Source organism: Balaenoptera ricei, chromosome 13, assembly GCF_028023285.1.
Source record: "Balaenoptera ricei isolate mBalRic1 chromosome 13, mBalRic1.hap2, whole genome shotgun sequence".
In the NCBI taxonomy this organism is placed as follows: Eukaryota; Metazoa; Chordata; class Mammalia; order Artiodactyla; family Balaenopteridae; genus Balaenoptera; species Balaenoptera ricei.
The window spans coordinates 26488581-26541605 of record NC_082651.1 but is presented as its reverse complement, the minus strand read 5'-3'; the positions used below and the strand labels follow the sequence as shown (position 1 = coordinate 26541605).

The 53025-nt window shown below is 40.0% G+C and overlaps 1 protein-coding gene and 1 non-coding gene across 2 annotated transcripts; both read left to right on the top strand.

The window, feature by feature from the left end:
* The first annotated feature begins 33313 nt into the window (after nucleotides 1-33313).
* Nucleotides 33314-33524, top strand: LOC132347182 (small nucleolar RNA U3). The gene has a single exon (XR_009497135.1). It is a non-coding gene; the product is annotated as a small nucleolar RNA U3 (small nucleolar RNA).
* An 8460-nt stretch (nucleotides 33525-41984) lies between these two features.
* Nucleotides 41985-49530, top strand: MRPL19 (mitochondrial ribosomal protein L19). The gene is made up of 6 exons (XM_059942650.1): nucleotides 41985-42102; nucleotides 42295-42412; nucleotides 45044-45162; nucleotides 45376-45510; nucleotides 48618-48799; nucleotides 48927-49530. The coding sequence occupies exons 1-6, from the start codon at nucleotides 42000-42002 to the stop codon at nucleotides 49146-49148; spliced, it is 879 nt and encodes a 292-aa protein (XP_059798633.1). The 5' UTR covers nucleotides 41985-41999; the 3' UTR covers nucleotides 49149-49530.
* The last annotated feature ends 3495 nt before the right edge of the window (nucleotides 49531-53025 follow it).

Here is a 53025-nt window from a genome sequence, read left to right as displayed (position 1 = left end):
AGGGAGATCAGCTCTGTGCTTTGTGACCACCTAGAGGGGTGGGATGGGGAGGGTGGGAGGGAGGGAGATGCAAGAGGGAAGATATATGGGAACATATGTATATGTATAACTGATTCACTTTGTTATAAAGCAGAAACTAATACACCATTGTAAAGCAATTATACTCCGATAAAGATGTTAAAAAAAGAAAGTAATTTACAGAAATAAAAATATGAAAACAGTTTATTCTCACTATTAATTGGAGAAATGCAAATTAAAATGAAATATCACTTTTGTCTTCAAGAAGTTTCTTAATGTAGAATGTTGACAAAAAAGGGGGAAATGGCTGCTCTTATGTAATGATCCAGCCACTTGGAGGGAGATTGTGGAGAATCCATTAAAATGAAAGTTCCAAAACAAAATGAGGTACACACATACAATAAGATATTATTCAGCCTTAAAAAGGAAGGAAATTCTGACAAACACTACAACATAGATGAACACTGAAGACATTATGACAAGTGTGATAAGCCAATAACAAAAGGACAAATACTGTATGATTCCACCCAAACGAGGTACTTAGAGTAGTCAAATTCAGAGTCAGAAAGTAGAATGGTCGTGGTCTGGGGATTAGGGTAGGGGGAAATGGGTTTAATGTGTAATAGATACAGAGTTTCAATTTTGCAAGATGAAAAAATTTCCGTGGATAAATTGTGTTGATGGTTGCACAGTATGTGAATGAATTTAATGCTATTGAAAATGGTTAAAATTGTAATGTTGTGTATATTTTACCACATTTTAAAAATAATATTTTTTAATAAAATAAAATGAAAGCTTTGACAAAACTATTACATTTTCCTGTGTCAACTCTTAAGTCAACATTCACATATGTGCACAAAGTCAGGTATATGAAGATGTTTGTGGTTACACTATTTGTAATACAAAATCTAAGAAATAACCTTAATATCTTTAAATAGGGAAATTATTAAATGTACTATGTCACATCCACATTATAGAAAACAAACAGAAAACAATGAGATTTCTCTATTTATACTGACTTGAATAACTTTCTAAGATATGTTAAGTGAAGAAAGCAATTTGCAGACAGTATGTACAACAAATTCCATGTATGTAAAGAAAATTAAAACACACAAAAATGCTATATAATTTTGAAGGTACATTTATTACGTATAAATATGTGTATAAAAATTTAAAGACATACACATAAAATTAGTAACAGCAGTCCACCCTGGGAAGGAGAATGGGAAATGGGATGTGGCAAAGAGGGATTTCAACATTATTTGCAATATTTGAATTATTAACAGAATATATACACATTACTTGAATAAATTGTTAAAACTTCTAAATTCAGAAGCTAAATTCAAGTATAGATCAAGTAGGGAGAGACTTATTTTCTTGTTAAATAATAAAGAAAACCTACTACCCAGGATACCAGAAAGCACTGGTGACTATTTTTGCAAACAAGGTGAAAGAAAGCAGCCCCTCATTTTATGTTCTCTTTCTAAGGAAAAAAATAATAATCAATAACAAGTCACAGTTGCATAGATGCAGCCCCACATGCTGGCTCAGGAGACAAAGTAACACTTCCTCCCTTTGAATATCAGGGCTCTCAACTTGTCTACCACAATGTGAGAGAAAAATGATGTCCTAAAATAGTCTTAATATAGAGCACACTATTGCTGGGTGTAAAAAAACCTACACTCATTCACTGACAGAGACATTATCTCACACCAGCAGCTTTTCAGAAAAATCAGGAACCATGCCTTGTAAGACAGCCTTTTAAAAAGACAATATTCCACACAGTATTTGAAACATTTAAGTAGAATCTTCTGAGTTAGTTTATGCCCCAGCATTCATAATTATCAGAGTCCCATGGAATAGGCAAACAAAAGCCATAACCTTTCAACAGATAACACCATGTTCTCAGTACCTACTGTCTGTTCTGAGAATAGACAGGCCCCTGACAAGTTTGCTGGGAGGAAAAGTGTTTGTTCATGCAAGAACGGGAATAGAACTTTGTAATTAATAAGTCTTTAAAGTGGAAAAACATAAAAATTCAAATTGGTTATAGAGTATGCTTCTAACCAGTAAACATAAGAGAGAGGAGGCGTCAGAGTGATAAGCCTACCATTTCTGGCTATATCAATCAGACTAGGCTGGGTTATGCTACAATCACAAACATCAACAAACCTTGTAGGGTAAACAAGGAGGCTCTGTACATCATTGTCACTCAGGAGCCCATGTTAATAGAACAACCACCATCCGGAATATTGCCACTCATAATGTAGATGAAAAGAGAATTCTGGAGGGTCTTGGACTTGTAATAAAATGTGCTGGCCCAAAAGTGACGCACATCTTCTGTTCATTTGCCAGAGTTATTTATTTGGTTCTATTCAATTACAGGGACCAGGAAATGCAATCCTATTATATGCCAAGAAAAGGAGAGAGCCTCTTCAAATAAATATTTGGCAAACAACACTAATGACTAATTAGTCCCTTCCTTTTATTTATACACATTAGCCTGGTCCAGGGTCATCAGAAACATCTGCACTGAGGATCCTAGGCCAACACCAAGTTAAATGAAGGGTAACTATGCTAAGAACTTGGACTCAGATTGGCTTAACCAGGAAGTAGGAATAACTCATTCTGCCCAGGAATCTTAATACAAACGGAAAAATTCCAGAAATGCCTAGTTTAGGATAATCTGTGCATGTCAGTGATGCTGGGACATTTCTCCAAATTGCTCATGCATAACTCATGATTGATGGTTTCCAAAGCTGGCTGATCATCAGAATCACCTGGGAAGCTTTAAAAAATAGAAATGTCGCACACTTAAGGATTCTAATGCAATATACAACTGGGATGGGCCTCAAGAATCTATATACTTAAGCCCCAGATCCCAGGGATTCTCATGATCATTAGGTTTGGTGACTTTTGCTGAAGACCTGCAATCATCGAGCAGTCCTCATGCAGGGTAATGCACCAGTTTTTCCAGCTTCACAGACCACTGAGACTGGTGAGGGGCCTGCATGACCCAAAGGGAGACAGTGAGCACTAGTGTGAAAGAAACATTGGCGGAGGGTCAGAGCACCTTCTTCTGATTATCTATTGCTACATAACAAACCATCCCAAGCTTAGTGGCTTAAAATAGCAACAAGCATTTAATTTGCTCATAAATCTGCATTTGGGGCAAGGCTATGCAGAGATGGCTGTTCTTGTTCCATGAGTTTTCAGCAGGAGACACTTGACTGGAGCTAGAGGATCCACTTCCAAGTTGGCACAGAATGCTGACTGTCACCAGGGACTGTTGACCAGGGACCTCAATTCCTCTCCTATGTGTCTCAATGGGGTTATTTGGGCTTCCTCACAGCATGGCATTTGTGTTCAAAGCGTCCATGTTCACAGAGCAGGAAGTGGAAGCTGCTAGCCTCTTTTTTTTTTTTTCTGAAAACACTTTTATTGGGCTAAACTCGGGTATCGGCAGGGCCACACTCCCTCCAGAGGCTCTAGGGGAGAATTTGTTTCCTTGCCTTTTCCAGCTCCTAGAGATGTATTCCTTGTATTCCTTGCCTGTGGTCCATTCTACCATCTTCAAAGCCAATAGTATAGCATCTTGCTTCGGTGGTCACAGTGCCTTCCTGTGTCAAATCTCTCCCTCAACCATCCTCTTATAAGGACACTTACAATTACACTAAGGGCCCATCCATAAAATCTAAGATATTCTCCCCATCTCAAAATTCTCCACTGAATCATATTTGCAAAATCTCTTTTGCCATATAAGGTAAACTTTACAGGTTTATGGATTAGAACCTAGATATATTTTGGGGCCATTATCCAGTCTACCTAAGTCCACACTCTGGCCCCTAGAGATTCATGTCCATCCCACACGCAGGATACATTCACCCCACCCTTCAACCCCAAAAGTCTCAACTATTTCAGAACTAACTCAAAGTCTAAAATCTCATCATCTAGATAGGGTATGAGTGAGATTCTCAGGCAAAATTCTTCTCCATTTGTGGACTTGTGAAACTAGAAAACAAGAGGTCTACTCTCAAAATACAACGGTGGGACAGGCATAGGATTATAGTTATGCATATTCTGATTGCAAAGAGAGAAAAAGGAAAGAATCCCTAGCCCCAAGCGATTTCAAAATCCAGCCAGAAAGTTCCATGAGCTTTCAAGCCCTAAAAATATTCCTCTATGGCTTGAAGTTCTGCCCTTGGCCTGTGGTTCAACGCTCTGGGACACAGTCTCCATCCTAGGGCCCGTGGCTCTGACCTCTGGGCACATTTCAATATTGCTGAACAACATTCTTGTGTCTGTTCTTTGTATTCAGTGTTTTTTTTTTTTTTTTTTTGTTCTTTTTTTTTTAAACATCTTTATTGGAGTATAATTGCTTTACAATGGTGTGTTAGTTTCTGCTTTATAACAAAGTGAATCAGTTATACATATACATATGTTCCCATATCTCTTCCCTCTTGCCTCTCCCTCCTTCCCACCCTCCCTATCCCACCCCTCTAGGTGGTCACAAAGCACAGAGCTGATCTCCCTGTGCTATGCGGTTGCTTCCCACTAGCTATCTATTTTACGTTTGGTAGTGTATATATGTCCCTGCCACTCTCTCACTTTGTCACATCTTACCCTTCCCCCTCCCCATATCCTCAAGTCCATTCTCTAGTAGGTCTGTGTCTTTATTCCCGTCTTGCCACTAGGTTCTTCATGACCTTTTTTTTTTCCCCTTAGATTCCATATATATGTGTTAGCATACTGTATTTGTTTTTCTCTTTCTGACTTACTTCACTCTGTATGGCAGACTCTAACTCCATCCACCTCATTACAAATAACTCCATTTCGTTTCTTTTTATGGCTGAGTAATACTCCATGCTGCTAGCCTCTTAAGGCCTGAGTCCAGAAACTGGCACAGTGTCACTTAGGCAGCTTTCTATTAGCTAAGCAGTCATAGAGCCTGTCCAGATTCATGGGGAGGGATATAGTTCTCACTCACAATGGGAGAAGTGTCAAAGAATTTGTAGTCATCTTTAATCTGCCACAGTCCTTGCTCTGTCTTTTGGACCTCTGGCTTCTCACCTGTGAAATCAAAGAGTCAAACTGGATTATCTTTGGGGGCCCTGTCAATCCCCATAGGTTATGAGTCACTGGTTCTGATGCATAATTCGCTAATTGAAAAAAGGGGCTCAGTCTGTGAGTCCATGCCCTTTGTAGGCCTGCACGTGGTGACAGCTGAACTCAGCCCAGAAGACATGTAGAGCTCACAGGGTAGTGATGACTCTGGGTACCCAGGCTCTGCTGCATTTCTTGTTAAATTCACTGCTATTTTTCTCCCCAAAACCAAAGTTGTATCCTAATTCCTGGAACCTGACAGCAGGCCCCCTGAGGGCTTCCTAACTGTCCACATCATTCTTGCCCCCTCTCTTGGTCTAAACTTGCTGAGTAGACAAGAAATTTCAACAAGAAATTGGCAAAGCTCACGAGTACAATGAAGGGCTTCAATGAGTGGACTCTAGTTCCAGACAGCCTGGGTTCAAACACCCCTAACATGAGTCAAGATGGTCAGCACAAGAGTCCCTTGCAGACACTCACACTCTGACCCTTCCTTCTCAGTCATCTCTTGCATGGGATCCTCTGGCCCTTGCAAGCTCCATAACCTTGACTTTCCCAAGGTTTCTCTTCTCAGACCACTTACATATTTGCTGTGATCACTCCATGCTGTCTCTTTGCTGGTATATTCTAATTAAAGATATGTAGGCCAGGACTCTCCCCTGAGCCCTCTATTGAGGCGCCTCCTGGACACCTCCACCAAAGGTCCCACCACCCTTTAAACTCAGTGTAATGGGTTGAATTGAGTCTCCCAAAAATATGTGTTGAAGTCCTAACGCCCAGTACCTGTGTATGTGATCTTATTTAGAAATAGGGTCTTTGCACATGTAATCAGGTTAAGATGACGTTGGTAGGGTGGGTACTAATCAAATATGGCTAGTCCTTATAAGAAGAGGAAAATGCCATATGGAGATGGAGACACACAGGGAGAAGTTCATTTGATGGCAGAGGCAGAGATTGGAGCTACAAGCCCAGGAACACTGAAGATTGAGAGCAACCACCCAGAAGCTAAGAAGAGGCAAGAAAAGAAGGATCCTCCTCTACAGCCTTTGGAGGGAACGTGACCCTGCTGACCTTGATTTTGGTCTTCTAGCCTCCAGAACTGTGAGAGAGTAAATTTCTGTTGATTTGAGCCATGCAGTTTTTGAACTTAAGCCCTAGGAGATGAATATTCTCAACATGATACAAACTGAGTTTGTTTTCTACCTTCCTCAGACTTGCTTCTCCTCTGATATTTCTTGTTGTGATATTTCTGAAGTTGCCAAATCAGAAATTTGAGGGGTCACTTTGACTTTTGACCACTCCAGCCCATCAAACACTGAGTCATGTCAACTTGACTTCCTTAGTACTTCACCAATCCCTCCTCTTTGAAGCCTAGTCTCTGTTGTGGTTCAGCCCAGATTACTTCTCCAGTAGAAGGTTGTAGTAACCTCTTTCTGTTGCACTCCTGGCCAATCTCCCCTTATTTGATAATCATCTCCTGCCCCAAACTTCATATCTTGTCAGTATGATCTAAAACCTCTCATATCACACCCCTGCTTAAAATCTTCCTCAGTAGTTCCCCATGTAAACTTTAAACTCATGTGCATGGCCAAGCAGAGACCTTCATCAATATAGCTGCTTCCATTTATGATTTTTCTTTGGATAAAAGGATATACTCCTTTTCCCCACCTGAACTTTACACTCAAGCAACACCAAATCTATTGAAGTTTTTCAGAATATGTTTTGCTCTTTCATGCCTCTGTGCTCTTGAAGGGGTTGGTTCTTGGGCCAGAAACATCACTCTATCCTCTTATTTTCCTGGTAAATGTCTATTTATCCTTCAAATCTCTGGTTAAATGTTTCCTCACTTATGTAATCTTCCAGACTTTCTCCAGGTAACTTTAGGTAGCTTATGTTCCCTCTGTCCTATAACAATAATCATCTCTTTCTTTTATAACTGGCCTGTTTACATGCCTGTCTCTCCATCATGCAATTTTGAGAGCACAGACTATGTTTTCTTCTTTGTATCTCTAATGCTTGACATTCATTCATTTTGTTTTTCTTTCCTTTATTTATTCAACAAATATTTATCGTGTTTAGTACCTACAATGAGCTAGACAAGGCACTGGGGACACCATGACAAAAGCTATTCCTCCATTCTTGGTACTTACCATCTAGTGGGGATAAAAATAAGTAAACAGGCAATACAGCAATACCATCAGGGACATAGGTGCAAGGAGCTATAGGAACGGTAAGGTGGGTACTTTGCCCAGTCTCAGGGATTCCCATGGGAAGTGAGATCCAGGTGTGTAGGAGGGAATAATGCTGCCAAGAATGCTCCTGGTCCTGCACAGCTGGAGAACAGAGGAGAAAGAGCAGAATAAAGGGGAAAAAGGCTGGTGCTGTAGGCAGACATCAGATACCAGGGTCCTTGTGAGTCCATTAAAGAGAGTGGCCTGGGCCTGAGGGCCCAGTGAGTCATAGAAATATTTTAAGCACTTTGTCCTTTTTTTCACTTTAAAATTGCCTTTAACCAATTCCTTTTAATTATAAAAGCAAAAACATGATTTTTGTAAAAAGCAGACCAACCAAAAGTATAGAAACAATAAGATAAAAATCACTCCCTCTCATTCATATTACCTGAGGGAATTTATGCTGTTAAGCCATACTTGTCCAAGCTGTTATAAATACATGCAAACCCAGAACAGGCATGAGTCTTGAGCTTTATCTGCTTATTCAAATTTTTTACAAAAATGCAATTATAGTATACACATTTGGAAAAAACTTGATTTTCAACTTATTATATTAACATTTCTCCATGTGAATATGTTGAGAGATCTAACTTATTTATTCTTTGTGATAGTTACATAACATCCCACAGCATGGAGGCACCATGTTTATTTGGCCATTTTATCATTAACAGATAATGGTTCATTGCCCAATATTTTGCCACAGCAAACAGTACTTCCGTAAACACCCCTGTCATATATTCTTAGGTACTGCTACTTTTATATCTACTGAAATGACAGCTTAAAATGGGGTTGCTGAAACAATGCAACCAACAAGGGATTAATCTCCAAAATATACAAACAGCTCATACAGCTCAATATCAAAACCAAACAAACAACCCAATCAAAAAACGCACAGATCTAAATAGACTTTCTTCAAACAAGACATACAGGTGGCCAAAGGACACATGAAAAGAAGCTCAATATTACTAATTATTAGAGAAATGCAAATCAAACTACAATAAGGTATCACCACACATAGGTCAGAATGGCTATCATCAAAAAGTCTACAAATAATAAATGCTGGAGAGGGTGTAGAGAAAAAGGAACCCTCCTACACTGTTGTTGGGAATGTAAATTGGTTAAGTCACTATGGAGGTTCCTTAAAAAATTAAAAATAAACTACCATATGATCCTGCAAACCCACCCCTGGGCATATAACCACAGAAAACCGTAATTTGAAAAGGTACTTGCACACTAATGTTCATTTATAATAGTCAAGACATGGAAGCAACCTAAATGTCCATCAACATATGAATGGATAAAGAAGATGTGGTATATATATGTACAATGGAATATTACTCAGCCATAAAAAAGAACAAAATAATGCCATTTGTGGCAACATGGATGGTCCTAAAGATTATCATATTAAGTGAAGTAAGCCAGACAGAGAAAGACAAATATCATATGATATTGCCTGTATGTGGAATCTAAAAACTAAATGATACAAATGAACTTATATACAAAACAGAAATAGACCCACAGACTTAGAAAACAAACTTATAGTTATCAAAGGGGAAGGGAGGGAGGGATAAATTAGGAGTTTGGGATTAATACATACACACTACTATACATAAAATAAATAACCAACAAGCACCTACTGTATAGCACAGAGAACTATGCTCAATATTCTGTAATAAACTATAAGGGAAAATAATCTGAAAAAGACAGCAGAAGCAAGAAGAATTACAATCCTGCAGCCTGTGGAACAAAAACCACATTCACAGAAAGATAGACGAGATGAATAGGCAGAGGGCTATGTACCAGATGAAGGAACAAGATAAAACCCCAGAAAAAAAACTAAAAGAAGCGGAGATAGGCAAACTTCCAGAAAAAGAATTCAGCATAATGATAGTGAAGATGATCCAGGACCTCAGAAAAAGAATGGAGGCAAAGATCCAGAAGATGCAAGAAATGATTAACAAAGACCTAGAAGAATTAAAGAACAAACAAAAAGAGATGAACAATACAATAACTGAAATGAAAACTACACTAGAAGGAATCAATAGCAGAATAACTGAGGCAGAAGAATGGATAAATGACCTGGAAGACAGAATAGTGGAATTCACTGCTGTGGAACAGACTAAAGAAAACAGAATGAAAAGAAATGAAGACAGCCTAAGTGACCTCTGGGACAACATTAAATGCAAAAACATTCGCATTATAGGGGTCCAGAAGGAGAAGAGAGAGAGAAAGGACCCAAGAAAATATTTGAAGAGATTATAGTCGAAAACTTCCCTAACATGGGAAAGGAAATAGCCACCCAAGTCCAGGAAGTGCAGAGAGTCCAATACAGGATAAACCCAAGGAGAAACACGCTGAGACACATAGTAATCAAAGTGGCAAAAATTAAAGACAAAGAAAAATTAATAAAAGCAGCAAGGGAAAAATGACAAATAACATACAAGGAAACTCCCATAAGGTTAACAGCTGATTTCTCAGCAGAAACTCTACAAGCCAGAAGGGAGTGGCATGAGATACTTAAAGTGATGAAAAGGAAGAGCCTACAACCAAGATTACTCTACCTGGCAAGGATCTCACTCAGATTTGAGGAAGAAATCAAAAGCTTTACAGAGAAGCAAAAGCTAAGAGAATTCAGCACCACCAAACCAGCTCTACAACAAATGCTAATGGAACTTCTCTAAGTGGGAAACACAAGAGAAGAAAAGGACCTACAAAAACAAACCCAAAACAATTAAGAAAATGGTAATAGGAACATACATATCAATAATTACCCTAAACGTGAATGGATTAAATGCTCCAACCAAAAGACACAGGCTTGCTGAATGGATACAAAAACAAGACCCATATATGTTGGCTACAAGAGACCCACTTCAGACCTAGGGACACATTCAGACTGAAAGTGAGGGGATGGAAAAAGATATTCTATGCAAATGGAAATCAAAAGAAAGCTGGAGTAGCAATACTCATATCAGATAAAATAGACTATAAAATAAAGAATGTTACAAGAGACAAGGAAGGACACTACATAATGAACAGGGGATCAATCCAAGAAGAAGATATAACATTATAAATATATATGCACCCAACATAAGAGTACCTCAATACATAAGGCAACTGCTAACAGCTATAAAAGAGGAAATTGACAGTAACACAATAATAGTAGGGGACTTTAACACCTCACTTACACCGATGGACAGATCATCCAAAATGAAAATAAATAAGGAAACAGAAGCTTTAAATGACACAATAGGCCACATAGATTTAAATGAAATTTATAGGACATTCCATCCAAAAACAGCAGATTACACTTTCTTCTCAAGTGTGCATGGAACATTCTCCAGGATAGATCACATCTTGGGTCACAAATCAAGCCTCAGTAAATTTAAGAAAATTGAAATCATATCAAGCATCTTTTCTGACCACAACGCTAGGAGATTAGAAATGAATTACAGGGAAAAAGCCTTAAAAAACACAAACACGTGGAGGCTAAACAATACAGTACTAAAAAACCAAGAGATCACTGAAGAAATCAAAGAGGAAGTCAAAAAATACCTAGAGACATATGACAATGAAAACACGACCATCCAAAACCTATGGGATACAGCAAAAGCAGTTCTAAGAGAGAAGTTTATAGCTATACAAGCTTACCTCAAGAAACAAGAAAAATCTCAAATAAACAATCTAACCTTACACCTAAAGGAACTAGAGAAAGAAGAACAAACAAAACCCAAAGTTAGCAGAAGGAAAGAAATCATAAAGATCAGAGCAGAAATAAATGAAATAGAAACAAAGAAAACAATAGCAAAGATATATAAAACTAAAAGCTGGTTCTTTGAGAAGATAAACAAAACTGATAAACCATTAGCCAGAATCATCAAGAAAAAGAAGGAGAGGACTCAAATCAATAAAATGAGAAATGAAAAACGAGAAGTTACAACAGACACTGCCGAAATACAAAGTGTCCTAAGAGACTACTACAAGCAACTCTATGCCAATAAAATGGACAACATGGAAGAAATGGACACATTCTTAGAAAGGTATAACCTTCCAAGACTGAACCAGGAAGAAACAGAAAATATCAACAGACCAATCACAAGTAATGAAATTGAAACTGTGATTTAAAATCTTCCAACAAACAAAAGTCCAAAACCAGATGGCTTCACAGGTGAATTCTATCAAACATTTAGAGAAGAGCTAAGACCAATCCTTCTCAAACTCTTCCAAAAAATTGCAGGGGAAGGAACACTCCCAAACTCATTCTATGAGGCTACAATTACCCTGATACCAAAACCAGACAAAGATACTACAAAAAAAGAAAATTACAGACCAATATCACTGATGAATATGGATGCAAAAGTCCTCAACAAAATACTAGCAAACAGAATGTAACAACAGATTAAAAGGATCATACACCATGACCAAGTGGGATTTATCCCAGGGATGCAAGGATTCTTCAATATAGGCAAATCAATCAGTGTGATACACCATATTAACAAATTGAAGAATAAAACGATATGATCATTTCAATAGATGCAGAAAAAGCTTTTGACAAAATTCAACACCGATTTATGATAAAAACTCTCCAGAAAGTGGGTATAGAGGGAACCTACCTCAACATAATAAATGCCATATACGACAAGCCCACAGCAAACATCATTCTTAATGGTGAAAACCTGAAAGCATTTCCTTTAAGATCAGGAACAAGGCAAGGCTGTGCACTCTCACCACTATTATTCAACATAGTTTTGGAAGTCCTAGCCACAGCAATCAGAGAAGAAAAAGAAATAAAAGGAATACAAACTGGAAAAGAAGAAGTAAAAGTGTCACTGTTTGCAGATGACATGATACTATACATAGAGAATCCTAAAACTGCCACCGGAAAACTACTAGAGCTAATCAATGAATTGGGTAAAGTTGCAGGATACAAGATTAATGGACAGAAATCTCTTGCATTCCTATACACTAATGATGAAAAATCTGAAAGAGAAATTAAGGAAACACTCCCATTTACCATTGCAACGAAAAGAATAAAATACCTAGGAATGAACCTACCTAGGGAGACAAAAGACCTGTACACAGAAAAGTATAAGACACTGATGAAAGAAATTAAAGATGATACCAATAGATGGAGAGATATACCATGTTCTTGGATTGGAAGAATCAATACTGGGACTATGACTATACTACCCAAAGCAATCTGCAGATTCAATGCAATCCCTATCAAATTACCACTGAAATATTTTACAGAACTAGAACAAAAAATCTTAAAATTTGGATGGAGACACAAAAGACCCCAAATATCCAAAGCAGTCCTGAGGACAAAAAACGGAGCTGGAGGAATCAGACTCGCTGACTTCAGACTATACTATAAAGCTACAGTAATCAAGACAATATGGTACTGGCACAAAAACAGAAACATAGATCAATGGAACCAGATAGAAAGCCCAGAGATAAACCCATGCACCTATGGTCAACTAATTTATGACAAAGGAGGCAAGGATATACAATAGAGAAAAGACAGTCTCTTCAATAAGTGTTGCTGCGAAAACTGGACAGCTACATGTAAAAGAATGAAATTAGAACACTCCCTGACAGCATACACAAAACTAAACTCAAAATGGATTAGAGACCTAAATGTAAGACTGAAGACTGTAAAACTCTTAGAGGAAAACATAGGAAGAACACTCTTTGACATAAATCACAGCAAGATCTTTTTTGATCCACCTTCTAGAGTACTGGAAATAAAAACAAAAATAAACCAATGGGACCTAATGAAACTTCAAATCTTTTGCACAGCAAAGGAAACCATAAACAAGACGAAAAGACAACCCTCAGAATGGGAGAAAATGTTTGCAAATGAATCAATGGACAAAGGATTAATCTCCAAAATATATAAACAGCTCATGCCGCACAATACTAAAATAAATACAACCCAATCCAAAAATGGGCAGAAGACCTAAATAGACATTCCTCCAAAGAAGACATACAGATGGCCAAGAAGCACATGAAAAGCTGCTCAACATCACTAATTATTAGAGAAATGCAAATCAAAACTACTATGAGGTATCACCTCACACCAGTTAGAATGGGCATCATCGGACAGTGTACAGACAACAAATGCTGTTGTTGAGAGGGTGTGGCGAAAAGGGAACCCTCTTGCACTGCTGGTGGGAATGTAAATTGATACAACCATTATGGAGAACAGTATGGAGGTTCATTAAAAAACTAAAAATAGAATTACCTTATGATCCAGCAATCCCACTACTGGATATATACCCAGAGAAAACCATAATTCAAAAAGACACATGCACCCCAATGTTCATTGCAGCACTATTTACAATAGCCAGGTCATGGAAGCAACCTAAATGCCCATCGATAGATGTATGGATAAAGAAGATGTGGTACATATATAGAGTGGAATATTACTCAGCCATAAAAAGGAAAGAAATTGTTCATTTGTTGAGACGTGGATGGATCTAGAGACTGTCATGCAGAGTGAAGTAAGTCAGAAAGAGGAAAACAAATATTGTAAATTAACGCATATATGTGGAACCTAGAAAAATGGTACAGATGAACTGGTTTGCAGGGCAGAAATTGAGACACAGACGTAGAGAACAAACGCATGGACACCAAGGGGGGAAAGTGGGGCGGGGGTGGGGCGGGTGGTATAATGAATTGGGTGATTGGGATTGACATGTATACACTAATGTGTATAAAATTGATGACTAATAAGAACCTACTGTATAAAAAAATAAATAAATAAAATTCAAAAATTCAAAAAAAATACTAGTGCTTACAAAAATAAAATTTAAAAAAAATTTTTTAAGTATGTAAACATACTGTGTCCATTCCTGACATCTAGCTTATTCCTTTGAGAAATTCATTCAGGTGCCAAAACATATTTTTTTGATGACAATAATTTATCTTAAATTTTAATATTTGGTAAGGCAAATATCCCCTATTTTCTTTTTTAAAATTATCTGTCAGACTCTGCAAATACTCTATTACCATGCCCCACTATAATTATGCTTTTTAATTAAATGCATCTATGTTTCAAAGAGGATGTGATTAAGAGAATCTCAGCAAATCCCGGATGGCTGCACACATGAACACCAGGTCATTCACACAGCCTCAGTCACCCCAGGTGCCCTTGTGAGCAGTTTCATACTCCAATTCCTGCCCACAATACTACCCAAAAGTCTCAGAACTCTGGGTCCTGATCCCTATTCTCCCCTTTCCCTCATACCCAAGGAATTGCTTCACCCATATCCTAGGGGCAACCTGCCCCCGGGTCTCCTCTGGTAACTGTATCCCAGGCTAAAGGGCTGCATGCTTGGGGTTTTCTTCCCCTTCAGGTTCCTGCTATCTCTGAACACAAAAGCATAGACGACAAAAATCCCTGGCACCCGCTAACTGCTGCTCCTCATTTCTGCAGCTGTCCATGAGACTTCCACGGGCCATGCTGTTCTCCAGCACAAATCGCTCTGACCTCTTTTTCTTAGACACGGCTGATGGCAGGAAGAAGAGGATAAAGTCAGAAACATGATGTTATGGGTAGAACTTTGTCCCCCTAATATTCATACACTAAATTCTAACCCCCAGTACCTTAGAATGTGACCTTATTTGGAAATAGGCTCATTGTAGATATAATTAGTTAAGTCATTAGAGTGGGCCTTTATCCCATATGATTGATATCCTTATTAAAAAGAAAAATTTAGACCCAGAGACACACACATAAGAATCCCATGCGAAAATGAAGGCAGAGATTGGGGTGGTGACTCTAAAAGCCAAGGACAGCCAAAGATTGTCAGCAAACCACCAGAAGCGAGATGAAAAGCCTGAAACAGATTCTCCCTACAGCTCTCAGAAGGAACCAACGCTACTGTCACTTTGATCTTGGACTTCTAGCCTCCAGAACTGTGAGACAATAAATTTCTGTTGTTTAAGCCACCCAGATTGTAGTGTTTTGTTACAGCAGCCTTAGTGAACAAAAATACATATGCAATCCAACAGAGATGAAGGCAGACTGCCTTCCACCTGAGCTCCTCTCTCTGATCTCACCTTGGATGGAAACACCTCAGACTCCTTAATGCCTGCCACCCACAGCCTAGACCCCATGCAGAAGCAGGCTGAAAGCCAAGACTTCACAGGGAGAGCAGAGCTCAGGGGGAGGAGTGTTGTGCCCAAGCTTCAGAGGTTCAGCAGGAGACAAGTAGTTAAAAATCACTCTGTGAACTACCCAAGCATGGCATGCTGAGGTTTCTGTGAATTATTCTCTAGTCCCTCCCCACTGTATTTTGGCTTCCACCACACAAGAGTCCTCACTCTGAAATGTGTGAAGATGACCTGTGGTTATTCATTATGGTTGTGTGCAATCATTCCTCCTGCCGCCCCAGTACCTAGCCCAGTGCCTGCCTCACAGTAAGTGCTCAATCTTCATTTATTGCATGGATAAATGGATAGACAGATAGAAGATCGATGGATGGAAGATCAATGGATGCGTAGATGGATGGAGGGGCAAATGTATAAGGAGATTCTTTGGGCTAAACTTCCTGTGGTACATGATTCAACAAAGCAGCTGCGATGTCATTACCATGAGGAGCTACTAGGAACTGAGTCAACTGTTGAGTCACTGTAGATTACTGTTCTTGCCACACGGATCCTACACTCTTTCTCATTCTCTCTGGGCTGAAAATTTCCCAGGTGCCAATCACCAGAGTGATTCCAAGTTCCCTTTCATTAGTGCTCTCTTCTGGCAGCTCTTTACAATAGCTTCACACAAAGGAAGTTGAAACAGCCTCTGGCAAGTCTCCCTGGAATTCACAACCAACCCCCACCCCAAAATCTACCAAAAGCTTCAGACAAAACCCAGAGAAGAAACTCTGTATTTAAAAACAAATCTCACAGAAGTTTAGTTAAGTTTTGATATTTGGGAAGTTTGTTTAAAATATCAAAAATGTTTTAAAACACAATAGGATCATAGTTCTTATGAAACAATATTTATTCATTTAACCAAAGTCACAAAAATATTTTAAAAATTAAATACAGGTCGCTTAAGGGCACAGAAACTCACACCATCGGTTATCAAAAAGGAGCACACTAACAGAGAGAGAAATCAAATTCCAGTCTTGTATTAGCTTACTAAATGACAAAATCCATTTACTTAATTAACTTCAATCTAAAATTAGTTAATCCTGAAAATGCATAAATTTGTTTTTCCTCAATAAAATGTAATTACATTCCGTATAGCTTCTTTACTAAAAACACACATTCTTACTTTCCTTAACTTGGGATATCTGGTTTTCTTTAATTAACAGTAATCTTTTGATGTTCTGAATACCTGCCTTTTGTTGCAAAACTTCTATATAACCTGGCTCCCCACCTACCCTCCTTGGAGCAATTCTCTCTGGGTTACTTGAGATGCTGCCTCCCGGGCTTGAAGTCCTAAAAATTCCCGTCGAATAAAACATAACTCTCAAAAAATTAATTAATTAATTAATTAATTAAAAACCCAAACATCTCTTTCCCTGATGCTTCAACAGCTTCTTCTTTTTAAAAAAGTAAAAGCTCGTCTTGAAACAACTGTCCCAGGGAAGATATGTGAATAAAGAAAAGAAAATAAAACAAAACCCCAAGACCTATAAGTCATTGTACTCCGGAAACTTCCACAGATTGGATCTGTACTGAGGAAGGTGATTGCCCGAGACTTAAAAGCTTTTGCACAGCAAAGGAAACCATAAACAAGACCAAAAGACAACCCTCAGAATGGGAGAAAATATTTGCAAATGAAGTAACTGACAATGGATTAATCTCCAAAATTTACAAGCAGCTCATGCAGCTCAATAACAAAAAAACAAACAACCCAATCCAAAAATGGGCAGAAGACCTAAATAGACATTTCTCCAAAGAAGATATACAGATTGCCAACAAACACATGAAAGAATGCTCAACATCCTTAATCATTAGAGAAATGCAAATCCAAACTGCAATGAGATATCATCTCACACTGGTCAGAATGGCCATCATCAAAAAATCTAGAAACAATAAATGCTGGAGAGGGTGTGGAGAAAAGGGAACACTCTTGCACTGTTGGTGGGAATGTAAATTGATACGGCCACTATGGAGAACAGTATGGAGGTTCCTTAAAAAACTACCAATAGAACTACCATACGACCCAGCAATCCCACTACTGGGCATATACCCTGAGAAAACCATAATTCAAAAAGAGTCATGTACCAAAATGTTCATTGCAGCTCTATTTACAATAGCCAGGACATGGAAGCAACCTAATTGTCCATCATCGGATGAATGGATAAAGAAGATGTGGCACATATATACAACAGAATATTACTCAGCCATAAAAAGAAACGAAATTGAGTTATTTGTAATGAGGTGGATGGAGTTAGAGTCTGTCATACAGAGTAAAGTAAGTCAGAAAGAGAAAAACAAATACAGTATGCTAACACATATATATGGAATCTAAGGGGGAAAAAAAGGTCATGAAGAACCTAGTGGGAATAAAGACACAGACCTACTAGAGAATGGACTTGAGGATATGGGGAGGGGAAAGGCTAAGCTGTGACAAAGTGAGAGAGTGGCATGGACATATATACACTACCAAACGTAAAATAGATAGCTAGTGGGAAGCAACCACATAGCACAAGGAGATCAGCTAGGTGGTTTGTGACCACCTAGAGGGGTGGGATAGGGAGGGTGGGAGGAAGGGAGACGCAAGAGGGAAGAGATATGGGAACATATGTATATGTATAACTGATTCACTTTGTTACAAAGCAGAAACTAACACACCATTGTAAAGCAATTATACTCCAATAAAGATGTTAAAAAAAAAAAAAAGAGAGACGTTGGGGACTTAAGAGCTGGAAATAGCAAGAAAAGTGCCCTGAGCTTGGCCTAACTTGGCTGTTAAAGAGAACCCCACCACTCATTAACCAGCCCTAAAACCTGGTAAGTGAAAAAGAAATGAGCTCATTAAATGCAGAAATAGGGAAGACTTGGAGGCTAAATCAAGGATAGTCCCAACTCCCAGGAAAACAAAGGGGTGTTGGGCACAAGTAGATTCATGGCCAGGAGTAAGGGCTGGCTCCCAAATGAAGGAGTTGAGTTATCCTGAACTGTCATTTTGGGCTCAGGTATTTACAGCTCTGCAAACAGACACCTAGAGAGGGAAATGTTGCTCAGAGTGTGGCTGGCCAGTATGGTTGGTGCGGTTTACCAATTCAAGTGGTCCAGGTCTTTGGTCAAACCTGTGGGGAAGTCAGCTGGGAAACACAGAGGAAAGTTCCAGGAGCATGATGAATTCTTGGGAGAATTATGATTTCATTCCTGATTGCAGCAACTGCCTGTGACAAATACAGCCTCAGGTTTGGCTTAAGAAAGGCTGTTCATCATTACTGGTTCTTCTGATTCATCACCTGCTTACTGAGGACAAACCATCTACATGAAGGCCCCTCACTAGATACTGCACCTTCCAGCTTGACTTGCTAGCACTTGTTTCTGTCACCCTCTCCAGGTTCCTGGTTCCTGGCTCTAGCTTCACCCCCTAACCATGTCTGCCTTTGGGCCATGCAGACTCCCTTCATATCTCCCTGGTCTTGAATGGTTGGGGCTCTGAGCATTCCTGGCATCTGTTTTTATCTTGTGTAAAAAATAACTCCCCTGCCATCATGTTTAGCCCTAGGCCTAAACAATGACTGTGCTTTGAATAATGCATGCTGTACTAGTGCCTGCACAAGAACAATGGGGACATAGATGAGAGAGTGCCTAATTCTACCTGTGTATTGGGGGATGCACCAGGAAAAGAAAGCCTTCTTCTGCAGAGGAGATTGTCAGACTTTCCCCAAGCTGAGCAAGGCAGGGGTTGAAGGTAACTCCAGGCAGAGGAGCAGTGAGGGCAAAGGCACAGAGACATGAAAGAGTATGCCAGATTAACAAGAAGCCCACCCACTACCAAGGAAAAGAAGTGGTCACATTTGTTCTGTGCCCTTGGCTTCCACCACTCTTTCTGCCAGGGACTGTGGGTCAGAATAACTTTCATCATTGACTCACAGGCAAAACTATAATTTTTCTAAACTTTAAATCTCACAAGGAACCCTGCAATATGGCAAGATCCATTCCCAGCCACCTTCTCCTTGCCATCCATCTTCCAAGTTGGACACTATTCTTGAGAGCCAACATAGGATAATGGGAAGAGAATGAGTTGTAGAGTCCTAAGAATTGGGTTTGAATCCCAACTCCACAACTAGCTGTGTGACACTGGACTGATTATTTCTCTGAGTCACACTTTCCTCATCTGCAAAATGGGGGTAATAAATATCTACCAAATAGAGTGATCATGAAGATTAGAATTAACATATGCAAAGTAACCCCCAAAATGCTTTGCATATAGGCCATGTTCAAAGATGTTAACTGTCGTTATCCCAGATTGTGGGATGTACTGCCTCACCCTCTCACCTCTGCTCCCCTCAGTGCCTGGCTCCTACTCACTAAAGGTGAGATGTGGCTTAGTCACTAGTGTGACATCCAGCACTCCATGATCTCCATCCCTGCAACAGAAACACTGGGTTCCCCACTCTGCATCTCCATGGAGACTAACTTTTGTTCTTAGAAACTTTAAAAGTTTCTAAACTTGCACGAACAAGCCCTTGGAATCTGAAATCACTTCCTTCAGTCAGAGGGGTCAGACTGTGGCACTATTTTCAAATGCACTCCCAGAGGTCTGCTCTGAAGGTGAGGGCCATGGACAGTTCCAGATCTTAAAACATGTGAGACATGCTTTTACTTTGAGGCAGAGTGACTTTGAGACACCCCTTACTTTGAGGGATGCCTAAAGAAGATTAAAAGATTACATTTGTAGCCCCTTTATTAAGTGAGAAAAATGCCAACTTCTTCTTGGCCTGTAGATTTTGACAGAAAACCAATCTGGCCTCCTTGGGCTGCTAACATGAGGTGGAGGGAAGGGGAAGGGAAGAGACAGGGTGTTACCGAGTCCAAGTTTGCTCTGCTCTCTGCACAACAAGCCAATAAATCAGTAGACGAGGTGTTGAGGCAAGGAATATGACTTTATTTGGAAAGTTGGCAGACCGAGAAGATGGCAGACTAATATCTGCAAAAAAAACAGTTATCAGGTTTGGATGCCAGTTTCTTTTACAGAACAGAGAGAGGGGGAGGAGATGAGGAAGTAAAGTTAAAAGGCCATAAGATTTACAAATGTCCCCTGGAATGGCCAGCCTTGGGGAGGGGATGTGTTAATTTCTTCTTCCTTGCATCCATCCACAGGTGGACAGGGTCAGGATGTTCCCCTGAACAAAGGCACTTTGGTTTAACATTCAGGCAGAGGGGCAGGGTTCCCTGAGGCAGGCCATTTTGTATAGACAGTATCCTTTTAGTGAACAAAAGCAACAGGAAGCAAAGGTTAAAGTAAAAGAAACAGATCCAACATGAAGTCAGATTTGCCTCTTCCCTGTTACAAGGGCATCCTGGAATTCCCTAGCAAGTTATTGAGAGTACTTTTTTTCAGAACTCTAGATGATTGGCAATTAGCCCAGTTGTTCAGGAAGAGGAGGTGATAACAGGACACTTTGTGATTTGAGTTGAAAACAAAAGCTCACAGGGATTCCTGGGAGTCTGTGCTGCCCTGGGGATCCATGAACCAGTTGGCACCTGGATGGGGGCTATGAAAAAAAACTGGCAGCAGATCTCAGCTAAGCTGCAACCTCATGAGCTCTAGTTGGTGTGTGGCAGTCACCCTGGCTGAAGTTACCGCTTGAGGGAATGGGGTTATTCTCCTTCAGAGAACCTGAGCCGCTGTCTGGGGACGAGGACAAAAGCCCCTTTGTGGAAGGCTGAAGGACTTTCAATGGCACCACCGTATGGCAGCATTGAGCAGCGGCAGCAGCGGACACAGCAGATCCCAGTGTTCTCTCCATCATACATCCTGGACCTTCTCAGATCATCTCGGACAGGTGAGAGGGGCGACCTCAAGGAAAGACTGATTTTCGGCTGAGTAGATGGAGGTTACTTGCTATGCAACTGGGAAAATGAGAGAGATATGCCCACCTTTGCATCCCAAGTTTGTGGAGCAATTTTGACCACTTCCATATGCTGCTGAATTTAGTCCCAGTCAGTAGCCTCACTAAAAACTGTTGACTTAGAGACAATCCAAATTGAATGCAATAAGGGCTGCTTGACTGTCCAGTTAAGCTTGACAGTCCCTGGACTGTTTCCAGCTTCCTGACTCAAAGAACAGGTGCTGTGTGAGTGATGAGGGAGTGAGTAAATGAGTGAGTGAATTGAGAATCTCTGAATTGACACCTCATCCTACTAGAGCTTTATGTCACAGACTTGTTAGATGGGACTTTTCCTGCCTCAGTCTCAACTGAAGCCTGAGCAAGGTTGAAGGTGGGTCAGCTCACAATGTGCAGAATTCACAAAGGAAGTTTCCAAGATCTGATTCTATGATCCTCAAGCACTGTCCCCTACTTGAGAATATAGAAGAGTCTGTATCTAGAGAGGAGGGGAGCAGGGAGTTTCACAAAGATTTATTTGTAGGGTGCTGTTGCCAAGTCCCTACTCCCTTTTGAGGAGTGTCCAGAGGCAGCCTCTTCCCCTCAAACTTATTGAAGGGGGCTTCTGTGGTTGCAGTAGAAGATCTTGCACTGTGTTCCCAAAGGCAGGGAGGGGAGGGTACAGGAAATGTTGATATAGCTAAGGCAGCCTGGGCAGCAGGATAAAAGATGCTGCCTCAGAACTGGACTGTTCTCCCAGAATTTGTCAGAGTAAGGATGTGTGAGTGTTTCACAGACCGTGAAAAGGTAGAAGAACCTGACTGAAGAGGTTTTAAGCCCTGCCTGAGAGCAGAGTCTTGGAGGTTGAGGGGATCCCAACAGTGAGATTCAATGAAGAATGGGTCATGAGCAAACCAGGGACTCAGGGGAATGACATCCAAAGGGACAGAAGGCACTGCCCACGTCACAAGACCTATGGTCAGAGGGACTGGCAGGGGGTGTCTGAAGAGACCATAAATGTACCACAAGGGAAAGACTCAGCTTCAGATATCTGCTTCTCGAGGAGGCTATGTTAGACACAGGTCCCATGGCAGAAGACCCTGTCCTTGTCTCCTAATTACTTGTGTCCAGTCCAGTCGCCAACCTTCTATAGGGGGTTGGGGAAACATGAGGAGAGAGCGCAAGAAGCTGACACCCTGGGGCTGTAAGACAGTAGGTTATTTTCACCTACCTTCTGCTGCAGGTAGGAAGATGGGACAAGATTGAATGCTAATTTCGGTTCTGAATTTTTTAATTAATTTTTTTCTTGGAGTATAGTTGATTTACAATGTTATGTTGGTTTCTGCTGTACAGCAAAGTGATTTAGTTATATATATATATATATATATATATATATATATATAAATCTCCACTCTCTTCTAGACTCCATCTCCATTCCCATATAAGTCATTACAGAACACCGAATAGAATTCTCTGTGCTATACAGTAGGTTCTTATTAGTTATCTTTTATATATAGTAGTGTGTATATGTCAATCCCAATCTCCCAATTTATCCCTCCACCTCCTTGCCTCCTTGGTAACCATAAGTTTGTTTTCTACATCTGTGACTCAAATTTCTGTTTTGTAAATAGGTTCATTTGTACCATTTTTTTAGATTTCACATATAAGCGATATCATAAGATATTTGTCTTTCTCTGTCTGACTTACTTCACCCAGTATGACATTCTCTATGTCAATCCATGTTGCTGCAAATGGCATTATTTTGTTGTTTTTTATTGCTAAGTAATATTCCATGGTATATATGTACCACATCTTCTTTATCCATTCCTCTGTTTATGAACATTTAAGTTGCTTCCATGTCCTGGCTATTGTAAATAGTGCTACAATGAACATTGGGAGGCAAGTATCTTTTAGAATTATGGTTTTCTTCAGATATATGCCCAGGAGGGGGATTGCTGGATCATATAGGAGCTCTATTTTTAGTTTTTAAAGGAATCTCCATACTGTTCTCCATAGTGGCTGTACCAGTTTACATTCCCACCAACAGTGTAGGAAGGTTCCCTTTTCTCCACACCCTCTCCAGTGTTTATTGTTTGTAGATTTTGATGATGGCCATTCTAACTGGTGTGAGGTGATACGTTACTGTAGTATTGATTTGCATTTCTAGAATAATGAGTGATGTTGAACATCTTTTCATGTGCCTCTTGGCCATCTGTATGTCTTTTTTGGAGAAATGTCTCTTTAGATCTTCCACCCATTTTTTAATTAGGTTGTTTGTTTTTTTGATATTGAGCTGCATGAGCTGTTTGTATATTTTGGAGATTATCAGTTGATTCATTTGCAAATATTTTCTCCCATTCTGTGGGTTTTCTTTTCGTTATGTTTATTATTTCCTTTGCCGTGCAAAAGCTTTTAAGTTTGATTAGGTTCCATTTGTTTATTTTTGTTTTTATTTTCATTACCTAGGAGGTGGATCAAAAAAAGATCTTTCTGCAATTTATGTCAGAGAGTGTTCTGCCTATGTTTCCCCCTAAGAGTTTTATAGTATCTGATCTTAAATTTAGGTCTTTAATCCATTTTGAGTTGATTTTTGCATATGGGATTAGAGAATGTTTTAATTTCATTCTTTTCCATGTAGCTGCCCAGTTTCCCCAGCATCACTTATTGAAGAGACTGTCTTTTCTCCATTATGTATTCTTGCCTCCTTTGTCATAGATCAGGTGACCATAGATGTGTGGGTTTATCTCTGGACTTTCTATCCTGTTCCATTGATCTATATTTCTGTTTTTGTGCCAGTACCATACTGTTTTGATGACTGTAGCTTTGTAGTATAGTCTGAAGTCACAGAGCCTGATTCCTCCAGCTCCGTTTTTCTTTCTCAAGATTACTTTGGTTCTTTGGGGTCTTCTGTGTTTCCACACAAATTGTGAAATTTTTTGTTCTAGTTCTGTGAAAAATGCTATTGGTAGTTTGATAGGGATTGCATTGAATCTGTAGATTGCTTTGGGTAGTACAGTCATTTTCCCAATATTGATTCTTCCATTCCAAGAACATGGCATATCTCTCCATCTGTTTGCATCATCTTTGATTTCTTTCATCAGTATCTTATAGTTTTCTGAGTACCGGTCTTTTGCCTCCTTAGGTGGCTTTATTCCTAGTTATTTTATTATTTTTGATGTGATGATAAATGGGATTCTTTCCTTAATTTCTCTTTCTGATCTTTTGTTGTTAGTGTATAGGAATGTAAGAGATTTATCTGTATTAATTTTGTATCCTGTGACTTTACTGAATTCACTGATGAGCTCTAGTAGTTTTCTGGTAGCATCATTAGGATTTTCCATGTATAGTATTGGGTTAGCCAAAAAGTTCATTCGGGTTTTTCCATAACAACTTATGGAATGAACTTTTTGGTCAACCCAATATCATATCATCTGCAAACAGTGACAGTTTTATATCTTCTTTTCCAATATGGGTTCATTTTATTTCTTTTCTGATTGCTCTGGCTAGGACTTCAAAAATGATGTTGAATAAAAGTGGCAAGAGTGGACATCCTTGTTTTTTTCCTGATCTTAGAGGAAATGCTTTCAGTTCTTCACTGTTAAGAATGATGTTTGCTGTGGGTTTGTCGTATATGGCCTTTATTATGGTGAGGTAGGTTTCCTCTATGCCCACTTTCTGGTGAGTTTTTATCATAAATCGGTGTTGAATTTTGTCAAAAGCTTTTTCTGTATCTATTGAAATGATCGTATGGTATTTATTCTTCAGTTTGTTAATGTGGTGTATCACATTGATTGATTTACAAATGTTGAAGAATCCTTGCATCCCTGGGATAAATCCCACTTGATCATGGTGTATGATCCTGGATTCAGTTTGCTAATGTTTTGTTGAGGATTTTTGCATCTATGTTCATCAGTGATGTTGGCATGTAATTTTCTTTTTTGTGTGATATCTTTGTCTGGTTTTGGTATCAGGGCGATGGTGGCCTCATAGAATGAGCTTGGGAGTGTTCCTTCATCTGCAATTTTTTGGAATAGTTTCACAAGGATAGGTGTTACCTCTTCTCTAAATGTTTGATAGAATTCGCCTGTGAAGCCATCTGGTCCTGGACTTTTGTTTGTTGGAAGTTTTTTGATAACAGCTTCAATTTCAATACTTGTGATTAGTATGTTCTTATTTTCTATTTCCTACTGGTTCAGTCTTGGAAGGTTGTACTTTTCTAAGAATTCATCCGTTTCTTCTAGGTTGTCCATTTTATTGGCATATAGTTGCTTGTAGTAGTCTTTTATGATCCTTCGTATTTTTCTGGTGTCAGTTGTAACTTCTCCTTTTTCATTTCTCATTTTATTGATTTGAGTCCCCTCCCTTTTTTTCATGATGAATCTGGCTAAAGGTTATCAATTTTGTTTATCTTCTCAAAGAACCAGCTTTTAGTTTTATTCATCTTTGCTATTTTTTTTGTTTGTTTCTGTTTCATTTATTTCTTCTCTGATATTTATGATTTCTTTCCTTCTACTAACTTTGGGTTTTGTTTGTTCTTCTTTCTCTAGTTCCTTTAGGTGTAAGGTTAGATTGTTTATTTGAGATTTTTCTTGTTTCCTGAGGTAGGCTTGTATTGGTATAAACGTCCCTCCTAGAACTGCTTTTGCTGCATCCCATAGGTTTTGGATTGTCGTGTTTTCGTTGTCATTTGTCTCTAGGTATTTTTTGATTTCCTCTTTGATTTCTTCAGTGATCCAGTGGTTATTTAGTAACATATTGTTTAGCTTCTGTGTGTTTCTGTTTTTTACATGGTTTTTTTGTTTGTTTGTTTGTTTTGCCTGTAATTGATTTCTAATCTCATAGCATTGTGGTCAGAAAAGATGCTTGATATGATTTCAATTTTCTTAAATTTACCAAGGCTTGATTTGTGACCCACTGTGTGATCTATCCTGGAGAACATTTCATGTGCACTTGAGAAGAAAGTGTATTCTGTTGTTTTTGGATGGAACGTCCTATAAATATAAATTAGGTCCATCTGGTCTAATGTGTCATTTAGAAATTGTGATTCCTTATTTATTTTCATTTTGGATGATCTGTCCATTGGTGAAAGTGGGGTGTTAAAGTCCTCTATTATTATTGTGTTACTGTCAATTTCCCCTTTTATGGCTGTTAGCATTTGCCTTATGTATTGAGGTGCTCCTATGTTGGGTGCATAAATATTTACAATTGTTATATCTTCTTCTTGGATTGATCCCTTGATCATTATGTAGTGTCCTACTTTGTCTCTTGTAATAGTCTTCATTTTAAAGTCTATTTTATCTGATATGAGTATTGCTCCTCGAGCTTTCTTTTGATTTCCATTTGTGTGGAATATATGTGTCCATACCCTCACTTTCAGTCTGTATGTGTCCCTTGGTCTGAAGTGGGTCTCTTGTAGAGAGCATGTATATGGGTCTTGTTTTTGTATCCATTCAGCCAGTCTATGTCTTTTGGTTGGAGCATTTAATCAATTTACATTTAAGGTAATTATCAATATGTATGTTCCCATTGCCATATTCTTAGTTGTTTTAGGTTTGTTTTTGTAGGTCTTTTTTCTTCCCTTCCTCTTTTGTTCTTTGTTCTCTTCTCTTTCGGTTTGATGACCGTCTTTAGTGTTGTGTTTGGGTTGCTTTTTCTTTTTTGTGTATGTATCTATTGTAGTTTTTTGGTTTGCATTTCCCATGAGGTTTTGATATAGCAGTCTATATGTATACAAGGTTGCTTTAAGTTGCTGGTCTCTTAATTTCAAATGCAGTTCCCATTTCCTGCATTTGTACTCTTGTTTTCTTACTGTTGCTGGTTTTGATATCATATTTGTGTATGGATGATTTCCTGCTGTTATTGTATGTTTGCTTTCACCAGTGAGCTTTCCCATTTGTGATTTTCTTGTTTCTACTTGTGGCCTGTTTTTGTTTCTCTGCCTAGAGAAGTTACTGTTTCATTCGTCATAAAGCTGGTTTGGTGGTCCTGAAGTCTCTTAGCTTTTACTTGTCTGTAAAACTTTTGATTTCTCTGTTGAATCTGAATGAGAGTCTTGCTGGGTAGAGTATTCTTGGTTGTATTTTTTTCCCTTTCATCACTTTAAATACATCATGCCACTCCCTTCTGGTCTGCAGAGTTTCTGCTGAAAAATCAGCTGATAACCTTATGGGGATTCCCTTATATGTTATTTGTTGCTTTTCCCTTGTTGCTTTTAATGTTTTGTCTTTGTATTTAATTTTTGTTAGTTTGATTACTATGTGTCTCAGCATGTTTATCCTTGGGTTTATCCTGTATGGGACTCTCTGTGCTTCCTGGACTTGGGTGACTATTTCCTTTCCCATGTTACAGAAGTTTTTGGCTATAATCTCTTCAAATATTTTCTCAGGCCTTTCTTTTTCTCTTCATCTTCTGGGACCCCTATAATTGGAATGCTGTGTGTTTAATGTTGCCCCCGAGGTCTCTGAGACAGTCCGCATTTCTTTTCATTCTTTCTTCTTTATTCTGTTCCACAGCAGTGATTTCCACCATTCTGTCTTCCAGCTCACTTATCCTTTCTTCTGCCTCAGTTATTCTGCTATTGATTTCTTCCAGTATATTTTTCATTTTAGTTATTGTATTGTTCCTCTCTGTTTGTTCTTTAGTTCTTCTAGGTCTTTGTTAAACATTTCTTGTATCTTCTTGATCCATACCTTCATTATTTTTCTGACATCTTGGATCATCTTTACTATCATTACTCTGAATTCCTTTTCAGGTAGATTGCCTATTTTCTCTTCATTTAGTTGCTCTTGTAGGTTTTTATCTTGTTCCTTCATCTGCAACATATTTCTCTGTCATCTCATTTTGTCTAACTTATGGTGTTTGTGGTCTCCTTTGCACAGGTGGCAGGATCATAGTTCCTCTTGTTTCTGGTGTCTGCCCCTTGGTGAGTGAGGTTGGTTCAGAGGCTTGTGCCATTATCCCCTTGATAGAGGGTTTGACTTGTGTGGTGACCAGAGCCTGCCCTGGATATTGAGCAGGGCCTCCCTTTTGCTCTGTGGTTCTCATTGCCCTTCAGGGGCGTGTTCTGCCCCCTAGTTGTTGGAGTAGAGGCCCCCTAATCTCTTTCTTCACTGTGTTTCTGATCTGTGATGCAAGCTAGGTGGGATTAATCACTCACACTAGGAGGGAAGTGACTGAGTATTCCTCTTCTGGAGCTGTTCATCTGAAGGTATTCTCTGTTGTGTCACCTTTCACCCTTTGTGCGAGCTCTCAGATTACACTGTTGTTAACATTGCTCTCGGCTACACCTCAACTCTGAGTATGTTAGCAGTTGGCCCTGGTGTCTCTCAGACGTTTTCACCAGTCCACCAGCACAGATTCACTGAAGTTCGTCCCAGGATTGCAGTAATCATGGATCTGGACCCACTGTGGGTGCTACTGGGGCAACTCAGACTCTAGCCTGGCCCAACCCCCATGTGTGTATGCCCACAAAGTCTACAGCTGCTAAAGCCAGAACCGTCTTGGCTTCAGGAGCACTTGTTGTTCATTCAGATGTCTGTAGGCACTGAGTTTACAAAGCCAGTTGCAGGGGTGTCAATTCGTGGTTTGCACAGCCGCAAGGAGAGATCTGAGCTTTTTTTCCTTAGTTGTATGGCCCCCTGGAGCTCAGCTGTGGTTTCAGCTCCATCTTTACGTGTGGGCCACCCACAGAGTCTGCTCCCAAGGCTGCTCTGGAGACACAAGTCTACCCTGGTGAAGAGGGTGTGTGGAGGTGGCATCGTGGATGGGGTAATGGGATCCTAGGCAGCAATGGGTGCACATGGGAGCTGGGAGCCCCAGGTAAAAGAGAGTCAGCCCCAGCAGGGGCCCTTCCTTGTGCCTGGCCACAGGCATGAGAGAGCCAGCCCTGGTGGTGACAAGTTGTGTAAGGGAGCCAGAGGTTGCAGGCGCAAGAGAGCCAGCCCCAGTGGGGGTCCCTCCCAGTGTCCAGGGAGGCAGGGCCAGTGCATAGGGAGAGAGGCTGCAATGGCAGCCTTGCCCCTTGTGTGTCACTTAACAATGGTGCTTCGTTTCTATGGCAGTCCAGGTTTCCTCCACAAGCATTCCTGGTTGCAGACTTCCTCACTCCCATCCCCTCAGGCCTTCTCCTTGCAGCCAACAACAGTCCTCTTCCCGGGTTTGCTCTCCAAACCCCAGGTTCCAGCACCCAGCCCCCGTCTGCACTGGCAGACACATGTTTCAGGCTGGGATGTGCAGGGCTGTGGCACGGACTGTCTGTGTAAGTCTCACTGTGTCCTGCCTGCCACAGCCCGGTTGCTGCACTCTCCTCTGATAGCCCCCGAACCTCCCCTTCTGTCCCAATTGATCTCACCACCAGTGAGGAGACTTCCATGGATGCAGGAACCTCTCCTCTCCTTCAGCTACCCCCACCCCTGGGAACCGGTCCTGTCCTGCTTCCTCTTCTCTTCTTTTTCCCTTCTTTCTTTCATCCTACCCAGTTATACAGGGATCTTTCATGTCATTTTAGGTGTTCGAGGTCCTCTGCTAGTGTTCAGCTGGTGCGCTGTGAGAATCGTTCCCTTTGTAGATGTATTCTTGATGCATTTGTGGGGAGAGATGAACTCCACCTCTTCCTACTCCTCCACCATCTTGACCTCCTTCTAAACAGCATTTTTGATAGCTGTTTTCCTTCCATGAATCATTACAAAGGTGCAGCAGTGTCTCAGGATTGAGGTCAGCCCTTTTCCTCAAGGACGTGCATTATATGAGAAAACCACCACTTTTTTTCCACTTTCTGTGACTGCCCCTCCCTCCTGAATTTTTATTATTGCACAAACTAGACTTTCTAACTATTTGAGTGAGACTTGAATCTTTACATGGCACTCTCTCTTTGCCATGCCTTGCTGGGGCTTTGGAAGCCAGAGGAGGAGGAGAAACTAGAGTCCCTACCCTCAAGGGCCTGCCAGTCGTTTGGAAGAAAAGTCTAGTACCTCCACTGTGACATTTAGCCAGAAGAGGAAGTAGTTCAGGACCAGAATGGGTGTTGTTAAGTTCAGAGATTGTTGAAGCCAATGATCTCCTCTCTTTCTCTTTTCCTCTCTACACTGAGGACCCTGTGGTGAGGACCTGCATTATGAATCCTCTGCCCAGCTCTGCCATCCTGGGGCTGCCTTAAGCCTGGTAATGCTCTCCAGGGCCCAGGGAGGGGGCTGATGTGGCAGTCCCAGGTCTGAACCACCCTGATTCTCCTAGGTCACAGATGTTCTCTGCTCTCCCTCCCCCACAACAATTCCCCAGCCATCTGCAAGGCACCAACTCCTCCCCCACATCTCATGTCCCTCCTGCTTCTGTCCTTTTTCAGCATCCAGTCTTCTCTGGGCACTGACCTGGCTCCATACTCATCCTGCATGCTGCTGCCATGCTTCTGAAGACAGATCAATCAGTAGTAACCATCATCTGAAGTCCCTCTTCCTTCCCTCCTCACGTCCTGCCCCTGCTTAGAGGTGGGACCACATTGTGGTCCTCATTTTACAGGGGACGGAGGCCCAGTTAAGGTGGACCATGATGTGGATACTAAGTAGCAGTGTCAAACTAGAAAGGATGTCTCTGGCTCTGATCTATTCACTTAGAGAGATGGGGAACATTTCGTTCTTTAAGTTTCCTTCTGGTCTAATGTCCTCCGTCAACTGTTGTATTTCTCAACTGCTAGCATTTCAGTTATCAACTCTAGCCCACAGCACTCTAACAGGTCTTTGTGAAATGAGCGGGGCCCTGTGGTATGAAACACTGCCCCCATTTTAGAGATGAGGCCACAGAGTAAGAGAGAGAATTACGTGACTTCCCCAAGTCTCCCAGGCTCACAAAGACTCTCTTGCTCATGTGTTCCATGTCCTAGTAAATGGCCCCAACTTCTATCCCCAAGGCCCCAAGCAAGAAACCTGGGGTTCATTGCAGATGCTGCTTCCTTCTCCTTTACCCCCCACATCAAATTGGTCATTACGGCTATCTGTTCTCTCTCATCACTGTCTCAAGATTCTTTCTCCTCCTCTTCATTTCTGCTGTATTACTGTGTAGTATTAATTTCTGTATTACTGTGTAGTATTGATAAGAAAACAAGATACATCTGTGTTTCAGGGAGGAATCTCTGTCTTCAGACTCATATAAATGAAATATAACTTCATCTAGATTTACTTCAATTTCTATTTGGAGCCCCACGACCACCAGGAATGCCACTTTCCATAGGAAGAGTGGAAATTTAATTCCAATATATTTTGGTTCATCCCTGCCCCACCCCACAGCTCTCTGCCTCCTCTGTGCTATCTCTCTGATATCACTGCTTGTTCACTGGCCTCGGGTCCTCTAAGATCTCTCTGGAGTCTGAATGTCCTTTGCTCTCCCCACTCACCCAAGAACTCTGCTCAGTTAGCATCATGCATAGACCCTCTCTTCAGGACCCATCCAATGCTCTGGGCTTCAGAATTGGGAACAACCACTGGGAGGCTATAACCATTCCTTTCTGGAATCTTCCTACTCTTCGGACTCCCAACTTCCTCCCAGCCCCACCCCACCCAAAGGAACTCTTAATTATGGTTTTAGGTTTAAAGGCACTCCCTCTATTGTGGTGTTTACCCTCAGAGACATCTCACATAATCTCCTTAGTGAATTTGAGCTTTAGCCAGAGACTAGCAGGATGTTTTCTGCTCTTGCTCTTCTTCCCTGAGACAATTAAACTGGACCAACTTCTGGGATGGAGATGGTTGAGGGAAAGTTCAGAAAAAAAAAAATAAATAAATAAAGGAAAATACACAGAGGAGAAAAACATCAATTAATATCTCAATTAATATTACTCTAATGCTTGTATTTATTTGTATTTCCTCAGAAGAGGGCTGGTGGAGGGAGGGAACAAAAAGTGCCCACCAAACTGAGAAGGCATCTTGAGATTGAAAAACGAGGCAGGCAGCTCCATATAATCAATGGATCAGTTTACTATAGGGTAACGTACTCACCGGGTGGGATCAGGCAGATGACGATCCGAAAGCATTAACAAATGCACTCTGCACCACCAAAGGGCCATTGGGACAATTTTATAGTTAACCTAGGGTATGGGGGTACGTGCTTGGAAACAGGATATGCATTCCCAAGTCAACATTTATGAATGGGTAACTAGTCTCATGGGTGCCAGGACTACATCAGCAAAGGTCTTCATTATTGTTTGGGGACTAACAGAGCATCGAGGCAACCTGGTCCTAATGATTATTAAATAATATGTATTAACTACAAAGCCCTTGATAACAGAGAAGTGATTTGCCACATAGTACAGTCCTGGGTAGGGTAAGTGGAAGGACAGGAGGAACTCTATGGGCCCAAGACGGCATCATTTATGCTAATAGCCATACAAGGACCCTATCTCTAGCTCAGATGATTTTATTGTACCTGGGACTGCCAACTCACCACTTCCACTTAGATATCTAAGAAGCACAATGATACAACATAATTGTTGCTGTTTTGAGCATTAAAAATCTCCATTGACACTGAACCCCTGACACAAAGCAGGTTTAAAAATAACCTCAAATCTACACTTAAGCCATACCTGGTTTATTCCAGTATAGGTAGCATCAACTTTCTAGTATCCTCATCACAGAGAGGAGCCCCGCACCAACTGGGAAGCTGGTTCTTGTGTGTTGAATAGCTACAGGGGTAGAGGCCATTATCAGTTGGATGATAATCACTTCTGATTGGGTAGTTGTATGGTACTAGCTAATTAAGAACTTTGTGAATTATGCTTTCTCTGAGAAATATTACTTAATGGGTCCCAAAGTGCTTTGTTAAATTTGTGGAATGTAATTATAAGAAATATATTCTCCTGAAGGACTGTTGGATGGGGAGTGGGAGAAATCTCTCCATCAACAAAATAGGAATAAACTTCCTAATCTCAACAAAGGCAAATGGCAGAAGCTTAAGACTACACTTTCAGGGACCATTTCTATTGTATGTTACCAGAGAAGTGTTTCTAAATAACGTCAGGCTTCAAAAACCCTAATGAGCTGTAGTGCTTTTTTCTGAGTGTGAAGCTGGCCAGTAGTGCCACCTGGTGGGCCGACTGCTTGCTCTTGATTGTTCTTTTTTTCCTTTGGGAAGGATAAAAGGGAGAAAACTCAAGCCGAAGGATTCATTTCTGATGTAATTGCTTATGTTTTGTTCTACATCCTCACGGTTTGTTCCCTTTCCTGAAGAGGAAAGGGAAGGGGTGACATCGGGTATATTCTTTTATTTTAATTTTCTTATGGTAATATTACGGGTGTGTATTGTAACAAAACTCTCAAAAAGTTAGGAATTCCCTGGCAGTTCAGTGGTTAGGACTCCCTGCTTTCAAAAAAAAAAAGTTAACTGTTTAACTCCTTCATGGCTACTCACCCTTTACAAAATGTTACCAAATATTTCCGTTCCGTTGTAAGGCAAGCAGTTCTTTTCACTCTGCTTATTTTTATATGACACTGTATGATACTGCTTTGCTTTTTTTTCTTTTCTGGGGGGGATCTTAGTTCCCTGACCAAGGATTGAACCTCAGCCCTCAGCAGTGAAAGGGCAGAGTCCTAACCACTGGACCACCAGGGAGTTCTCAATATTGCTTTACTTTTGAACCTACATCTTCTCACCGAATGTCCACATCAGTACATATGTAAGTAATTTTTAAATCTGTTGTGTAATGTCTTAGGATAGAACAAACCACAGTATATTTCGCTGTTGATTTGTCACACTATACTTAACCATCAAGTTTCTTTCCATTCTTTGTTACAACAAGCATTTCTGCAATGAACATTCTTGTGTGTGTTGTGCATATGTGTGAGTTTTCCTTAGGAGTAGATAAGATGTGGAATTACTGAGTCAAAGAGTATGTGTACTTTAAGTTCTAAGATACTGCCAAATTTCCTGTTACCTCAGTACTGAAATCTTAAACCCTGTTAACAATGTGTGGAGTAAATACCTTGTCTCCACTTGTATTCTCTCTCTGAAGAAATAATCTTACTGTTGCTCTAATTTTAATTCCCCTGATTACAAACGAGATGGAAATTGTTTTCAGATTTCATGGTCATTTATATTATTTTCTCCTGTGAATGCTTATTAATATATTCTCTACAGTTCAATATTGAAGTATGTGTGTTATTTTATATGTATGATTTCTTTGTATATTCTGGATATTAGTCGTTGGTTATAACTACTCAGTCTTTAATTTTGTTTATGATTACTTCTGTTATTCGTATCAGTATTGATATACAGGCATACCTCATAGATACTACAAATTTGGCTCCAGGCCATCACAGGATAGTGAATATTGCAATAAAGTGAGTCACACGAATATTTTGGTTTCCCAGTGCATATAAAAGTTATGTTTACAGTATACTGTAGTCTATTAAGTGTGAATAGCATTATGTCTAAGAAAACAATGTACATACCTTAATTAAAAAATACTTTATAGACCAGAAATGCTAACCATCATCTAAGCCTTCAGCAAGTCATAATTCTTTTGCTGGTGGAAGGTTTGAAATATTGAGAGAATTACCAAAATGTGACACAGAGACACAAAGTGTGCAAATGATGTTAGAAAAATGGCATTGATAGACTTGCTCAGTGCAGGGTTGCTACAAACCTTCAATCTGTAAAAACTGTAGTATCTGTGAAGCACAATGAAGCAAAGCGCAATAAAATGAGGTACACCTGTTATCAGGTTTATCAACCTCCCTCATAGTTTTTCATTTTTGTTTTAAGTGAATTTTACATGCCTGTTTTTTTTTTCTTTTAATTTTGTGACTGAAAGTTTGTGATCTTTGACCAACTTCACCCCTTTCTCCCATCCACCCACCCAGCTATAGCAAGATAGAGGGAGAGAGCGAAGATAGTGCCCACCAGTCTCCAACCCAGCATCCTGGTAGAGTGTTCTAGTAGACTCATAGTTTGGGTGCGATAGGCTGCTTCTGCCCTGGGCCCTGGAGCAGGTGAGTTCTTGAAGACCCGTTTCTCAGATAGCTACAGTCTTGTGGAAGCAAGTCCTACTGGTTTTCAAAACTAGATGTTTTGGGGCCTCATCTCTCTGGTGCAGGTCTTAAAATTTGGGGTGCCCAATATAGGGTTCAAATCCTTCACTCTTCAGAGAGAAGCTTCAGGTTTTGAATTCCCTCTTGATTGCGAGTTATAAACTGGGGATGAGGTTTATAATGAGATTGTATCCCAGCCTCTCCTACCCACTTCAATGTGGTTTTCTTCTTATTTACCAGTGTGTAGTTGTTGCTTAAACAGCCTTTAGGTTTTTTCCAGAGGAAATTGTTCCATATGTAGCTATAGCCTCAGTGTGTATGTGGGAAGAGGTGAATTCAGGACCTTCCTATGTCACCATCAAACTGGAATCTTCAAATATACATTCCTTTTATATTTCTTCTATGACTTTATAATTTTTTTATGACTTTATAATTTTTATATCAATTTCTTTAACCATTAGGAACATACTTCTATACTTGGTTAAGGATCTAAACTTTTTTCTGTATGTATGGACACAATTTTTTGAGTAATTTACCTTTCTGAACTGATTTGAATAGCCACACTTTTTATATACTAAATTTCAATATATACAAAATTTCAAGGTCAAAAGAGATATCTTGGCTAGAGATGCAAGTTTGGTACAAATTGGCATTTACATGACATTTGGATCTTGCAAGTGAAAACAATCTCTGAGGTTAATGTGTAGAGTAAGAAGAGGAAAATTTGAAAGAGAAGACAATTAAAGAAGGATGAGGTATGGAGTAGAGATTCAGTGCCTGCTGCATCTAAACCCCAGGGGGAACCACATTCCTACCCTAGGAGCCCCATCAGGGACCCAGGTTCCTGCCTTCAGATTAGGCTCAGATCAGCCCTGACGGTTCCTGTGACTCTACTTTGCCCCTTGATATCCCTGGGTCTCTGATCAGCATTAACTCCTTTCTAGCACTTGTGGGACGAGAGGTTGGTTCTTACAACTAGGGGGCACTACTGACATTTCATGCATGCAATCATTGGATGCTGGAACCATCTTGAACAAATGCACAACTGTCTTTCTCAAAATGCCAATAGCATCTCCTTTGAGAATCCATGGAAGAGAGATTAGTAAGGAAGATATTGCAAATCTACTGGAGAAATGATGAAGAGCTGAGCCAGAGAAGTGGCAAAGAATTCAGGGGAAAGAATAGGTATAAGGAATATTTATGTAGTAAAATCAACAAGAGTTGGTCTTAGATGGATGATCCAGGATAAGCAAGATGGAGGAGTCAATCAAGATTCCCAAGGTTGTACTTTGGGCAGTGGGGTGGCTGAGTATTTCATCCATCAAGATAGAAATGCAGGAGCAGGAACGGATCTGGAGAGGTAGGAAATGATTAAGTCAATTAAGAACACATTGAATTTGAGATTCCTGTGGGAGATTGTATGGGAATACCCAGCAAGCCAGGAAACAGGTACAGATAAAAATCCAATACAAGAGACTGAGAGGGAACAGCCAGGTTTGGGAACCACTCATGGCCTATATCCATATGGATTAGTAGCCTCTGTGGGAAACATCCCACTAATACGTACAGACCACTGTGTTACATGCTTCTACAGCCAAGGCTGCCTGTGGCCTTGAGGATCCAGCACACTGATAGTCTGGATGCTCTGCTATTCCAAGCCTTTTCTTTTACTTGCTCAGGTTTTACAGAATACTGGGGAAGAGGCTAGGGCTTAGAAGTGGACAGGCTCTGTGAGGAAACTCTCACCATGTTCAAAGGCAGAGGACATTAGCACCATCTCTGGGACACCTGAAGGATTGTCCTTGAGAATTTGGGAAATGGGGGCCCTTCAGTGACCCCCCTGAGAGAGTAATCCCAATCCCAAACCGTGAGGTCGAGAATGTGTGAGAGGTTTTAGGTGTCCCTAACAGGAGTATTTGTGTCCCAGTTTCAAAAATATTATCACCTGAACTTTAAGTGTGATTCCCGTGGCCGTCCATAAACCTTTCTCAAAGTTTAGGAGGTAGATTTTCCTTGTTATTTTTTTTCACATTTCCTAGATGAAGTATTATTGGGAGAGAGTTTTCCATGGGTCTCTTGAGCTCCTACGTGTCTTAGTGGGTATGCTATCCAGACCATTTATCAAGATTGAGTTTACAATGAGCAACCTTGAGGGATAAATGTCCATGTCTCACCAGGACAAAGCACAGGCTTGTTTACTGCTTGCTATAAAAGCAAAGGATTTAGTAAGTTCAGTGTTCCTCAGCTGTGAAGCAAACCCATTGCATGTACACCATCCATCTGTGCCCATGGTGTCAACGTGTGGGGTTTGGGGACAAAGGAAACGTTTGCAAACATGCTGATGCTCATGCTGCTTACTTCTTGTGCCATCAGTAATAAAGTCCTTTGTCTCAGGAGTCTCATGTCTTCTACCAATGTCTATGAGACAAAAACAACTTATTCACTTGTAAGCAGGGGAAAATCAAATCCCAGTTCCTTCAAGTATGTGTTACTCCTGTGATAACAAACCAATCAACATTATTATACAGTTAGAAATTATTCGTCTCTAGCAAATTGTTATTTTCCTTCCCTGATTCTCTAGGTAATGTTGATTAAAATGCATTGATATGTGTCTATAAACAAATACCTAAAAAGAAAGTAGAAGTCTAAGTCATTACATTTTATATTTTCTTTCATATAAAACATACTTCTCAAGCTAGTATTCCTCAAATCTTAGTGAAATTCAGTTTTCTAGTAAAAATAATTCTGGGTAGTCTAGGGTTGATCCTTGCAGCCATCTCTTTCCATAGTTGGTATACTACAGTGATTTCCCCATCTATCTTCCCATATGCCTAACAGTAGGCATGGGATTCTGCCCACATATCATGTATTCCTCCAACTCCCACCCTCCTGTTCTTCTGTAGCAGCTCAATCTGCTTATCTCTCTAGGACCAGTGGCCCTAGCCCATCTCTCTATCTTTATCTTCTGAGGTAAAATGCAAGTGAATAAGACAAGCCTGATCTCTGATCATGACTACCAGTCATAATTATCTTTGTCTCTCCTCCCTTTTTACTTCTCTTAAAGGTTTGAAGTATCCTTTTTGGGTGGGCAGAGAGAGCCTAAAATTAGCTAATCTGAAACTTTGGTTGTGTAATTCCTTGCTATTATAAGTTAAATTCTGTTCTAATCAAGGAAGTTGGAGTTAAAAGAAGACTTTGTCCCTCTTCACAGTACTTTGAATTCTGTCCTCAGAACATGGCTCGCTTTCTTTGAGAATTTTATTTTTTGTCTGTCAACTGAAAACTGTGGAAGGCTTTAAACTGGGAAAAAACAAGGACTAGGTATGCATTTCTGAGCCACCTTTTTGGTTTTTATGTGGCGAACGACTGAAGGGAACTGGAGGCAGGAAGACCAATGAGAAGACAGTTGCAGTGGTTTGCAGTGATCCTGAGGAGAAAGGATGGTAAGGATTAGCAATGTGGATGGGAGGATGAGAAAGTTTAAGATATTTGAGATAGTTGATGGTGCCAGGTGTAGTTTTAGGAACTTTTCCTAGGGAGAGACATAAAGGAATCAGAAATGACAATGAGATTTTTGGCTTTAAGCAACAGATTGTATTTTGAAGCCATTCATTGAGATAGCTAATACTGGGGAGGAAGTTTGGAGGTGAACATAGTGTATTCAATATGGACACATTGAGTTTGAGGTTCTTTGGGACATTAATTCAACTGGAATGACCAATAAGTAACTAAGTAATCATCTCACTCTTGTGATGCTCCAAGGACAAAGAACAAGATAAAGTCAAAGGGCCAATATTGCTGGAACAAAGAGTTAGAGGACTCTTATCACTATGTCACATTGTGACCATTACAATGTCCCAGAGCCCTCCCAAGCAGCATGCCCTGTCCCTTTCCCATCCCAAATAAGGAAAGGTATTTGTCCCATTCTTCTCATGCTCTGCACACTGTAAGTATACACACCCTGCCCAATCAGCAGATGACTCCCAGGTTCTCTTGTTCCCTGGCTATAAAAACAGACCAGAAACCCTTGCTCAGGGTTGACTCCCCCCGGCTATCAGGAAGTTGGCCCGCTGTTCTGACAGTGACCCTTCCCTCTAATAAATTCTATCTTCTTTTCATTCTGCCTTGTGTCTAGAAATTCTTTTCCAACCTGCATTCAGACCACGACAACTCTGAGTGTGAAATCCTTCCAGTGGCACACTATTGCCGAGAGTACAAATTTCAAATTTCTTAACAAGACTTACAATTTACCTTTTTAGTTTTCATCTCTGCCACCTATTGGAAGCAGATAGGGTAGAGGGTCCCCAGAGGAAAAGAACCAGTTACAGCTTTTTGACATAAGAGAAGACATTTTGGGCTTAAGCCATTTTGTGATCTTGAAACTGAGCAGGACCCTGTGGGGCCCCTTTGGATACAAAAACCTTTCTGCGTCCCTTGTTTCTTGTTTTTAGGAAATAGGCTTCATTCAGCTTCCTTGACCTTCTGTGAGTTCCAAAGGGCAGATTCAAACCATTACTAATCAGGGAAGGGAGGGAATGCAGAAAGAAGGAGCAGTCAAGAAACAAAACTGCAGCCTTGGGGCAGGGTCCTGGTTCCTCCTCAAGTAGTATACAGAACAATATCTTTGAGTTCTTCTGCAGAACTGGGGCCCCCAACCAAGTGGAGGATGGTAACTTCAAGTTGAGTGCAAGATTCCTGGAGCATCACCCTGTTACCTCACCACCAACCAATCAGAAGAAAGTCACACACCCTGCAGCCCTCACCCCAAATTTTGCCTTCCTTTTCTGGGCCCAGTGATGACAATCCTGTTTGGCCCCTGTGTGTTTCAACTGCTTACAAGGTTTATCTCCTACAGGGTCCAACAGTTTCAGGATAAACTGTTGTTACTACAAGGGTGGAAGCCAGTTTCAGACATGGGATAACTTGATTTAGATCAGGTAGAGAGAGACTTCTACTCTACTAGGCAGGACTACGCCCACTCTCAGCAGGAAGTAGTTACAGAAGAAAGAAACCTCTGCCCCAATTCCCAAGATGTATCTTGAGTATGAAGTCTCTCAGTGGGGAGTTGTTAGGGGAACCACTGACCGAAACTACCCACCCTGGCCAGGCACAATAGTAACCACTTGCATACGTTATCTTACAACAGGAGGTCCTGGTAAGGAATGCGGAACTAACAAGCTACCATCAACTGGAAGAATTTGGGAAAGGTCAAAAGGAGAGAGGAGACTCCAGTCCATATGTCCTACCAACCTCCCAGAATCCTTCTCACTGAAATCCATCTTGGCTGAATGATGCATGTGCCACCAAGAAGGACCCTGAGTTACAGTGATTGGCCAGAGATAACCCAGGAACTAACCCCATTACCATAAAACCTGAGACTGCAAGACATGTGGCAGAGCACTCTCCCAGGTTCCCTTACTCTGCTGCTCTCTGCCCACGTGCCCCTTCTCAATAAAGTTTCTTGCTTTGTCAGCACCTGTCTCCTCCAAAATTCATTTCTGAGTGTTAGACAAGAGCCCTGGAAGGGGTCCCCCTTCCACAACAGAAGAATGCTCACAATGGAAGGGAGTGTTAGGGAGTGTTTCAAAGGAGGAAAAATACCAGGTGCACAATATAACACTAACTAATAAGTAATCATTTGTAAAAGCAATTAACTAGGAAAAGAAATCACTTGTGGGAGGCAGGTGAAAGAAAGTGAGTAGAGCATAAAATACTGGAGACTAAAACTGCTTTAGCTAGCTTTTAGCTGCAACATTCTATGCTGGATTCTCCTTTTCAAGCCCCTTCATGAATATGCATGTATGCTTAGCTTAAGACTTCCTCAAATTTGCTGTGCAGGGAGACACTGCTTTGGGAAAGATCCCAGGTGTTCCCCTTACTTGCTGTAAGTAATACATCCTTCCTTCTCCTGATATTGGCTTGGTTGTGTCTCTTGTCTCGACACCCAAAAAAAGGTGAACCCAGTTTTCAGGGTAATATAATCCCTACCTACAGTTGCTCAGCCCAAACTCAGGTTTAGCTCCTCAAGGGAGTAATGCTCACTGTAGTCTCAGGGACTTTGTGCCACCCCTTCTGTCAGGAACCATTTTCTTTTCCTTTTTTTGCATTCAACAAAGAGTGAGGACCAGCTAGATGCTGAGAGAAAATGGTGAGCAAAAGACAAACTCCATGCCCTCAGGAGCTTACAGTATAATGGCGGAGTTAGACGCTAATCCAATAATTACACAAGTAATTAAAAATTAAGTTAAATTAAAAATTAAAATTGCAAATGACATCAGAGCTGTTAATGGAAGAATGACAGCCTATAATGAGAATTTTGACATACTGAAGTCTTGCCTGAGAAATTGAAGATAGAGTTGATTCAAAGAGGGAGAAAATCTTTCTAGGCTGAGAGAACACTCCCATAGAGGGATATACCTTGGCACATGCGGAGAACTAGAAAAATACAGTGCACTTCCCCTAAGATATCCGGGCCCTTGTGGGGAGTGGGGGTGGGGTGGGTGGAGAAAGACTTGGCTATTTTGTCCCTTAGCAGGCGCCATCTGACTCAAGTGACTGCGACCTTGTCGCACTGATTACTGGGAGTTGTAGTCTCGACTGAGGGAGCAAGCATGGCGGCCTCTATTGCCAGGGGCTGCCGGGCTGCAATGGCCCTGGGCCGGAGCTTTCGATGCGCCTGGGTTCTGCGCCCTGCGCCGGCCTCTGTCGCCTGCCGTAAGTGCAGCGGGGCTTGCTAGCCAGGGACAGAAGGAGCTTAGGGTCAGGCTAGGGGGAGGCGATTCTGGAAGTCAGGGGCGACATGGGAGGAGGCCTCTCGTGAGACCGCGCATTGGGGGCGATTGCAAGGTTTCGCGGGAGCTCTGGGCTGGAGCGAGCAGTATTGACCTGTGTGGTGCGCTCCCGCAGAGACCCTCGCGGGGCCGAGCTGGCGGCAGATCACTGGACCTTCTGAGCCCGGCGCGTTCCAGCCACCGCCGAAACCGATTATCGTGGACAAGCGCCGTCCCCATCGCCGGGAAAGCAGGTGAGAGCCCGGACCTGGACGCGACTCCTGCCTTTTGGGTCTGTGCGCTCTAGAACCTGTAGTTGCTTCCGAGGTCTGAAACGGGTCTTATCCTGGGGTCTGGAACTCCCAGATAAGAGCTTGTGTGCAGGATTCACGAATGCGTGAAGCGCACCCAACTCAGGTTTGACTTCCTCGCTTCTCCCAAGCCGGCATTGAACTTTTTCTGCAGTCATATTAGATCAGAATTTCAAATAGGGATTCCCCACATTTGAAGCTCTTTGGCCCGTATCGAGAATTTTTCTGTGAAATACATTGTATTTTACCTGTTGACGTTAAGGAACGGATCTTTTCTCCCTAGATGAAATGGATTGGCCAGAACTCACCCTGTTTCAGTTTCCCAACTGTGTTTTAGTGTCCCTGAAAAAGCGATACGGTGGTAAAAATTTCTACTAATTTGTTTCTGAAATTTGCTCTTCAAAACAGTGTGCTTAAAAGCCTGGTTCACTTAAGCAGGCAGTGGTAACTTTGTAGGTATGTGTAAATTTAGATATCTAGGATTTGCAGATAGTGTTTCTGTAGAATTGTATAACAACCTTATTAAAAAGCAAATTTTAGGGGGGGAAATTGGTGTGATTTAGGCTTTATGAAAGGGCTCTATATTGTCGATTCGATTATCTCTGCATATGTATTTGTGTTTAATATTTAAAATATCCTGTGGTTCTAAGTTGAAATAAACTTGAATTTATGGACCCTAGAGATTCAGAAAAGATTTCTCTGTACAACTTTTTTTTAAGGTAGAAAAGGGAATATTTCTCTTAAATGGCAACACAATATAATTCAGTTAAATGGGAGTAACTACTTTGGGAAACAATTTGACAAAATTTAGTAAGTTTGAGGTTGTCTGTACCTTCCCACCCAGACAGTATGCAACTTAAGGAAAGTAATATGTACAAGGAGACATGTACAAAAATGAACACACAAGTAATGTTTGTAATAAAAGTTTAGAAGCAGCCTAGATATCCTTCAGTAGGTGAATGAGCAAATACATTCTCATAATGGACTATTATACAGCAGTGAAACATGAATGAACTAGAGTTAACATGGATGAACTTCAACTATGATGTGTGAAAAAAGCAACCTGCAGAAGAATTGACAAGTATGGTAGCATTTTTGTATTGCCCAGACATACATACATATGTAAAGTATAAAAAAATATACAGGGGAAATTCTCTACTTTCACAGAGCAATCAAACCTAGTTTTCCCAATAGCCGTTCAAGTTGACATTATATGTCTCCTGATGTGATGGAATAAGAAGGTCACATCATCACCTCTGTAATATTTTTACCAAAAATATATATCCTTGGTCTAGGCATGTGGAAACAGTAAACAAATTCAGATCCAGGGATGGTTTATAAGATGATCGGCTTTGACTCTTCAAAAAAGTCAATGTTACAAAAATACAAAATGGGGAAGGGTACTAGTTTAAGAGACTAACAACCAGATATAATATGTGAAGCTTGATTGTAGCTTGGATTGAGCAACAAACAGCTATAAAAGACCTTTTCCAGGACCAATTAGGTACATTTAAATATGAACTGTATTAGATTATACTACTGAATTAATGCTGAAGTTCTTAGGTGTCATAAAGGTATTGTGATAAATGTAAGAGAAAGTCCTTATTCTTAGCAGAAGCCTTCTAAAGTTTGAGGGATGAAATGCCTTGCTGTTTGACATTTTCAAATGGTTCTGGAAAAAAATTATATGTACATATAAAGCAAATACGGCAAAATGTTGGCAGTAGGTGAAATTAGGTGAAGTATATATGGGTGTTCATTGTATTACTATTTCATCTTTTTGGTAGGTTTGAAACATTTTAAAGCAGGAAATTGAGGAAAAGGAAGAAATTAATAGGAATAATCATCACACCAAATTTAGTTAATTACCCCACAGTAATTAACTATGGGGGTAGGGAGGGGTGCACAGGGGCTTCAACTATATTGTTAATTTATTCCTTGAGATGGGTGATAGGGACATATATTTTCATTGTAATGTCATTTATACTTTTCTACAGATTAGATATTTCATAATGACTTTAAAATCAGTTTGCTAATAGAGAGATTATTTTTAGTTAGTTTACAATTGATGATTTATATGTTTATATCTTTTCCAACATAATTTACTATAACATGTACAACTCAGCGTGAGGCCTGTGGGTCACAGGCTTTGGAATCTGACAGACATGATAAGTTTATAGCTAATGTAGTAATAAGTCTGTTAATCTTGGCTTGATAAGTTTATAGCTAATGTAGTAATAGGTCTGTTGTTTACCGTCTCCAAGCTTCATTTTCTTGATCTGTGAAAAGGAGATGATGACACCAAACTCACCTTGTTGTTGTAGGGTTTAAGTTATGCTATAGATGTTTAATAAAGCTTTTAACACAATGCCGGGTGAGTACTCAGAAATTGTTAGCTATTTTCATGAGAATTGACAACAATTTTAGAAATAAGATGGACTTTTCTTATTTAGAGAAGGAAGAATAAAACATGTCAGCATCCTAATCTTTCACTTTTTTTGGTAAAGCAGTGGTTTCTCTTTTAGTGGTCTTTTAAGTTTGCTTTTAATTTATTTTACTCTATATTTTTCACAGGTTCTTGAGTCCTGAATTCATTCCTCCAAGGGGAAGAACAAATCCTCTGAAATTTCAAATAGAAAGAAAAGATATGTTAGAAAGGAGAAAAATACTTCACATTCCAGAGTTCTATGTTGGTCAGTAAGAGCTGGATGCTTTTATTATTAGTGGTTGGAGGGTTAGTTTTCTCGACAAAGAGAAAATTGTTTTTCACCTATCTGTGTTTTGCCCATATGAGGTACTTATTCCTAATATTATATTAAAATATTTAGGAAGTTTGAATTACCTGGAAATGCCATTGTTTGATTCTGCGTCTCATGTAAAAGTTCACTTTTCTTTTGAATTTGTAGGAAGCATTCTTCGTGTTACTACTGCTAACCCATATGCCAATGGAAAAACCAGCCAGTTTCTGGGAATTTGCATCCAGAGATCAGGAACAGGACTTGGAGCTACTTTTATCCTTAGGAATACTATTGAAGGACAAGGTAGGTTTCATTTCATTATTTTGATTTTCTGGAAAATGTTATCTCAGGAGTCTTTTTTATTTTCTGCATCCTGGGTGAAGACATCTGGAACTTGAAAGTGAAAGGGAGCTCGGAGGGATGACATGGAGCCTGTGGCCTAAGAATGGTATGAGAATTGAGGTTGCTGAGTAAATATAGTTGGTGCTTTGCTTTCTCCTGAAGGCTTCTTTTGTTATAGGGACAACAACCATTAGAAGTAGACTTTCCAAATCATGGCAACATCAAAGGAGGAGACAAGTGACTATAAAGCAGTACGGGGACATTCATTTTAGGAGCAAATAACCCTTGAAAACATTAAGATAAGCATAATGATGTCCTTGCAAGTTAACTTTCTCCTAAAATGAATGGCCATTTTGCTGTATATTACAACAGTCACCACAATTATTAGTTTTATAAGAATTGGAGGAATTTTTTTAAAACGCAAAATTACATTTGTTATGCCAATAAGATAGGGGAACAAGTGGTAAAATTCTAGAAAAATTATGAATCAAAATGGCAGGAACATGGATGGACTTGGAGGGTATTATGCTAAGTGAAATAAGTCAGATGGAGAAAGACCAGTACTGTATGTTATCACTTCTATGTGGAACCTAAGAATACAACAAACTAGTGAATATAACAAAAAAGAAGCAGACTCACAGATATAGAGAACAAACCAGTGGTTGCCAGTGGGGAGAGGAAAGAGGAGAGGGGTGATATTGGGGTAGGGGATTAAGAGGTACAAACTGTTATGTATAAAATAAGCTACAAGGATATATTGTACAATATGGGGAATATAGCCAATATTTTATAGTAACTATAAATGGAGTATAACTTTTAAAAATTGTGAATCACTATATTATATACTTGTAACTTATATACTATTGTATAGCAACTATACTTCAATAAAATAAATAAAATAAACATGAATAAAACTAAAAAAAATTTTTTTAAAGAAATAAAGACAAAAAAAATTGGCAGGAACAGTACATTTTTCATACTTAAAGTTGTGTGCTTCATGGTCCCCAACAGTGAAGTAGTATATTGAAAGAAATTGAACATGTGAGAATCGTTACTGTCTTCCTTATCCTATAATGACCTGTGGTGCTGTGCATGTAGGAACTCAGCAGAACTTGATTACAGAAACTTGGGCCTCCAATCAGGTTGTGTACTTGGAGAAATCTTGTAATAGAAAGGCAGGAGCAAAGGTGTGATAGACCTGAGATGATTTTTTTCTTTAAAATTGAGATAATAGTTTCTACCTCCCAGGGTTGTGGTCAGTTTATTGTGATGTTCTATATGAAGTACTGGACACAGAATACTCAAAAGTATTAGTTCTCTCTTGCTATTTTCTACCATTAACATTTTGACTGTTTGTGACCTGCCTGTACCTTCCCCATTGATACTTCCTACTTTGATGATTCTTTCTAGTCCATTGGCTTTAAATACCATCCATGTGGTATTAACTTCCCAGATTTATGTGTCAAGGACTGACCCTTTCCTTGTTCCAAATTTGCACATACAACTACCTATTTGACTTCTCCATTTGGGCATCTTATAAGCATAAAACAAGTTCAAAACAGAACTCTTTGTTTCCTTCACAATGTGTTCGTTTAACAGTTCTTTCTATTTCCATAAGTTGTACCACTCCGCACCCATTTATTTAAACCCAAAACTTAGGAGCTATTTTTAGTTATTCTCTTTCACACATCCAGTCAATCAGCAAGTTTTCATGGCTCAATTTCCAAAAATTTTATCCCAATTTTGCCTGTTTCTCCATCTCCATTGCTACCACTCTTGTCCATGCCACCATCGTCTCCTGCCTGCAACTGTGCAGTATCTCTGGCTTACTTTCCTGGCCCACCAAGTTACTATGCTCCAGCCAAATGGACCTTTTTCTAGTTTTTCCAACATGGCAGGTTTGTTAAGACCCCAGAGCCTCTGCATTTGCTGTTCTTTCTGCCTGGAGCATTCTTGGCTCTTTATAGTATCAGCTTAAATGTTATCTTTTCAGAGAGGCTTTCCCTGACTATACTATTTAAAGTTGCCCTTGGGAATTCCCTGGTGGTCCAGTGGCTAGGACCCGGTGCTCTCACTGCCAGGGGCCCAAGTTCAATTCCTAGTCAGGGAACTAAGATCCCGCAAGCCGTGCAGTGTGGCATGCATGCATGCATACATACATACATACATACATACATAAATTTGCCCCCTCCCCAGTCACAATGTCATCACCCTGAATTGTCTTCACTATATGAAAGTACCTTGTTGGTTTATTTATCGTTTGTCATCCTCTAGAATGTAGGCTTTATGAGAAGAGAAGAATTTTACCTATTTTGATTTTGCTATAGGCACAGCTCCTAAATCAGTGCCTATACCAGAATAGATGTACAGTGGATACTGGATTAAATCCTGACATTAAACACTTGATGTTAACGTTGATCATATGTTTTACTATTTATATTTCTCTTGGGATTATTCCAGGAAACCTCAGAATACACTCTTCCCTTTAAATGTTTGATGATGCAGATGATATATATTAACCTTTTATGTCAGCATCTTGGAAACACTCAAAGCTGTTTCTCCTATGGAGGGCTCCAGAGTGTTAACAAACCTAGGCCATCTTAAGATGACTTCTAAATCAAAGTTAGAACTTAAAAATGTACTTACTCTTTTTGCATCATTAATTCTGTTGCTCAAAATGTAGAAGATAGAGTCAAAATGTAGAAGATAGAGTTTTATTTAAGTAATTGGGAAATAAACAAGAACATAACAAAGTGAAGAATTTATTCAAACTTCCAACTAATTTAATACTATCAAAATCGAAGAAATAAATGGCTCAATATATTTATAGAAGACAGTTTTCTTTAGACTTTATCATTCTAATTCAGGTTTTCTCATTTTTTAATCTACATGATTTTGTTCATTTCTATTTCTTTCAATAATCTTCATTTTAAAGATTACAAATTTATATCACATTTCCTACATGCAAAACTCTGAGCTAATTCCTTCATGAAATAGCTTTTTTATAGTATGAGATGTATGCAGGAATCTGAATTTAGATTATAAGAATATGTTTTCTTCTCTTTTAGGTGTTGAGATTTGCTTTGAACTTTATAATCCTCGAATACAGGAGATCCAAGTAGTCAAATTACAGAAACGGCTGGATGATAGCTTGCTATACTTGCGAGATGCCCTTCCTGAATACAGCACTTTTGATATGAATATGAAGCCAATAGCACAAGAACCTAGCCAAGAAGTTCCTGTTAATCAGGTATAAGTTGTACATTTGGAACTGGAAGTTCAAATATCAACTAAGAATCATCTTAAAGAAAACTTTTAGAAGAATTTTTGCTTGCAACTCTCAGCCTAATTTGTTCCTTTCCTTATATCTTCCTTAGCTGAAAGTAAAAATGAAGCCCAAGCCGTGGTCCAAACGCTGGGAACGTCCAAAATTTAATATCAGGGGGATCAGATTTGATCTTTGTTTAACTGAAGAGCAAATGAAAGAAGCCCAGAAGTGGAGTCAGCCATGGCTTGAGTTTGATATGATGAGGGAATATGACACTTCAAAAATTGAAGCTGCAATATGGGATGAAATTGAAGCATCAAAAAATTCCTGATCTGAGAATGAGTTTGGTTACTTGCAGAGGATATACTGTCTCTCAGAGGATTTATTTAGAAACCAATTTAATCTCATATATAAGGACATAGTCATTAAATCAACCAAACATTCATTATTTTATGAATATTATTTTAAAAATTAGCACACCAGTTTATTACTTTAAAAAGAAAAATGTACATGCCAAGTGGTCTGATGTCCATTCTCTTAATGGAGGCAAAGCTACAATAGAGTCAAACTGTTACCAGAATGGTCTTCATTGAGCTTGGAATCTGAGCAAGGAAGTGGATAGGATGATTTTTTAAATTTGTGAAGTAAATTATAAATTCAAAAAGTGTATGATTTAAAGAGTAATAATAAAATGAGCATTCATATACCCACCATCAGGTTAAGAAGTAAAACATTTGTAATATCTAAGAAGGTCAAGAAATAGAGCATTTACTAGAATCTAAGAAGACTGTTGTGTGTTGTAATTGCATCCCTCCCCTCTTCCAGATGTAGGCACTATCCTGACTTTGTGTTAATCATTCCTTTGCATTTCTTTTATTTTATTATATACACATACACTCTTTTTTTTTTTTTTTTTTTAATTATTATTTATTTATTTATTTATTTATGGCTGTGTTGGGTCTTCGTTTCTGTGTGAGGGCTTCCTCTAGTTGCGGCAAGTGGGGGCCACTCTTCATCGCGGTGCGCGGCCCTCTCACTATCGTGGCCTCTCGTTGCGGAGCACAGGCTCCAGACGCGCAGGCTCAGTAATTGTGGCTCACGGGCCCAGCCGCTCCGCGGCATGTGGGATCTTCCCAGACCAGGGCTCGAACCCGTGTCCCCTGCATTAGCAGGCAGATTCTCAACCACTGCGCCACCCGGGAAGCCCACACATACACTCTTAAACAATATATTTACTTTTGAAAAATCTGTTGGCAGGTATAAAAGGACAACATTGTCATTATTACATGAAAGCTTCAGGGAGAGCATAACGAAGTCTTTGGGTCATAGTCTGGCTTCAGCTTCCATGAGAGTTCACAAAAATCACTTTTGAGGAAGTTCGTGGCTAAGGTCATGAGTGAGTCCTGCTAAATAGAAGGCTCACCAGAGGGTATCTGGAAGGGCCTGTAGTGTGGACTGCATAATTGATGTCTGACAAAAATGTGGTTGGAGGGAGTAGACTTCTTTGTATTTACTGGTTCTCAGTCCATGAGGAATTAAATTCTAGCTCAAAGGAGTAGGTCAAGACAGTACTTCCATAGGGTGATGTGAGTGTCTTTGCTGATCCTTGTAGCTGAGATGGAATGGAAAGCTGGCATGTAATCATACATGGTAAAGACCAACCTACAGATAATTAGGACCAGTTTCACCTGGGCATGCTGTTCCTCAAGTTTAAAAGAGTACAGTACTAGCACTGATCTTGATGAGGGTAACCATTAACCTGTCTCTTGAATTATTCTGCTTAAATCTATGTTCTTGTGCCTAAGCTTTTGGGATTTGCATTTACTCTTCTCCTGTGCTGATCTGTTTTCTGGAGTTTTTGTTTTCCATTTTACTGGCTTTATTGTTTTCCATTTTGGTGAAGCACACCCTTTGTTAGCTTCTAGAGAAAGTATCTATATAGGTAAATTTTTTGACCTTGCATATCTATCATATTTGATTGATATTTTATAAAATTCTGGGTGGGAGATAATTTTCCTTCAGAATTTTGAAGGTATTGCTTCATTGTCTTATTTCCAGTTGTGTTGAGAAATCCAAAACCATTTTGATTTCTGCTCTTTGAATGTGACTCGAAAGCTTTGTAGAATACCTTGGTTCTCAGGGTAGTGCAATTTCGCAGCGACAGGCCTTGGTGTGGGTCTATTTTTTTCATTATCTTAGGTGTTTGATGAACCCTTTCCATGCAGTAGCTCATATCTTTCAGTTCTGGGAAACTTTCAGTGTTCATTGATTTCCTCTCCTCTGCTTCTCTCTTTCTGGAACTGATATTTTGATGTTGGATTGGATCTCTGTTTTCCTACCCTCTCTCCATCTCTTCTTTAGCTCTTTGATTCAGTCTTCCAACTCTTTGCTATATTTTTAGATCTCAAGATCCCTTTATGATTTCTGAAAGTTCCTTTTCTTATATAGTACTCGGTTCTTATTTTATATTCTTGTCTATCGGTTTGTTCTGTTACCATTGAGGATGTTCATGATCGTGTTTGTGTTTGTTTTTAATATTTATTTATCTTTATTTTTTTTGGCTGTGTTGGGTCTTAGTTGTAGCACACGGGATCTTCATTGAGACATGCGGATCTTTTGTTGGCTTCTCTCTAGTTGTGGCATGTGGTGGCCCCCAAGCTGTAAGCTTATTCAGCTTTCTGCTTTCCGGAGAACTGCTTGTTTCTTTCTTGGTATGCACTCCTGACGCTGCGGTATTGAGCGTTAAAAAGGAAAATGGCTTGCAGCCAGTTTCGTTCCAGGTGCCTGCTCTGGATCTAAGAGCCCCTGGTTGTTCCCCAGAAGAAGGACGTGCTGCCCTGAGGGGGAAGTCTGTACCTCCAAAGAATGGCCCATAAGGCATGCTGACGCATAGATAGTGGCGACAGAATTATGTGGAATTACAGGGTTTACTGATTTATTGTCTAATATTCGTTCCGTACTAAACCTATATATACATTCATGCTCTTTGAATAAACTTGCCTTGCAACCATCAGTTGTCTTGGCCCTTCTGACCCCATACTGGTGCTTTTCAGTTCCTTACCCCTCACCGCCAGGAACTTCTAGCTTTCTGCAGCCGGTCTGCGGCAAGTGGCGCCCGAACAGGGACCTGAGTGCGTGAGGCATTTCGGAAGATTTCAGGTAAGTAGAATTCTCGAGTGAGATAGTGTGGCCACAAGAAATAATTTCGTTTTTAGGACGGTAACTCGAGAAAGAGTCAGAAGTAAAATAATATGGGACAAAAGGGCTCTAAGGAGCGTGATTTATTTGCTCAGGTTTTGCTTTCAATGTTAAAAGCCTGTGGAACTAAGGTAACTACCTCACAACTTCTGGAATTTTTTGCAATTAGTATATGATGCTTGTCCTTGGTTCCCTGAAGGAGGCTCAGTGGACTTAGCAATTTGGACTCGTGTAGGAGATGAGTTATCTAAATATCATGAAGCACATGGACCATCTTCTGTTTCAGTTTCCATTTTTAGCTTGTGGAATTTAATAAGATTGTTTTAATCCAATTTATGATTCAGTTCCAAAATTAACAGCTAAATCTGTAGAACATATTGCTGCAGTAGCTACTGCTCCTCCGTTGCCACTGAGGATAAAGAGTGTTAATTCACTTGATGATGATGACTTTTCTTTTGATCTAGCGGATGAAGAAGCCAAATATGAGGCTGAAAAATATCCTGATGAAAATATTCTTCCACGGTTACAGCAATTACATGTCTCTGTCCCTATCCCTCCTAAGCTTAGTCCTTTACAACAAGCAGTACGGGGAGCTCTTAATAGAGGGGAGGATCCTTTATTCTGCTGTCCGGTGGTGGAACGACCCAATCCTCAAAATCCACAACAAAATAATCGGGAATATCAGCCTCTCTCCTTTAAGGTTTTGAAAGATTTAAAAGCAGCCTGTGCACAATATGGGCCTATAGCCCCTTTCACTATTACTATGTTGGATACTATTGCAATAGAAGCATTGCCTCCAGCAGACTGGAAATCTATTGCTCGTGCTTGTCTCACTGGTGGCGACTATTTACTTTGGAAATCAGAATATTATGAAAAGGCTGCTGAACAAGCTGAAAGAAATACTGCACATAATGTGCTAGTAAATTATGAGATGTTGATTGGGGAAGGACAACATCAGTTATTACAGGATCAATTAGCTTTCCCTTTTGTGGCTTATGCTCAGATCAATC

Coding starts and splice junctions, on each gene's coding strand:
- MRPL19 (XM_059942650.1), top strand. CDS start 42,000: ATGGCGGCCTCTATTGCCAGGGGCTGCCGGGCTGCAATGGCCCTGGGC. Junction 42,413..45,043: donor CCCCATCGCCGGGAAAGCAG/GTGAGAGCCCGG, acceptor TATTTTTCACAG/GTTCTTGAGTCCTGAATTCA. Junction 48,800..48,926: donor AAGAAGTTCCTGTTAATCAG/GTATAAGTTGTA, acceptor TATCTTCCTTAG/CTGAAAGTAAAAATGAAGCC.